Genomic DNA, 72,089 nt, shown 5'->3' with positions numbered 1-72,089 from the left:
TCTGTCTGTTTTAGACAAGTCTCCTGCAGACAGAATGCTGATGGCGTATAATCATGGACTAATAACAGTAAATCATTGTAATTATTCTTTAATCCTCTGCAATTCCATTCTATGATATTATGTGAATAAACTATCTTTTCGGGGGATTTATTGGGGATCTACCCCGCACTTTTTGGAGGGCGACAAGCTCTGTGCCCTTGAACGGACGGTTTCAGTCACGTCCATATCATCAAGAGATCCATATTTGTTGTATAACTGAATTCTGTTTTCTGACCCTTTGGGGTCTCTTTCACTTTGTGCTTTTGAGGAATCAGGCTTAGGATTATTTTTGCCTTTACCAGTTTGTTGAATAGTAGATGACAATTGAGACTTTGAACCCGACTGAGATTTATGATCAGAAGATGACGCTGAATGCTTTTCAGACATAACAGGAAGTGAGTCTGTAGTTTGAGAAGACATTGCACGGTACAAAAGCTGTGGAGAATCGCTTTTGACCCAAGTCAATCATCATACTAGGGACCATGGGGACTTACAGTGCCTTTGCTACCTGCATGGACCCTAGCTGGAATTACACCATCCCATTAGCTGCTGGCGATTGTAGGACACGTTTAGCCAACAGTTAAAAATAACAAAAATACTGAGTTTAAAAATCTGGTAATTTTCAATTTAACATTGAAAGTTATTGGACTTACGTATCCTCTCAGGAGGACAATAATTTTACGATACTTCAGCCCCCTTTGAAGACACAGCCACTAACAATCTCAGTTGCTAATTTATTCTACCATGTCATTTATCTATTTACAAAATATAGTATTCAAAATTCATCCAATAATTCTATTTCCTATAAAAAAATCAATTATTAAATGATGATTAACACTATAAATGTTTTGACATTAAAATATTTATCGGTTGTGATGGAAAAATCGATCCAGTCAGGCAAGACTTGACTGTGATTCTCTCATCACAAGGGATGCAAAACAGAGGATCTTCACCTTTGAGCAAATATTCATGAGTGTATCTCATCGCATGATGACCTCTTCAAATCTGGACTGACAACCCAAGTAGGTGTAACCAATATAGGGTTTTATAGCATGTAATTGATTAATACCTACTTGAGTGTCCCACTGCCTCTGCATCAGATCACGAATGTACGATCTAATGATTGCTTTGTAATCGGACTATGGAATGAGAAGTGATGTCACAGATTTGTTGAGTACTGCCTTAGCAGCAAAATCGGCCATTGTGTTAGCAGAAATTCCAATATGACTATCTAACCAACAGAGGACGATGTCGTATTGGCCAGTAGCAAGCTCATTATATCGTAAAATTATATCGATTAAAATGGGATATTTGCAAGATAGATTTTTGATAGCCTGAAGACAAGAAAGAGAGTCTGAAAATATGATATACTGTTTATATTTAGGATGTATTTTTATATAGTTAAGCGCTGTTAACCCTTGTCCTGCTACCGGGGGCCTGAGAGGCCCGAGCGTAACTTTGATTACACATAAAAACGTAACTGTACATCGGATATGGCTACGTTTCCATGTAATACTCCCACTTAAGTCCTTAAATACACCAGTTAATTTTAAAAACAACAGTTCATAAAAATTAAATACAAATTATTAATTTGAAATCTACATACACTAACTGTTATCATGGGCCTCAAAGGCCCAATCATACCCCATCCATATATCAATTTAGCTATAAAATTGCCCATGTGGGTATGACAACATATACTGTAAGGCAGTCACTATGAAGCATCAGGCGAGGAAAAGCGGTACTTTTTGGCCAGTTTTAGCACATCTACAAGAGGATGATGCTCATATGCAAATTTCTATAGACAGTTGTTCCAACAGTTACTATGTATTCTGGTCTTGAATCAACGTCTTCTGACTGTGAAGATTCTGTGTCTGATGAAAAACTGTGGATCAAGAAGCCTTTTTAACAAGCAAGGATGGCAGCATCTGGTCTTTAAATCCACCATCACATGGACGTGTTGCACAGACAAACATTTTGTAAGGGCCACTGCAGAAAGTTGTCAACGTGGATCATTTGACAAATGAAGTGGATATGTTTCAGCTGTATATTTCAGAGGAAATTGTAAATTACATTGTTACAAATGATGACCTTTTGCTTTAGATCGCTGCAGCTTGCATGGCTGTATCCTCACTTTGCTGCACACGAGGGCGTGATCAGTGTTGCAGTCGGCGCTGTAGTAGCTTCTCGATTCCAGAAGAGTTTTCACAGCTGAGCGTCTCATGACCACGAGGTCCAGTTGGTGGCAGCGATGAGACCTTGGGTGTTTCCAGGACACTTTGTGTTGGGGCTTGGACTGGACGCAAAGACTGTGGTATTAGCACAGCTCGAGAAACTTCTGTCCATTGTCGTTCATCTTTCCGACGCCATGGTGACCGATGCCACGACTGCTGATCAGATCCAACCCGGGTGTTGAAGTCGCCGCGAAGGAACAGCGGCCCCAATTTCGGTACCCTGCCAACATGGGTGTCAAGCTCATCATAGAAATGGTCCTTGATGTCTTCTGGACTACTCGGAGTAGGAGCATAGATACTGAGGATATTGACAAATCCTGCAACAGTAGCCAAGCGGATTGACAGGACACGTTCTGTGCCACCTGCTGGGGATTCCACTGAAGCGATACATGTAGAAGACTATTCTCTACTACAAAGCAAACTCCATGTATTCGTGGTTCATTGGGTTCTTTCCCTTTCCAGAAAACGCGTGTAGTTTTCTTCACTAGAGGGTAGCCTGGTTCCTTGGAGGGTCACAATGCTCACGTTGAATCCTGGCAGCTATGTCCTGTCTATGATGGTAGTCTTCCTGGAGTCTTGTACCTGTGCAAGGTCGTCTGAGGCACGTGTAACGTAACGCTCTTCTGGCATACAAGAACTCCCCCAGTGAGAAAACGCTCGCAGCAGTTAGAACTGCACAGACCAACGCACAGAGGGTTGCATGACGATGTGCCAATGACTACTGTCTGCAACTGTGCGAGGACATCTAGCGTTCAGCTGAGTGCAGAAATGTCCGTGGTATGTTCGACTCGATCAAGAAGGCAGTTGGACCAGAAGTGAAGAAACCTACTCCTGAAGTCTGCAACAGGCGAGACAATCACCGACAGATGAAGCGATGGGTCAAACACGACTCAGAGCTGGTAATCAGCGATGCTACAGCCCCTGCACGACCTGCTTTGCCTGTGCTGGAGGGAAGGTGCAGGCCCCCAAGACGTGTGTGATGCCTCCATTGCGACTCTCTGCCAGAACAAAGGCGACCGCAGTGACTGCAACAACTACAGAGGGATCTCCCTGCTGAGCATAGGCGTGAAGGTATTCGCCCGCATCCTCCTCACCAGGCTCCAGACACTGGCTGCTCGAGTGTACCCACAGTCCCAGTGCGGCTTAAGCTCAGGCCGGTATTTTCTCTCTGCGCCAGCTTCAGGAGAAGTGCAGAGAGCAGGACAAGCCACTGTATCTGGAATTCATCGTTTTAACAAAGGCTTTAGGCCTTGTCAGCAGAAAGGGCCGTTTCTGTCTCCTGGACAAGATCGGCTGTTTTCCTCAGCTGCGCAGCATGGTGGTTTCCTCCAACGAGGACATGAAGAGCGCAGTTGTGTACGACGGGTCTTGCTCAGAACCCTTCTCCATCTACTCACACACTGAAGACGCCCTGTAGAGACTAGTGGACAAGTTCGCTCATGCCTGCAAAGAATTTGGACTCACGACCAGTCAAGATGCGTGACTATCAGGCCTGCGTCCTCAGCACTCTCCTGTACAGCGGCGAGACATGGACCACCTTATGCGAGGCAGAAACACTGTCTGAACACCTTCCACATACACTGCCCCAAACGCATTCTGGGCATCACCTAATGGAACTAATGGATTTATTGTGATTTGAAAACAAGGAAACAAAATCAGTCCGAAAACAGAAGGATACACTTCCAGCAGTCCGTGACATATAGAAAATGTTTGAATGTTCTTTACGACGGTACAACCTGAAATTGGTAACAATATTGAAAAAAGAAATTTCATAAGTACGATATCAGAAATTGTACAAATTTAGAAACATAGAAAACCCAAATTATCAATAAAACAGTTGAGCTCTAATTGTTGACTGTAGTGTCTGCATTGTTTCTTCTCTCTGTGAACTAGCAATTGCTGTACATAGGGCCTCATGCAAAGAATGCTTAGGGGGTAAAAGAATTAGGGTGTGACTGGGCTTCCTAGGCCCAGGGTAACAGGTATAAGCAGGCAAAAATGGTAGCAGGACAAGGGGTAATATGGCCTTTGGTTCAGCTGTGAAAATAGAACTATCGCCTGGTAATCTAGAACAGATTGTTCTGGATCCATCTGTAAATAAGGATTTGAATGTATTATTTTTAATTTTTAATTGATTATACTCTTGTTTATATTGTAATTCATTAGTTTCTGAGTTTTTAAATGCTGTCAGTGTTAGGTCAACTTGTTGCCTCACTAACTGCCAAGGAGGAGAAAAAAGAAGACGGGAAGGAGAGATATTTTCTAGCTCAATGCCAGCAGCAGAAATGAAAGGTTTGACTCTTAGTCCCAGAGGTGGAACAAGAGAAGACTTTGTGTTATACAGATCCTCATAAAGAGGATTGAAAACACAGTTAAATGCAGGATTAGACTCGTTAGAATGTAGTTTTATTATATACTGTAAGGATAATTTTATACGGCGTTGGTTAAGGGATGGCTCATCGGCCTCAACATAGAGACTGTCAACAGGAGAAGTTCTAAAAGACCCAAGACAAAGGCTTAGGCCTTGGTGGTGGACAGAATCAAGTAGTTTTAGGCTGCTTTTGCAGGCTCCACCATGTGCCTTAATCAAGTTTCGAGCGGACCAATGATCGATATAGGTGGAGGTGGGTAGCTTGATCCCCTCCCCACTTTGAGTTTGAAACAACTTTCAACAAATCGAGGGCTTTCATGCATTTGGCTTGCTACATGAGTCCAATATTCTCAAAATCACCTATGCGTTTCCTTTTTATTGAAGTTTTTCTTTTATATTGCTTATAGTCCAGTAGCTAAAAGCAATTTTCAGTCCTATCCTTGCATTTTAGGTCCCACAGTATTTTATTGCTGATTTTATAAGTTTAATATATGTAGATCATAAAACACCTTTTTTTTTTCAAAACCCTCAAGGGTGCCAAGGTGGCATCCGATAGTATATTCATCTTTTGTTGTCTGAGGGAATGAAATCATGCAAAAACTATTGTGGGACCTAAATTGCAAGGCCATGTCAACATTCTGCCGGACTATTACATATGCCAATCATCTTGATAAATTACACCACTGGTACGAATGAATTTTCACTCATGTGTTACAGGTATTTTTGGAACGTTATGTGTCGAAAGTCTCGGGTGTCGTCTCACCACTGTAATTGGAGGAGTACTTACTGCAATCGGTTATACGATCGGCAGTCAGATGAACAACATATACGTGCTGTATTTTACCCTCGGCATTCTTCCAGGTATGCATTGAAAAAACCCGTTTTATTAACTGCCGTGACTGAATTTGGTTTTACGCCGCTTTTTAGCAATATTCCAGCAACATCACGGCGGGGGACACCAGAAATGGGCTTAACACATTGTGCCCATGTGGGGAATCGAACCCGGGTCTTCGGCGTGACGAGCCAACGCTTTAACCACTAGGCTACCCCACCGCCCCTAACTGCCGTGAAAATGATGATGATAATGATGATGATGCCTTTGTTTAGTGGACCCTTGCTTGCTTTATCAGTCAATATCAATATTATCTAGTCCAGACGCGACTCTCTACAGGCTGTCGTCATATAACTGTGTAAACAATGTATTGCCCCTTGTAACGGTGAATAATGTACGGTCAAACTGAAGCCAACATATAAGTATACCGGGTACTTATTTTGACACAGGAATTGGTGTGTCCCTCGCTTACACCGCCGGTATGGTGCACCTCAACAGACAGTTTTCAAAATGGCGGCCAATAGCCGTTGGAATATCAGTAACAGGAACAGCTATAGGAATGCTGACTTGGCCGCTGCTCTCTGCTGCTGTCGCAGAGAATATGGGATGGACGGGTACATTTCTCATTAATGGGGCACTGACGATGAATTTCCTACCATGTGCCCTCTGGATAACTCCGAGGAACAGCAAAGGTGATACAACACGGCTCAATCCATTTGCTATTTATCCACTGTATCATAAGCAAGCATTCCCCAATTTTACAGAAAGAGTGAGATTTGAGGCTACAGCTTTTTGAGGTTTTTCTCGTTATTCAGCATGGAAGTGGGCCATAGGCCCATAACGCATGTGATTGGCACAACAACCAGAGCAGCAGTACGTATAACACACCCACATATGTAACCATACACAGGTACATTCGTGACCTCACGTTTTTTTCGAACAAGCCGAATAGCTACTCATGCCCGTTTGAAAGAATTTCATAATGGTGTATGGACATAGGGACTATTTCAAACAAGAACAATAACTCTATTTCCGAGTAATTCCAATAGTTACAAGTGCTGCGGCCTGGGATTTACCCTCTAAGTCAATGAGAATAAAGGCTGCGGGTGTGAGGTCAACTCGTTTATTCTGGGAGTCAGTAGACAGTAGATATCAGCAGATATCCGTTGACACTCTGTAACAATAGTATAATTATAAGTACAATTTAATTCAGGGGTTAAAATATAAACAATACATATTACATCACATTACATTACATAACATCAATAAGCATATGTTTACAGGTACATTACTATCTGTAATAATGCATACGTCATATGCTCATACCGTTAGAATTACACATACAAATATATGTTTCATACAAATGTTTTCACCAAATTATGATATAGTATCATGTAGTAAAGTACATGATACAAGGCAATAATACAAATATACAACAATAAGCAAATACATCACTTATGCATATATAATGAAATGGACTATAAGATGCGTACCCTGTGGGTGACACCTGAGTGTTGCTACCGGCGGTCAACCCTCCGCATACTACAGGATTGTGATACCTGAGCCAAGCAAATATAACACATGAAAATATATACATGTCACGTGACTGAGAATAGTTCAGACACAACTTATACAATAAATATAATTACAAGGAAAGGTTTACTTCACTGTGTGATATATATAAATATGCATGATCCAATCACACTTGTAATATAAAGTTATATATAAAATCATCACTCATACACACATTCTTGCATAAGAGTATTCATACATTTGCTAATTACACTATCATGAATACTTTGCTGAAAATGCTTACTTATGATACTTATTTATGTTATTTATGCATTAATGAAACTATATAGCAATAATGTACTATAATTTCTAACCTTAGAAGTAGCTTATTTACTATGTTTATTTGCTGTCACATCAAGTGCTGGTGACAAGTGCTGAGCACATCAGGTGAGGGTGACAAGTGCTGTGTAAGTGAAAAATGGCTGATGACCTATGATTTGAAATAAGCCAATCCCAATCAACCAGTTGATCATTACAATAGGTAAGTTTAATAATGTTTTTTTCCAGCAGTAATAAGTCCCGAAAGAGAAGTAGAAGAATGATTTTAAATATATCTCAAAGTGAAGAATCCTCAAAGGTGGTTAAAGTACTGTAAAATTATTGTACGTAAGTCATAAAACAATAAAAGTAAATATAATCTTACAACTGTTTTAGTCGTAGAATATATGCACTTTTAATCTATGGCTAGATTTGTCTAAATTGCTAATGGTTCAAGAGATGTAGCATAAGTTATATTTGGGATGGTGTAAATCCAGCTAGGGTCCATGCAGGAAAAAAATGCATTCACCGTGTGGTGATCTGCTTTCAGTTGTTGGCTTTCTGTAGCCTGTTGTATATTGTGTTGTGTTTATAGTATGAAAGTATTAGATTTACAAACTAGTTATACCTTCATATCTGTGATCTTCTAGCGGTTTTTACTGTCCTTTGTTGACAGTTTTTTTATAATTCAACTCTGTATTTGACATGTATTTAGAACTTGACTTAGTCACGATATGGCGGAAATATTGCCGATGTGACATTAAATATTAACTCACTCACTTGTAGATGGATACATTTGTTAACGGCTGAAGGGATGTAGCATATGTTATATTTGGCATGGTGTAAATCTAACTAGGGTCCATGCAGGAGACAAATGTACTTTAAGGCCCCATGGTCCCTAGTATGGTGATCTACTTCCTATAGACTGTTTTTTAGTTGTATTGTCTTCTATAGTTAAAAGGTTTAAGATTTTTTTATATCTGCATGTATATCTGTGATCCTCTATTTGTTTTACTGTCCTTCGTTGACAGGGTTTTATAATTTGACTTTATTTATTATTACTATTATTATGTTTTACAGATTAAAGATTGTATGCAGCAGAGAGGGTTCGGGTGATCCTGGCACAGTCAGGCTGGTAAGGCTCATCATCAGCTCAGGGCCTTTGCCCCCTCTACACGCAGCCCAGACAGCGAATGGGACTTCTCCCAGGAAACGCTGCCTAGTCGAACCCACCAAGAACTTTCCGGAGAATATGAAGGCTCCCCAACACTGCAGCCTTCTGCATTACCCAGAGTGTCAGAAGGGCTGTACTCCCGGTGGAGAACCCGGGCACTCTCCTGATCTGCGCCAAGAGATCAGGAGGTACCAAACCAAGGGCACCGAGAACAATGGGGAGCCTGGCGACACTGTACTTGGGATGCAAGCGAGACATTTCAAAGGCGAGGTCCGCATATTTATCATGCTTTTCCTGAATCTTGCCAATCACATTGGTGTCAAAAGGGACAGAAAATTCAATGATATAAATACATTCATTGGCTTTATCAAAAAGGACTTATTGTTATATATATATATATATATATATATATATATATATATATATATATATATATATATATATATATATAACTTGTTTTAGTCACGATATGGCTGAAATACTGCCGATGTGACTAAAATTCTTAACTCACTCACTCACTCACTCACTCACTCACTCACTCAAAGTGAAGAATTCGAGGATAGGAATACACACAAACCAAAAAGCCGATCTTATTGATGTTATTACTCTTGGATTTGCCTAAGTTCTTGATAAATATAAAGTACGAGTGATGCTTCTGGAGACCAATGTTAAAGGCACTCGTGAAGAGCAACCTCCTCATGGTGAGTGCTGGGTATAGCTAATAGCTCTTCCCCTGTGTGGACCTAGGGTAGAATAAGTCCCCAGCGCCACATTGTTGTGGTAAGAGGCAAGATCGAATTGGGCAACCTGTTTGCCGTGTTTTGCGCCTGTGTGTTGGTGGACGATGGGCTCACGTCAAGAGCATGTTCCTTTTGCCCAACACACCACTCTACACTTACTTCACTTAGACGGGCGGTGGAATGGTCCCGGTTCTATCAATCGGCTGGTCACGGTAAGTCCTGTGCAAACAGTGTGCACATTTTCATAATTGGGTCTTGGTCGTTACAATTTTCAATGTACAAATTATTAATATATTTAATCGCCCGAGGCCTATGCCAGAAGGCGTTGGCTCACTGGCCAATCTTGTGATGTTGACCTCAGAATAATATATGTCTCCGATTTATTGTCAAGGGCCGAACCAGTCAAGTATTGAGTTTATAGACAAATACAGCTATTCATGTCACATTATCTGGAGTATAACACCTCTGTATCCCTGGTGTCAGCATCTTGAATATCCGATGCAATTTTCCTTGTTGACTCTTCATGGTGGGTGGGGAGCAGGGGGGCTGAAGCATTTCCTTTCATCATGGATCCAAAACAACCTGGTTCATCTTGAAATGAAAAGAAGAGACGTTCGGAGGATGTAGATCCCTCTATTGGATTTGTTTTTCAAAACGTGACTCCTGGGCTAGAGTCCACTTAGACTTTGATATCGCAAGCAGGTGAAGTTTATCTCTGGAATTTGCCAAGAAGTCAAGAACGTTACTCGTCTCCGTAGTGGCTCGCTTCTTGTGGAATGTGCACTTGGACGGCAATCTCTCAATCTGATGACCTTTGCCAATATTGAGATTGCTATGTCTGTGCACAGAACGCTGAACTCTTGTCGTGGCATCATCCGACACAGAGCACTTTGATAGCACACATATTGCTTCATCAAGAATACAGATAATCACAGTATTGTCTTATATTAATGTTATCACGCCTTCTCTCCTGCGGGAGATAAAGCAACTGGAGGTGCTTCTGTTTTGGAGCATCAGAGCATCATTCATACCCTCTCTCTACATACAAATCTTCAAACTGTTGTTGTCCGTTTGACTCTGCACATTGCACCAACTCTCTGAAGCTTGTATATCCTCCTTCTAATAATCCACAATCAAATGTTCAAAATCTGTATGATCAGCTTCCAAAGTCACGCACCGTCATGGACGATCTGAATGGACACAACCCGCTTTGGAGGAAGTGCCCATACTAATAGGAATTCATTTCAGATAATACGATATGATTATTTAATGATGATCCAACCACCTCTTTACTGGAACATATTCTACCCTAGATCTGGCACTCGCTGATTCCAAGTTTTATAACCCAATTAAATATCACCGTTTTTAACAAGACAGTATTTTGTCTGTCACGTTAAATAGTATCAAATATATAGTCTTTCAAGGGTTTTAAGCGATTCAGTTGATTTCAGTTCCCCTTTCGTGGATGGTTTTAATATTTCTTCTTGTGGCAATTTACAAAATTGACTAAAAACTTCAAGCAATTTACACATTGCCTGATTTTACACATTTACCGTAACATCGAAACTTGATTACGGCTCCATCGTACATGGTGGGGCCTGTAAAAGCAATCTCAAACTACTTGATTCTGTCCACCACCAAGGTCTAAGATGTCATCTTAGATCTTTCAGAATATCTCCTATTGACAGTCTTTACGTTGAGACCGATGAACCTTCTTTAAAACATCTCTCAAATTATCTTTACAATATATCACAAAGCTATATTCTAATCAGTCAAACCCTGTTTACAATTGTATTTTAATCCTCTTTATGAGGATCTGTACAATGAAAAATCATCTCTTTTTCAGCCTCCAGAAATGAGTCCTGCTTTCTTACTTCTCCTTCTTGGCAATTAGTGAGGCCACAAGTAGACAAACACTGACAACGCTCAAGAAATCAGAAACTAATTAATTACTGTGTAGACAAAAATTTAACCAATTAAAAAGTATATATAATACACATAAATCCTTATTTACAGATGGGTCCAAGGATGGTGACACAGTGGCTTGTGCCGCTGTCATTGGGTCTAGAACAATATCTTCCAGATTACCAGATGACAGTTCTATTTTCACAGCGGAAACAAACGCAATACTAACATCCTAAGTATAAACAATATATAATCTTTTCAGACTCCTTTTCTTGTCTTCAGGCTATAAAAAATACCTCTTGTAAACATCCACTTTTACTCGAAATAATTGAATTGTATCTCGATCTTGCTTCTGACTAATACGACATCATCCTCTCTTGGTTACCCAGCCACTTTGGCAATTCTGGTAACACAATAGCTGATCTTAATGGTAAGGCAGCACTCAACAAATCTGTGACACCACTTCTTATTCCATACACTGATGGAAGCCAACATTAGATCTTATAATCCGTGATCTGATGCAAAAGAAGTGGGACACACTCGTAGATGTCAATAAATTATATCAAAACCAATTATCGGTTACACCTACTTGGCCAGTCAGTCCAGAATTTAAGAGGTCATTATGCGACGATGACGCATTGGCCATTCTTGGTATATATTTGCTGAAAGGTGCAGATCCTCCGCTTTGTATCCCTTGTGATGAGAGAATCACGGTCAATCATTTTCCATCACATGGGATAAGTATTTCATGGACATGTTGACTTAGTCACGGTATGGCACAAATATTGCTGATGTGACTTTGAATTTAACTCACTCACTTGTAGATGGATACATTTGTTATTATTGGTAGTTAACATTAGAAACTGAGATTGTTGGTGGCTGTCTTCTCAAAGGGGGGTTAAAGTATTGTAAACTGATTGCCCTCCTGAGACGATGCGTCAGTCCTGAAACATTCAAAGAAAATTTAGACCTACGATATTTTTTAATCGTAGGATATGAGTGATTTTAATTTATGGCTTTGTATCCTGTCGCTAGTATATCTACCTTCAGATGCTGGCAATCTATATCCCTTTTTATATTGTATTGTTCAAAATAGAAAACAAATTTTAAAGATAGATACTAGTTTTAAATTCCTAGCTGTGACATTCTAGTTGTTTTACTGTCTTTCGTCGACAGGTTTTTCTAATTTAACAGTGTTTATCGTGAATTAAAATCTTAACTCACTCACTCAAATGCTATGTCAACATGGCCACATGGGCTGCAATGCTATCGTCATCCTGTCCTGACGTCATCATCAATCAGGTCAGTATCAAAATGAGAACGCTGTAAATTTACAACCGAATTAGCACTTGCTGTAATTGTTCATGATTTCTTTTCAGGAGATGTTCATTGTCCAAGAGTTTCCTTGAAGGAAACTATTATCAACTGTTTCAAAATACATCGTTTGCCGGGAGCACTTGCTTTCTGCATTGCTCTATTGCCCTACGGCTTTGGCTACTTCACTTTCCCAACCTTTCTTCCTGACTACGTGACAGCATCACCATTCAACATGACGTCATCGGAAGCTGCGCTCATTGTTTCGTCTTCTGGATATGGCAGCATGTTTGGGCGTGTTTTTTTCTGTGGAATAGCCATGGTGAATAAACATTCAACAAAATACATATTGTTATTTTCGGGATGCCTCTGTGGTATCTCCAACCTGATTGTCCCACTCTGTGACGGTCCCGCCACTCTCCATATCAGCAGCGCTGTAAATGGACTGGCTATAGGTGAGCTGGTTTCCAGCAGATTATAAGACAGTCAGTACCTATGAACGTTAAACAAGCTTATTACCAACGTTCTCTATCATTTGAGTATTTACTTTCTTTCATATTTCAGGAGGTTGGATGGGCGTTTTAATGCTAGTGGCTGTGGAACTGTTTGGTGTTAATAATTTGTCAAGAGTATTTGGCATGAACATGATGTGTGAAGGAGTGGGGTCATTGGTAGGACCACCATTACAAAGTAAGTTTTAAGTTTTAATCCTAGTAAATATGTTGAAATCTCCATCAAGCCAGTTACTGAATAAATGTTGCTTAAACGCTAAAGTCAACAACATGATATAGTTGATGACCCAGTTGAGGAGCTGCCACCTGCTGATAGGAATACACATAAATAGTGTGCTACTGGAATACACATAAATAGTGTGCCACTGGAATACACATAAATAGTGTGCCACTGGAATACACATAAATAGTGTGCCACTGGAATACACATAAATAGTGTGCCACTGGAATACACATAAATAGTGTGACACTGGAATACATCTAAACAGTGTGACACTGGAATACACATAAATAGTGTGCCACTGGAATACACATAAATAGTGTGCCACTGGAATACACATAAATAGTGTGCCACTGGAATACATCTAAACAGTGTGACACTGGAATACATCTAAACAGTGTGACACTGGAATACACATAAATAGTGTGCCACTGGAATACATCTAAACAGTGTGACACTGGAATACACATAAATAGTGTGCCACTGGAATACACATAAATAGTGTGCCACTGGAATACACATAAATAGTGTGCCACTGGAATACACATAAAACAGTGTGACACTGGAATACACATAAATAGTGTGCCACTGGAATACACATAAATAGTGTGCCACTGGAATACACATAAATAGTGTGCCACTGGAATACATCTAAACAGTGTGACACTGGAATACACATAAATAGTGTGCCACTGGAATACACATAAATAGTGTGCCACTGGAATACATCTAAACAGTGTGCCACTGGAATACACATAAATAGTGTGCCACTGGAATACACATAAATAGTGTGCCACTGGAATACACATAAATAGTGTGACACTGGAATACACATAAACAGTGTAACACTGGAATACACATAAATAGTGTGACACTGGAATACACATAAATAGTGTGCCACTGGAATACACATAAATAGTGTGCCACTGGAATACACATAAATAGTGTGACACTGGAATACACATAAATAGTGTGACACTGGAATACACATAAATAGTGTGCCACTGGAATACACATAAATAGTGTGCCACTGGAATACATCTAAACAGTGTGACACTGGAATACACATAAATAGTGTGCCACTGGAATACACATAAATAGTGTGCCACTGGAATACACATAAATAGTGTGCCACTGGAATACATCTAAACAGTGTGACACTGGAATACATCTAAACAGTGTGACACTGGAATACACATAAATAGTGTGCCACTGGAATACATCTAAACAGTGTGACACTGGAATACACATAAATAGTGTGCCACTGGAATACACATAAATAGTGTGACACTGGAATACACATAAATAGTGTGCCACTGGAATACACATAAATAGTGTGCCACTGGAATACATCTAAACAGTGTGACACTGGAATACACATAAATAGTGTGCCACTGGAATACACATAAATAGTGTGCCACTGGAATACACATAAATAGTGTGCCACTGGAATACATCTAAACAGTGTGACACTGGAATACACATAAATAGTGTGACACTGGAATACACATAAATAGTGTGCCACTGGAATACATCTAAACAGTGTGCCACTGGAATACACATAAATAGTGTGACACTGGAATACACATAAATAGTGTGCCACTGGAATACACATAAATAGTGTGACACTGGAATACACATAAACAGTGTGACACTGGAATACACATAAATAGTGTGACACTGGAAACAGTACACAACAATATGGTGTGACACTGGAATACACATAAAACAGTGTGACACTGGAATACACATAAACAGTGGACACTGGAATACACATAAATAGTGTGACACTGGAATACACATAAACAGTGTGCCACTGGAATACACATAAACAGTGACGCTGGAATACATATAAAAAGTGTGACACTGGAATGCACATAAATAGTGTGACACTGGAATACACATAATACACATAAACAGTGTGATACTGGAATACACATAAACAGTGTGACTCTGGAATACACATAAATAGTGTGACACTGGAATACACATAAATAGTTTGACACTGGAATACACATAAATAGTGTGACACTGGAATACGCATAAACAGTGACGCTGGAATACACATAAATAGTGTGACACTGGAATACATATACAAAGTGTGACACTGGAAAGCACATAAATAGTGTGCCACTGGAATACACATAAATAGTGTGACACTGGAATACACATAAATAGTGTGCCACTGGAATACATCTAAACATTGTGACACTGGAATACACATAAATAGTGTGCCACTGGAATACACATAAATAGTGTGCCACTGGAATACATCTAAACAGTGTGCCACTGGAATACACATAAATAGTGTGCCACTGGAATACACATAAATAGTGTGCCACTGGAATACACATAAATAGTGTGACACTGGAATACACATAAACAGTGTGACACTGGAATACACATAAATAGTGTGACACTGGAATACACATAAATAGTGTGACACTGGAATACACATAAACAGTGTGACACTGGAATACACATAAACAGTGGCACTGGAATACACATAAATAGTATGACACTGGAATACACATAAATAGTGTGACACTGGAATACACATAAACAGTGTGCCACTGGAATACGCATAAACAGTGACGCTGGAATACATATAAAAAGTGTGACACTGGAATGCACATAAATAGTGTGACACTGGAATACACATAATACACATAAACAGTGTGATACTGGAATACACATAAACAGTGTGACTCTGGAATACACATAAATAGTGTGACACTGGAATACACATAAATAGTGTGACACTGGAATACACATAAATAGTGTGACACTGGAATACGCATAAACAGTGACGCTGGAATACACATAAATAGTGTGACACTGGAATACATATAAAAAGTGTGACACTGGAATACATAAATAGTGTGACACTGGAATACACATAAACAGTGGCACTGGAATACACATAAACAGTGTGACACTGGAATACACATAAATAGTGTGACACTGGAATACACATAAACAGTGTGACACTGGAATACGCATAAACAGTGACGCTGGAATACACATAAACAGTGTGACACTGACACATAAATAAATACACTGACACTGGAATACACATAAACAGTGTGCCACTGGAATACACATAAACAGTGTGACACTAAATAGTGAATACACATAAATAGTGACACTGGAATACACACAGTGTGACACTGGAATACACATAAACAGTGTGACACTGGAATACACATAAATAGTGACACTGGAATACACATAAAGTGTGACACTGTGTGACACTGGAATACACATAATACACATAAACAGTGTGACACTGGAATACACATAAATAGTGTGACACTGGAATGCACATAAATAGTGTGACACTGGAATACGCATAAACAGTGACGCTGGAATACACATAAACAGTGTGGCACTTGAATACACATAAATAGTGACACTGGAATACACATAAAGAGTGTGCCACTGGAATACACATAAACAGTGTGACACTTGAATACACATAAATAGTGACACTGGAATACACATAAACAGTGTGACACTGGAATACACATAAACAGTGTGACACTGGAATACACATAAATAGTGTGACACTGGAATACACATAAATAGTGACACTGGAATACACATAAACAGTGTGACACTGGAATACACATAAACAGTGTGACACTGGAATACACATAAACAGTGTGACACTGGAATACACATAAACAGTGTGACACTGGAATACACATAAACAGTGTGACACTGGAATACACATAAACAGTGTGACACTGGAATACACATAAACAGTGTGACACTGGAATACACATAAATAGTGTGACACTGGAATACACATAAATAGTGTGACACTGGAATACACATAAACAGTGTGACACTGGAATACACATAAACAGTGTGACACTGGAATACACATAAATAGTGTGACACTGGAATACACATAAACAGTGTGACACTGGAATACACATAAATAGTGTGACACTGGAATACCCATAAATAGTGTTACACTTCCTGGGAGGTACGGTAAAGGGTAGTTGTAACTAAAGCTGAGGAAGGGCACTTTGCCGTGACTGTTGGTGACATATTTTGTATATTTCAGGTTACCTAGCAACGATATTTGGGAAGGAAACCCCATTTTACACCGCTGGAATAGCTCTCGCCGTGTCAACAAGTTGTATTATTGTATCGATAATACAAACGCGGAAGACATCTTGTACTTTAGGAGGGCTACCTACAGAGACTGTGACTGCTGGTGTCGATAACGTGGGTTTCAGTCCAGACAAACCTACGTACTGAAGTGACGATACCTTCAGTGTATATTGGTGTGTGGTGAATCTCTGTGCCGTTGCATGTAGCGGCCTAAGCTAAAAAAATTAAACACATCCGTGATGTTGCCTCGATAAAGAATACAACATATAATATAGCCGCGAGCAATGTCATAGGGTTGCAAGCTTATTCTTTCTTCAGTCATTGTCGGTTGAGACAGAGTTCCATTTGCATGATCTCACATTTAGTTTATAAAAATACCACAGCAATAATACAATGTCATTCGTCGTGCAGCAGAAGGTGTTAGTGTTTAAGTAGTCGAACTTCATCGAACCGGTTTCAGCACAATCGTGTTCCTACTACCACCACACAAAATGACTGCATTACCCAAATTTACAAACGTCAGGAAATACTCGTTTCATCCGGCGGCCATATGAACAACGTTTGAAATCTACGTATCATCTGGCCGTCAGATTTACACACGTTTAAAAGGGTGTTAAAATAAACGAACATTCGACTCTGCATTTACATGTATTTCACAGGTGTGTAAATCTGGCCATTGTTTCCATGTGTTTCCTAACATGTGTAACATATGTAAATGCTGTGATTGTAGGACATGCATTTCAATACCCTTGAAATCTCGTATGACCAGGGTTAGGTTTGTCATATATTTTGTACATGCGTAAATGGTTGGAAATGAGTAAGTATAGTGTTACAGGATTAGCACTACTTTAACATGTATTTCAATGGTGCTGTAATGTAACTCTCACATAGGGTTCGTTAGCGCGTCCGACCACGCCATAATGTACTGAGATAATTAGTAACACATGGTGAAGTGATACCCATGACTGAGCACCACTAATAACGTACGTGTCTTTCTTGACATACACATGGTGTCTGTTTAAAAGGTTCAAATATCGGGTCTATGGGCCAGAGCGATGTGTATGTTAGGGAGTGTGTGTGTGTGTGTGTGCGAGGGAGAGGGTGTGGCATGGGGTAGGCCTAGGGTGGGTTGGTGGCGGTGGCGGTGGTCGGTGTTGGGGTACTGATAAGTCTTTCTGACCAATAGGTAATATCATTTATACTTTTTGTAATGAAAAATTACATAACAGTTTAAATAACTGACCTTAGGTACACTTCTTATATATGCTATACTAGGAGACACTGCTAATTACAATAAAACACAGACAGATGTGTTCACACAGACATGAACCGGTAGGTCCCTAATTTTAGTGCTCACTTGTATGAGTTATCCGACTGATCATAACTGAACAAATTTCATTATCTATACTTTCATAAAAGATGATGACAATGTATTAATGATTCTCGGTGTAAATTACTGTTGTAAATGTGTGAACATGCACATACTTGGTGTGACCTCTTTTTGATTCGGAATACAGGTATTATTCCATACGGACGTTTTCTCAAATTTCAGTTACCCGACGGAATATACTGTAGACATATTTTGTTTCCACCTCTTGGGTAGACTAAAGAAAATTGTAGTGATTGCAATTAGCTCATAATTTTCATATTAGACCTATTTTGTTTCCATCTGTTGCGCAGACTATAGGAAATTGTAGTGATTGCAATTAGCTCATAACTAAGCAGTTTCGATAATTGTTGAAAGCTTACTACCTGACAGCATTATGTTGCTCATGCGTTTTCTTTTTTGCTTTTGCTTTTGCTGTCTAATTTGTTATACATTATATAATCATGTTAATCATTTTGGTATCTCAATATCATGGAATATAATATGTACTTATTAATCTATCAAAGTACCGAAACGTATTATCTGTATGCTTTACTGTTATTGGGTGAAACTGTTAAAAGTACCTTCGTACAGAATTTCGTGGAAACAGAAAATGAAAATTACTAGATCAATGGAAAATTAAATTGGATAAAGATCGCAAACAATCATTATTTATATTCCTCTTTTTAAATTATCAGTGTGCAGATCATGTCACTAACATAAAAACTGAAGGATATATGGTGACAAAACTGGGTTCAATCTTGAATGTATAATAAATGTACCAACAGTATCAAGGAATGATGGGGTACGGTCGTGGCTAAAGCGTTCGATTGTCAGGTTAAAAACCGGTGTTTGATTCCCGACAAAGGCACATTAAGACTGAAAATATATTATTTTGATAAAAGGCAAAGATCTTAATTTCAATTGAAAAAAGAGACGAAGTAATTTGGACTAACAACATCTATATTTGGGGCTACAGGTGCAGGAAGCATCTTCAATTATAAAATCACATTTCACAAATATCAGATAAAGGTTTAAATGACAAGCATATTTATTGGTATCTTGCCAAGCTCTGTCCTCTCCCAATGCAGTATAACCAGAGTGCTGTGGTCACTACCTCCGGTGGCCAAATTCAGCAATCCCATTACTTTACAGTATTTTCTTACAGGCATATATTCGAAAGTTAACTTTTACGGGTATGGAAAGAGGGAGGACACGTGCAAAGTATTAGTACGTTGATATTATCCTTCAAAAACATCATATGTACAACAATCACTTATCATTATGGCATTACAAAAAGGCCATATTTCCAGACAGCATAACATCACCATTGGCTGGAGTTCCAAATAATTTGACACCGAAAGCCTGTCAGTTAACCCAAAAGATATAACCCTTGTGTTTTAAAGTGATAGGCACAATGAAGTGTAGGTTGCCATGCATTTTATAGTCTGTCTCACAGTCCCTGAACCACATTATTTCCCCTACTGCCAAGCCCTCTGTGCAATGCTAAAGCCTTAAATGAAGCAAGTCTAGATCTCCTCAGGTCCAGGGTATGTTAACATCAGCAAGAACCCTAACTCACTTTGGGGGTCGGGTTACAAAGTAAACATATCTATAGCTAACTGCAGCCGTGGCTAGCCAGACTGAATCTCGTGTCTCCCTGGGGCTCAATTTAATTGGGCTTGTTTGTTACTATCAAAATTATATATATTCAGACACTAAGCGTTAGTCTATGTATTTTCCGATATGATGGAAATACTAATATTGACCAGATAAAATTCTAAAGGAGCCTTTCTTAAAGCAGTGACTTAACGCCATACATAGCTAGACTTGCTTAGATGATAGACTTCATATAAGACCCTTAGCCTCATTAGCTTATTGCCTCACCACTTGCGAATTAAGCGTTGGCAGATGTAAATGTTACTGGAGATGTTGGTCCCGCCAGCTGTGGGTGTTCGGTATGGCTCTCCATAACCCGAACCCTGCAGTGAGTTTTCCTAGAGACGGAAGGGGAGAAAATATCGTTCTGTGACTATGGAAAACCAAAAATGTGGACAACACACCATTGTTTGGGTCTTTTAATTGTAAATATGATTCAACTAGCTTAACCTAGATTTCGATATCCTCCGAATGTACATTTGGTGGAAAATATACATTTATCCCGAGACAAGGACGAATGTTTATATATCATTAAAAAATGTAGCAGCACTAGTATCCATTTTGTCTTTTGTCTTCTACCCGTCAGAACTAGATTAACAACTAGTCTCTGATATGAACATATTTTACAGAAAAAAAGTTGATAGTAAAAAAAGAATATTATATAAGGAAAAGGAGCCCTGAGACTTTCTCCTGAAGCTGTGAAAATCTAGACTTGCCACATTTTGTAGACTTGCGTGGGCTTGGATATATTTGCTTCAGGGTCTGTATGACAGACGACGTCCCAACACACGCTCAATCACATGTGTCTCCAGGTCGGACGGAAGTCTTACCACCATGGAAATTCAAGTGTGATTTCCTCATATACAAATACGTTTGGACATATTTTATACATGTCAGCTGCATTGATACAATACCATACATCGAGTATTTGGTGTTTTTCTAAAATAATTGATAAACAAATGATAAATAAACAACTGCATTTCAGTGATGATTCACATATAATCATGACTGTAACAAAACATCCTTATACATGTCGATGGAAAAACAATCATCACTGAAAGCTATGATATGAAGAATAACCTGTTTACTGTAATTTACTGTAAATTATTTTTAGCAAAGATCATGTGAATGCTCGAGCTGTTTTTATAATGGTAGCTACGCCCCTGTTTGCATGTGTTGTTGACGCGGCATGGACTGCTTGTAACATCACTATTTGATTATGATTCACAAACACATGCCCACGATATGGTCGGAATCGTGCCACGGATTAGCAGATACTTATCATGAAAACAGGTTTTTATGTAGGTGACTTGAAACTCGCTTTTACAAAGGCCTATAGGTTCGATCACAATACATTTCGTTTTACAGCTTCTCTTTTCTTAATATGCTCACGTCAAAACTGATTTAAATTCTAATCACAGATTAAAGAACAACACAATAAATAGTATGCCAAATTATCGTTACCATGACAACCCTGTGATATTTCACCTTATGTAAGAGAGTAATGCAGATGATACTGTCGGCTGTAAATTTTGATAAGTTGCTTCATCGCTATCAATAAACACTGGGTATCTATACAATTATATGTGTGATCAAAGGCCATATGATCGATTATGTGGTCTCTGGTGTGATGGAGGAGAACCTGCGTCGCTAGTTTTCTCGATAATCTGAACACATGTATGTAGAGTGAAACCGGCAGATACTTTAGAATAAAGTGTTTGCCCTACCTGTAACAACGATGTCCCGTGTCTATAAAAGGGATATAATGTGGAGATGAATGACATGTACTTTTATCTTGGCCCGTTTATGATGATACATACTGCGATCTTTCACAATAATCCCTCTGGCTATCAGATTGAAGGTGCGTTTTAAACATAACCGGTATTTCTATTATTGTATTTATAAAGTTCTTCGAACGTTCTCCATATACGTCCGTCATATACATCGCGCACTACCCTTTTCTCTTTTGATCTTCTCAAACGACTGTTACAAGTTCGAAGAATCTTGGTCAAAGTAGAAAAGTCTTAAGACTATTCCCTACAATTCTGTAACTTACACATTGTACCCTAAATGGGTAGAACTTTCGTTCGGGGGGAATATCAGAAGGACAACGATAGAGTTATTTCCAATGTTGTAGAAAGATCTCCACTTACTTAGGAAAACACTGAGATATTGTATTCATGTCGGAATGATATTTTCAGCCCCTGTCAGATCAGAACCTGAACATGCGATGTCCGCGTCTGTGGACCCGTGAAGGTCCGGGGTAGAATAGCCCTTCAGCAACCCATGCTTGCTATAAAAAGGCGACGATGCTTGTCGTAAAAGGCGACTAACGGGATCGGGTGGTCAGGCTCGCTGACTTGGTTGACATATGTCATCGGTTCCCAGTTGCGCAGATCGATCCTCATGATGTTGATCACTGGATTGTCTGGTCCAGACTCGATTATTTACAGACCGCCGCCATATAGCTGGAATATTGCTGAGTGCGGCGTAAAACTCAACTCACTCACTCACTCCGCGTCTGTGTCAGACTAAAGGCCTGTAAGATGTTTAGCAACACTGGGGCGTAATAGCCATAGATCTTCTCCAAACAAGGGAATATACATCTTGTGAGAATGACTTCTTCGACAGGGAAATTTACAGCAATGCGACATCACAATTAATTACGTGATATTTACTCGCAATCTGAGTTATGGATCGTCAATTTAAACAGGACAATATAGACGAATTTCCCAAAAGGCACGGAGATCCAACATGTCTATGATATACTCAGAGAACGCACCCGCCTGTGCTATCCGGTCATAATCACTACTCTATAAAAACAATTTTTCAGTGCAATAATATTCCAATTATGTACTGCAGCAATTATTGTACAGTAGTGATGCGCGAGCTGAACAGACTTAAGAAATTACGAGTTGGTTCGTGTAGCATATTTGACTGTGCTCCAAGAGAGACAAAGTGCTATTCTTTTGGGGCAGCTAGGGACACTTGCTAGGACAAAGGGGCAACGCATCGCCCTTTGTTCACCACTGAACCTTTCAATCCCTCGAAACATGCACCTCACAAGATTTGCCAACACCACAGACAAGGCGTAACTGATACTGGTAGCAAGAGCGAGTGCAGCTTAATAAGGCGTGTTAGCTTGCGTAATACCGCTTTCTTTGTCAGGCTCTTTGGTGATAAGAATATTGAGGTCATGTGAACGTTGATTTCAAACGTACTAAAATGTGTGAAAGTGAAATTACATGAGCCAAGTAATTCACATGATGGAAACATTTGATCATCTTGCTTGAATACAGGTAACATGATGGTGTATGAACCGTTCATATACATACCCCTGAAATCCGGTATGATACATAAATATCTAAGGTGTGTAAACATTTGCAAATTTGAAAATTTACTTGTGTTTCCCCACCTAAGTAAATTCACAAGTTTCCAACCCGAGAAAACTTAGAACGAAATCGGAAATTTCAGCACCCACTGAAATTCAAAGGAATACATTGGAAATACTGTATGATCATGTATTTACCGGGGTATATGTTTTGCAATTCATATTTGGAAATCCCCGACAATCCGGTCAGGGCATACATGAACGAGGTGCTTGTGCATACGAAAATGTACGATGAGCATATGTTTCAAAGGTATAGATTCATATGAAATATATGCCCGAAGTTAGGAAATATCTGAAAACATACGTAAACCCGGTCATGGCATGTATTTCCTACTGTATTTACGTATATTTCAATGGTTTACTATCCGGTTTTTTGTGCTGTGTACACTGAAATCGTAAATCTGATTATTCCTTGGCACTGACCCATTATATTTAATAAAAAAGGTTACTGTCCACATCTAGTTTTGACTATGTTATTTACGGCTTATAACAATCCTTTACTGAACTAGAACCTTAACAAGACTTTTCATGGTTCTGGCTTTCTAACACTGTTCCGCGTGTGATAACGGAACATAGATGCTGATGATATTAGGCTGACTGAGTATGGGTTTACACCGTTTTAGCAATATTCGACAATATCACGTCGGGGGACACCAGAAATGGGCTTCACAAATTGTACCCATGTGGGGAATCGAAGGCGTGACGAGCAAACGCTTTGACCACTAGGCTACCCCACCGCCCCGACGATATTAGAACTTCATGGGAGCAAGTAATAGGGTTGTAGTTTACTTTGGTACTTGGTTACTAGTTCTTCCCTTCTGGACTATATCACTTCCGGTATCGAAATAAAGGCTGCCTGCCTCACACAAGTCCAAGAAGTTGAGCAAAATTTAAAGCGGAGGTTGCATTTCTAACTTTTCGTATAAAGTATAACTTTGAAGTTTGGGAAAACATATCAACCTAAAGTAAACTTATTCCTAAAACAGTCAACAAGATCGACAAATCCGTGGCTCCAGGTGAATAGATTACAAAGGTTTTTTTGGGTTTTTTTAATCTTTTGTATTCATTTCAGAGAGGTACACAAGGACAGGGAGTGCACGACTCGATGTTGGAGCTGGTTACACATTGGCAACAAAAAGTTACAAATTTTCAAAGTGTTGTAATATAGGCATACAAAATCAGGGAGTGCACGAATCCAGCAACAAACTCCATGGGTTTCCGGCATGTTGGAGCTAGTTATACATTGTCAACGGAGAATTTAAATTTTCAAAGTGTGGTAATATAGGTATACAAAATCAGGGAGTGCAAGACTCCAGCAACAAACTCCATAGGTTTCCGGCATGTTGGAGCTAGTTATACATCAGCAACAAAGAGTTTCTTATTTCAAAGTGTGAAAATATTGGTAAAATTAAAGGCTTTACCACAACATCAAACATTCTAAAGAAGAGTTTTTTAATGTCAGTGTCTGGACAACTGTTGACATTGCACTCATGAAGAGCAACTCCCTCGTGGTGAGTGCTGGGTAACGCTAGTAGCTCTTCCCCCGTGTGGACCCGGTCTAGGAGGTGACCAAATTGGGCAACCTGTGTTCCTTGGGTTGCGCCCCTGTGTCGGTTGAGGACGGGATACTAATGGTTGAGGGCAGAGGAGCCAGGAACCGTGTTCTCTTTGCCCAACACACCACTTTGACCCTAACTAATTTGGACGGGTGGTAGCCTGGTTATATCAGTCGGCTTGACATGCCATGCCCTGTGCATGGGCAACTTTATACTTTGAAATCCTCTTATGCTAGAAAATTGTTAATCTACCAAGAGTTCTATACCATCATGCAGCGGATCATGCAGCAATCTGGCATAACTGACCTCCGGGCTGTAAGTGTCTTCAGATAACTGCCATGTGTGGAAGCAGCCTTTTATTTTGTTTGACATTAGCCACCTGTATCTGTATTGCTCGTGTCGTTGTGTCCCTGGTGTTCCATTGTCAGTTTCCATTTCAACACCGTCCTTGTTGACACTCAATGGTGGGTGGGGAGAAGGAATGTCGAATATCTCATTATAGCTACACAACTACACATTGGCTCTCACAGTAAAACTAAGAGAAGACATTCGGATACTGTTTCATCTTCTGATGATGAATCCTCTCCTACCAATATTGACTCATGGCCACGTTTTAGTTACAGAGGGCGTTGATGATCTGCCTCTCAAGATACACCCATTTGCTGTATCCAAAGCCGTTGAATGTATTTGTGGTGACGTGACAAACGTTACTCGTCTCTGGTAATGTTCTCTTCCCAGAATGTGTTCGGCCACAGCAATCCATAGATTTGATGACAGCACATCATTTTGCCAGTACTCCAATTACCGTCTGTCTGACATGTCAGAAGAGGAAATTACACAGGAACTGAAATCTTAAGGAATGACATATTGTGGAATGATTTACTAGGAAAGACCATAAGATAGTTATAAAGACAAACCCATATCTGATTACATTTGTTCTTTCAAAGGTGGTTAATTCAACATCGGAGTGGATGTGTATATACCAAATCGCTCTGATACATTAAGTTCAAATAGTTTTGACATGATACCAAATGTGCAAACTGCAATGGTGAGCACGTGGCATATTCTAAATCATGCCCAGTCTTTGAAAGAGAAACCAAAATTATCAAGGTGAAATACATCACCAATGTCTCTCTTGCTTAAGCCTGGAAATTGAACAGTCTCCAAACACTGTACAGTTAAGAGCATACTCTGCTGCACTTACCTCCACCAAACAAACAGTTGCGTTTCTGACAGCTACTTGCTGGGTCAGAGGCCAACAGAAAGTATTGTATTCCATTTAAAAGGATTTCAAATCCCCTTCATCTGCAACACAGACTGTTGTAACCGTCAGTTACCTGAACCCGAACCATAACCATAACCACAGCCACAGCCACAGCCACAACCACAACCGCAGCCACAACCGCAACCAGCCACAACCACAGCCACAACCACAGCCACAACCACAGTCAAAGCCACAACCACAGCCACAACCACAGTCACAACCACAACCAGCCACAACCACAGCCACAACCACAGCCACAACCACAGTCACAGCCACAAACACAGCCACAACCACAGCCACCAGCCACAGCCACAGCCACAACCACAGCCACAACCACAACCAGCCACAACCACAGCCACAACCACAGCCACAGCCACAGCCACAGCCACAACCACAGCCACAACCACAGCCACAACCACAACCACAGCCACAGCCACAGCCACAACCACAGCCACAGCCACAGCCACAGCCACAGCCACAGCCACACAAGCCACAGCCACAGCCACAACCACACAACAGCCACAGCCACAGCCACAGCCACAGCCACAGCCACAGCCACAGCCAGCCACAGCCACAGCCACAGCCACAGCCACAGCCACAGCCACAGCCAGCCACAGCCACAGCCACAGCCACAGCCACAGCCACAGCCACAGCCACAGCCACAGCCCACAACAGCCACAGCCACAGCCACAGCCACAGCCACAGCCACAGCCACAACCACAACCACAGCCACAGCCACAGCCACACAGCCACAGCCACAGCCACAGCCACAGTCACAGCCACAGCCACAGCCACAGCCACAACCACAGTCACAGCCACAGCCACAACCACAGCCACAGCCACAGCCACAGCCACAACCACAGCCACAACAAACCACAACCACAGCCACAGCCACAGCCACAGCCACAGCCACAACCACAGCCACAGCCACAGCCACAGCCACACAGCCACACACCACCACAACCACCACACAGCCACAGCCACAACCACAGCCACAGCCACAGCCACAGCCACAGCCACCACAGCACAAGCCACAACCACAGCCACAGCCACAGCCACAACCACAGCCACAGCCACAGCCACCAGCCACAGCCACAACCACAGCCACAGCCACAGCCACAGCCACAGCCACCACAACCACAGCCACAACCACAGCCACAGCCACAGCCACAACCACAGCCACAGCCACAGCCACAACCACAGCCACAGCCACAGCAACCAGAACACAACCACAGCAACACAACCACCACAGCCACAGCCAGCCACACAACCACAGCCACAGCCACACAGCCACAGCCACAACCACAGCCACAGCCACAGCCACAGCCAACCACAGCCACAGTCACAGCCACAGCCACAGCCACAGCCAACCACAACCACAGCAGCAGCCACCACAGCACAGCCAGTCACAGCCACAGCCACAGTCACAGCCACAACCACAACCACACAGCCATCACAGCCACATCCACAACCACTACCACAACCACAACCAGCCACAACCACAGCCAGCCACAGCCACTTCCACCACATTACCACAACCACAACCAGCCACAACCACACAACCACAGCCACAACCACAGTCAATCAACAGTCACAAACCACTGTGGAATCATTAGGCTCTCAAACCCTGTCAAGGTTCATTACTCCTATGGACCTCTGGACATGGAAGTGCCCCCATTGCTATCCTGCGAACCCATCTGATGTTTCCCCCATCATCAACATGGAATTTTTAAAAATCTGACTGTTAATATGAAGCTCTGCACGAAGGTAAACGCCATATTGGGCGGAAGTATGTATCCAAAATCTGTTAACGAAGGCCGATGACTAAGGTATGGAATATGATCCAGAACCTGAAAGTTATATTTAAAACAAAATTAATTTCAATTCAGATAATGGGGAAGAAATGAAATCCTTTCTATTTATGAGCTCCATGTTGCTCTTGAACAATCTCACAATAGTGCTACAGGAGCTGAAAACATACATTCTCAACTGATAAAGCGCTTACCAAAATCATGTTTAGATACCCTTTCAAAGAGTTTTGATGACATTTAGACATCAGTGAAATTTCCTTCTTCAGTGTGTGATGCTATAATTGTTCCAATACCTAAACCTGGACGTGGTCATTCCGATCATCTATCAATTTCACTGATAATTATAATCAGGATCTGGGTAACACATATTATATTTGGGATTACAATTTCGGGGGGAAGGAGGGAAGGGGTTAGCCTAGTGGTTAAAGCGTTTGCTCCTCACGTCTAAGGCCTGGGTTCGATTCCCCACATGAGAAGCCCATTTCTGTTGTCCCCCGCCGTGATATTGCTGGAATATTGCTAAAAAAGGCATAAAACCATACTCGCTCAGTCAGTCAGCCTTTAGGGGGTATGTAGAATAAGAAACCTTCAAAATTAAACCTTTTATTTCTGTTCCTAGCATTGAGATAATTTGAGTAAATATTTCTCTTGTCTGGCTACTTCCATATCCTCCTTGGTAATTGGTAAAGTCACAGGCAAATCAAATACTGACCACATTCAAGAATTCAGAAGAAAGATCAGAATTACAGCATAAACAACTATTTTATCAGTTAAGACGTAATATCAGACATACAAAGCTTTATTTACACATGGGTCCAAGGATGGTGGCGCAGTTGCTTGTGCGGCAGCCACCTTTACTGGATCCAGGACAATATCTTCTGTATTATAAGGGTAACGCTATTTTTCAGGGCATTATCATTTGCAGAAGCCCGAGGTCTTTCATTAACTGCCCGACGAAGGAAAAGACCGAGGGCTTCTGCAAAAGATAATGGCCTAAAACATAGCGTTACCGTTATTATAGCTAAAATGGATAGAATTTCTAATAACATAAGAATAAAAACAATGGCATCGGTTTTGAAGCATTTGTTGCTTTTACAACAAACGGCGGAGGTCACTGACACACCTTTTACAAACGTGGAAACGTCATAGAACAAAACAGGTGACGTCACTATTGAGGGTGACGACATACGACCTTGACCTTTGCCTATACTACCAGCCGCCATTTTTTTCAGTGCTCAACAACGTTTGGGTCGATGTTTTCATCGTGTATGTTGTAATTTATGGTACAATTGTTATGGTTGACACTGGCAAGAAAGTGCATAAAGGCACAGGTACATGTGACGAATGTGAGTCAGAAATTTCGTCAATAATGAACCCAAGTTCAAATGAGCCGTAGGTGATTGAACATCAACAGATGAGCTACTTATGACGTGACCTAACAACGGGCTTGATAATGGCCCGTCGTCAAGCGTTTTGTGGGCGTTATCAAGCTACAGTGGGTTGCTCATTTCTGATAACGTGCGGGCGTTTTAATGATAATTTTGTCCATTTTAGCTATAATACCAGACAGCTCTTTTTCATAGCAGAAGCAATCACCATATTAACATCTTTTTAGAATATCAAACAGTCCAGATATAAACAATATATAATACTCTTTAGTATGATCAATAAATTGGGAACGATCCGAGACAGTGACAATTGTTAAATTCCAATTTTTAAGGAGTCAATGTAGGCTAAGATTTATACTGCCCCCTTTAAATGTTTGCAATGGGATCACGTCTTCTTCCACATTAAGGGGTACCAGGACTAAATGTTTACACTTCACAAGACACGTAATTGGAAAATGGTGACACTGGTGTTTGAATAGCAAACTCAGACACGTAATTAAACAAGCCAGTAGATGCACTAATATAATCTACAGTATTGGTACGTTGGTACACAACACGTGAAGTAACTGCCAGACGCAGATGAATACCGTGGGAGCAGGACAGTTGCCACCCGGGCAATTGCCACCGGACAATTGCCACTTGTATTGCTGAAAGCTGGTTATATTAAAGAATATGTTATTATTTTTTTATGGATTACCATGTCAAACTCATTAAAAGTTGGTAAAGAACTGAATTTATTTTTTATGCTCTGAGCGGCAATTGTCCTAGGTGGCAATAGCCGTGGGTGGCAATTGTCTAGATGGCCCTTCTCATAGACCCTAAAGCCGTTCGTGCAACAGAGGTTAATATGTTGTTTTCCAAATTCATTCACACGCCTGTCCCTTGACTTCCTCTGTTCAAAAATATGTCACTATTTATTTCATGTCCCATAGACGTGGAATATTATCATTATCTTCATCGTTTATTATACAGTCCAAGAATGAAACTCCCGAAGTAACTGAAACAAGCAAAGCTCTACACAATCAATGTCTTTACATATACGAGTATCTGTCAATATATAGATATTATCGGGATGAACATCATTAAACATCTACACCGATGTGAAAGCACTGGGAGAAAAATGCAAAGATTATACGAAGTAATCACACTATTCATAGTTGAAACAGTTTCCGTACCAAGACATACATACACCACATGCTGACGAGTTTGAAATACTTTGAAGAGAGAATTTAGTCCAAATTTCCAAAAGGCAGTCAAATCCTATTATTCACCATATGTAACAAAGTCAGAATAATTATGTTTATACCTCAAACCTCATATATCCCATATCATTAGCAAGATATTTTCAGGCAAGACCCTGTTGGGGGCTCCAAGGATGTGAAGCGAGTGAATCGCTGTCTCACAGGTCTGTCGGTTTGTACCAGACTGTAGTGCTGTGTTCAGGATCCGACTGGTTGTCTGTTATCAAAACGTAAACATCTCAAATTGCGCTCTTTCATTCATGTTTGCGTTTTTCTCTAATGATACATGAAAAGCCTTCAGACATGGATATTCCAGTGTCCTTGAATAGTTTTTCTTTGTATTAAGTACACTAGATACTGAGTACTTCATACTTGTGTGTATTAAAGGTATGTCTTGTAGAAATGTTGGAATTTACAGCATCTTTAAAACTATACTTGACATTTCCAGCCCATAGAATCTGTACTTTGTAAAACTGATTTGTACACGCTACACATCTCATTTCGACGTTCAGGTCGAAAATAATTGAAGTAACGCTAAAATACTCGAAAAAGCAACGAGGACATATTCCAAACAACAAAAACTAGTTGAAGCAACGAGAAAATATTCGAAGCAACGAGAAAATATTCGAAGCAACGAGAAAATACTCGAAGCAACTTTTGCTGAAAAAAATATTTGATGCCACAAAAGTGGCAGCATTAGACTTTGGTATTCTTCTGCCCATTGTATGTTACATGGTTTATACATTGTATGTTACATGGTTTATACATTGTATGTTACATGGTTTATACATTGTATGTTACATGGTTTATACATTGTATGTTACATGGTTTGTATATTACATGGTTTATACATTGTATGTTACATGGTTTATACAGTGTATGTTACATGGTTTATACATTGTATATTACATGGTTTATACATTGTATATTACATGGTTTATAAATTGTATGTTACATGGTTTATACATTGTATGTTACATGGTTTATACATTGTATATTACATGGTTTAAACATTGTATATTACATGGTTTATACATTGTATGTTACATGGTTTATACATTGTATGTTATATGGTTTATACATTGTATGTTACATGGTTTATACATTGTATGTTACATGGTTTATACATTGTATATTACATGGTTTGTTACATGGTTTATACATTGTATATTATATGGTTTATACATTGTATATTACATGGTTTATACATTGTATATTACATGGTTTATACATTGTATATTATATGGTTTATACATTGTATATTACATGGTTTATGTATTGTATGAACAGATTAACTTGGAACACTGATAATTGTTACCACGGATATACGTAGTAATCCCATTTAAAAGAAATAGGTCAAGATATTTCCTTGACGTGTCTCGTCAACGACTACAATAGTAAACCATAAATGGTTGTTTTAAGCCGTCCTTCACCGTCGGGACAGGTGCTGCTAAAGCACTGCTACGACTTCCTTTCGTGTTTGTTTGCATCTATAGACTAAACATTCAAAGCACAATATTCTACCTTAATGATAGGAGTGAGTGAGTGAGTTTAGTTTTAAGCCGCACTCAGCAATATTCCAGCTATATGGCGGCGGTCTGTAAATAATGGAGTCTGGACCAGACAATCCAGGGATCAACATCATGAGCATCGATCTGCGCAATTGGGAACCGATGACATGTGTCAACCAAGTCAGCGAGCCTGACCACCCGATCCCGTCAGTCGCCTATTACGACAAGCATGGGTTACTGAAGATCAGCATTCTAACCCGGACCTTCAGGGGTACGTAATGAAAGGAAGAATACAACTGCAAATATCTATTCCCCAATTAGTGTCAGGTTAATCTATCATCGCTTGGTCACTTATTCCTTCCAGTGGTGTGTTAGATCGTTCACCTACTGCCATGCTCTCTCGTTTGCTTCTATTATGCACATAGTAAATTTCCGTTCAAAAGACAGTATACATTTAAAATTGTATTCGGCAAAGGAAACACAAAAGCTTTAAAAATGTTATTAGGCTGAAAACAGTTACAGAACCTGTACACGTGAGGTCTGAGACACAGCTCTCCACGAAATAACGATATACTTCTTGCCTGTTGATTTTAAGACGTCATTAAACATAGATGTTTACCTTCTTTTGCCTGGCACTTTATCACCTTTATAAACTGTCAGAGTGACATCGCATATCCTACACATTAATCGCATTTCTCTCTTAGTAAACATGTTTATGGGTTTAATGATGTTAATTAATCTCTGCTCACACACCGGCATGTCTTCGCACACATTATACACTTCGACACTAAGTAACTCTACTGTTGAATGCTAAGTATAGTATCTGTCTGTGTCTTTTCAGTCAACAGACCATTTTCCAAGCTGTCCTGAAGGTATAAAAAGGCAAAGCATGAACTGCAGTTCTTTAAGCACTCACAGAACACCTAGGAGGAACCCAGCTTGTCATCAGTCTTCTTCAAGACCGTAAGACGACGTGATGACGTCTGTCTACATCATCACGCTCTCATCAGGCGACTGTTCCGACGCTGAGCAAAGCTCACTGACACCAGAAGTCTCCTCCTATAGCTGTCAGCCTTGTGTGGACGATGTTTCTATTGATGCCGGTTCCCATCTTGACAAAGATGTCCAAACTGACAGTAAGGTCCAGATCGACATATCTGGGGCACATCTGAACAACTCACTCTCCCACGGTCATGACAAAACCTGTAGTGATAGACTCGAGGATACCAATGTATCCTTCACTTACAGCACGCTTGGGGATGTTGAGGAGGCAATCGACAGCATGTCCCCCCAAGGACCACCCAACTTCTCGATCCCCCTCCCTAACAATACGGGATGTGGGGCTGGTATTTGCTGGCTTTGTCCTCCACCTTTTCCCCCAGGGGCTTGGAAACAGCTACGGCGTGGTGTACACCCACCTGAAGGACATGGAAGGATTCTCTGACTATCAAATGTCCTGGATTGGCTCTCTAATGGCAGGGATGCTGGGTGTTGGAGGTAGGATCATGAGACATGATGCAGACATTCAACACACTTCTGTCCTGTTGAGATATATGTGCTTGAACCAAGACACACACTCTCAGACCAACACTGTTTAACAGTCTCTGCCGTGTATTTCTCCAAGTGATAGCCTTATATCATATGTACTAAATGTCCTATCATGAGACCTACGTAATGCATTGCCCAAAGGTGCCGCCAACCTTTCTTAATCGTTGGTTTAATGCTTGATTTTATGTTAAATATTCATACAAATAGTTACCATCTTCTTGACAATGTCTTAATGTTCAGGTGTTTAATGTTCAGTGACAAATACTGGTCATATCATGTAAACTCCACGTGGGGGCTCTAAGAGTGTGTTCTGGGCTTCCATCAGCGTCTGAAACAGGCGTTGTGTTTTGTAACAAAGTTTGATTATTATTTTGTTTTGCTAGAGGATGCTTCTGCTTGAAATGGTGGACCACAACAACACACAACGTTTCATCGTCGTATTAGCTATGGTGACAGTATTCATGAACTAATAACGTGATAATAGAATTAGATTCATCGAACTATAGACATATTAAAATTTCTTCTTTTCTCGTTAATGGTACTTAAATGTTCTTAAATAATTTTACTTCCAGCTGTTTCAATCAATTATTTCTAATCTATGAAACTACTACTTCTTGTATCTAATTGAATCAGGACCTTAAACTTGCATTGCGTTCACAATAACAAACCTGGTTTCGGATTTCAATAGCCATGGATCACCTTTCAGTCTCATACAGCCATTGTCTATACAGATTTCGACAAAATATAGGTTTCCCGAACATAAATTGTTTTGTTAAGTTTATAAAACAAATGTACTGATAGATTTAACAGGTGTACGTGAATACAAATATACAAACTGATACAGTTCTTACGAAATTTGAACGCTTGTTTGCTGATGTGTATATGTTGTTCGTTGAAAGGATGAACTGTGAACATACTTTGTTTTATTTTTTCGCCACCTAAGAGAGAATTTTGTATGTTTAGCTATTCTAGGTTCATACCTCATAGAGGGCGTGGGGTGGCGCCTGACCAGCATCGTTGGAGGCCTTGTTTTAACGCTAGGAATGGTCCTGAGTGCAATGGTTACGAACCTGTATCTTCTTTACCTGTGTCTCGGAGTTATGCCAGGTATGTGTCGTAGTATGTGCCCAGTCATAGTAATCTGTGATATCAAGCTAGCGCCACGGTTCTCTGTGCCCTGTCATAGTAATCTGTGATGTCAAGCTAGCGTCACGGTTCTCTGTGTCCAGTCATAGTAATCTGTGATGTCAAGCTAGCGTACGGCTTTATATACATTTCACAGAGAATCTAATTAACTGTTCATACAATTTGCTCTATTTCCTTCAGGTATTGGTGCAGCTCTGTGTCAGCTAGCAGCTATTGTCTGCATCAGTCACCACTTTGGTAAAGGACTGCCACTTGCGTTGTGTTTCATGGCGACTGGTGGTGCCATTGGAATGCTTACTTTCCCACTTGTTTGGAGTCTCGTCCTGGACAACTTTGGGTGGCGTGGCGCGCTGCTAATGATAGGCGCCATCTCTCTCAACAGTGTCTGGTGCTCCCTCCTCCTGCAGCCAGATCACAGCAAGGGTACGTGTATCACTGCCCTCAGTTTCATGTCATTCACACATAAATGTTAAGTATCAATATAACTATTACAATTTCCACATATGCCTTTACTTGTTAATATGAAACATATTGTAGAGAGGTGGTATCTGTGATTGTTATAGGAAAGAAAGACGTGTTGGCAAGCCGAAAGAGTTGCTGCTTCCCTGACCGTGCCATGTTCAAGCAACGTCCACTGTTCATCTTGTTTCTTCTGTCAGCCATGTTTAGTGGCGTCAGTCTCTTCATATATGGATCGTACATTCCGGAACAGGCCGTGGCAGCTTTACCAGATGTCACGTCCACTGAGATCGCTCTACTGGTCTCAGCCATCGGTGGTGGCAGTTTCTTTGGACGAATTCTTTTTGGCAGCCTTTCCATGACATCGCCCAGAGCTCCACTAATTCTCTTTACAACAGCTTTAGGCCTGTGTGGAGTTTCTGACATCTTTGTGCCCATCTGTAGATCCTACGTCAGCCTGATGTTTAACAGCACACTTCACGGTCTTTTCCTAGGTATGTCCTATGATAATTAGGCTGTGTTTTTGATCAATACTGGCTTTTATTTCAAACGGTTTCAATTCTGTTAAGGTGGAAGAAAACGGAGGAAACTCACCGATGTACTAGCTTATTCCAGTGCTGTTCCAAACATTTCTCTGAAGGCCTGACAAATCAGTTAAATTTTGTACTATATCCCTTCATGGAAGTTGAGGGTTACCCTATGGTTGACAAAGGATTGTGCGTATCTTCAATAATGAAAAATCCAAATCTTGACGAACCCTGATCTGGTATTGCTGGAATCATTTGCCAAAATATAGTGTAACAGTCAACTCACAAATCACTAAGCTAAGTATCAATGCTATGTGTATCTTGTTACACAAATGCAGAAAATGGTTATTACAAATAATATATTAGATTGATTATTCGAATCAGCATCATTTACCAAGGTGTTGCTTGATTGTTTTCACAGGAGGATGGACAACTATCATCTCCCTTGTGACCGTGACCTTGTATGGCGCAGAAAAACTGTCTTTCTTTCTGGGTCTGATCTTCCTCTTTCAAGGACTAGGGTGTGTAGCAGGACCCCCGCTTGCGAGTGAGTCAGTGTCCATCCATTGTTTTACATATCACGTCATCAAAGAGAAGTTTCACTGAATCAACTATTATGAAACGACACAGAAAATTAATTAAAAAAACGCCAGCCTGATGCACATTGCTCTGGATCTTTTACCGTTTCACCTTTATATCAACAGTCTCTCCGACTATTGCACCGTGCTATTCTTTATTTGACCTATAAATTAACCGTCTGTGCGACATTGCACTGTACTATTCTTTAGTTAACCTATAAATTAACCGTCTCTGCGGCATTGCACTGTACTGTTCTTTATTTGACCTATAAATTAACAGTCTCTGCGACATTGCACTGTACTAATCTTTATTTGACCTATAAATTAACAGTCTCTCCGACTATTGCACTGTACTATTCTTTATTTGACCTATAAATTAACAGTCTCTCCGACATTGTACTGTACTATTCTTTATTTGACCTATAAATTAAGAGTCTCTGCGATATTGCACTGTACTAATCTTTATTTGACCTATAAATTAAGAGTCTCTGCGATATTGCACTGTACTAATCTTTATTTGACCTATAAATTAACAGTCTCTCCGACTATTGCACTGTACTATTCTTTATTTGACCTATAAATTAACAGTCTCTCCGACATTGTACTGTACTATTCTTTATTTGACCTATAAATTAAGAGTCTCTGCGATATTGCACTGTACTAATCTTTATTTGACCTATAAATTAAGAGTCTCTGCGATATTGCACTGTACTAATCTTTATTTGACCTATAAATTAAGAGTCTCTGCGATATTGCACTGTACTAATCTTTATTTGACCTATAAATTAAGAGTCTCTGCGATATTGCACTGTACTATTCATTATTTGACCTATTAAGTCACCGTCTCTGCGACATTGCACTGTACTATCCTTTTGGGCGACCTATAAATTAACAGTCTCTCCGACTATTGCACTGTACTATTCTTTAGTTGACCTATACATTAACAGTCTCTGCGATATTGCACTGTACTATTCTTTAGTTGACCTATACATTAACAGTCTCTGCGATATTGCACTGTACTATTCTTTAGTTGACCTATAAATTAACAGTCTCTGCGACATTGCACTGTACTATTGTTCATATGATCTTCATGCCAACAGTCTGTGACATTCTTCATTGACCTTTCAGACATGCTTGTGCAGATGACGATGAACACAGAGATGTTATTCTACTTCGCGGGCTGTGGGTTCTTCCTTGGCGTCCTTCTCATGTTGCCTTTGTTCACGGTTAAGGCTTATGCCAGAAACAGTATGACCAAAGATATCAAAGAAAGGGAGACAACGGGACAGACAAACCTTGCTTATGTGGAAGGTGGTTAACATTTGGTCAAAATCAGTCCTTTGAAAATTGATCTCATGAGCACTGAAGAAAATGTTATCATATATTGACATACACATTTGAATACTTTACAGCTATTTTAAATTATCCTTTCTATAGTAATATATATATATATATATATATATGTTTGTATGTTTCATATTCCATGAATGTGACATGAATATACTATCAGCAAACACTATAGTGACACGTATTATATGAAAGTTAATGTATCTATTTATGTGAACGATGTATGTTGTAAAATAAACTGAATGACGCAGTTGTGATAGTTGCTATCTGTATTGCTGGGATAGTCTTCTACAACTAATACATAGTGTGTTTTCAAGAGTTCGATTCAAATGAAATGTTTTGATCTTTCAATCAAATTTCCAGGAAGTAATCAGGGCGCATGCAGTTCAAAATGTTATAGGGCGGCGGGAAATATTTCTATTAACGTTCCGACGAACAATTTCGTTGTGAAGATGAAATAAAGAATTCGGTGGATCTTTATTAATCAATTACTTTATTTGAAAATATTATGTCACTGAGTGTGATATATGTAAGTGAAGCACAGATACACATGACAACAGCCACACACAATAAAGCAACACATATTTCTAATAACAACAGTTTGGGACAAATACATGAACAAAAAATGAAACTATATGTCACATTCTCGTCTGGCTAGTCGTGTGGTTGTACAGAGAAGGTAGATTACAAAGACCCCCTCCCCTGCATGTAGTGTTCTATCTGATATTCTGTTTGCTCCGGCATGGACGTGCACACATGTTATCAGTACAACTGTCCACGTACAGCGTATACGTTGTCTTTCATCGTGTCTAGGGCTTGGTGCATGATATAGGTGCCATATATAGCCATATAAGTGAATACATCCTCTGCGCATGGCTTATGACCTACAGACGTTACATGACCTCTGGCAGTGACGTAGCATGTAGACCGGATTCGTGATGCAGTGATTGGCTCTTCCCCAAACCGAACATAAATACTGTTCGTCTCGACAACCTGCAATTGCAATGAATACAGCATTAGCCAAGAACTACTGTTTGATGAATTTGTCAGCTACAAACTGCCATGTCACCTGAAAGGAAAGTTATTTTTCGCATGGACTGTAGCGGGCGTGTACAATTAGATGTACATTGGGATGATACTTTCTTCCATTTTGATACAGCTGCTGAGGCCACATGCATTCGTGTGCACGGTTCAACAACTTGAATTGAGATATTTGACATCAAGCTATACGTTCTATAATTTGTATACAGTCTCTACTTAAACTAGCTTTATGGCCTAGATAACGGCAGTTAAAACACGTTCTACAAAATAATCTTGAATAAGACACATGCTCTTATCTTACCTTCATGTGAAATACTTTAATATCATTGGTCAATGAGGCTTTAACAAGATGCCGTGTCACCCCTCCTAGGATGGTGACAACTGGAAAAAATATTACCTGCTGCCACGTAACCGCCAAACTCTCCGCCGAGAAACTGTATCGCTAACAATCGTATGACGTCATAATATGACGCATGCAGTGTCCGGAAAACCGTTCGATTTTTTAGTTCCTATGTACATATTTATTTTACCGACTTTCACTGCTTTATTTAAACTATTTTATACATTAAGTCGTTTGCACACTCAACATAATTAACCATTTTTATAGCAGTGTTAAGCTTGTCAGAATATGCTTCACTGATTTAACAAGTTCAGTCGAGAGGCAGACGCCATTTTGTTTACATGTGATATAGTCGATAGCGTTCTTTAAAATGAAATAAAATTATATTTTGTACATTTAACATGGCGGTAAGATAAATACGTTGTATGCTTCTCCCTCGGGTAATACGGTCTGGTGTACGCCTCTTTGTAGCAGTGTCATCCCTCGCCTACCGGCTCGGGTGACACTGCTACAAAGAGGCGTACATCAGACCGTATTACCCCCGAGATAAGCATACAACTTATAATATTTGGATTGCTTTCACAACACTGCCTAGGCGCTTTGCTCATTCCCTAAACCATGCATGCGTCTGGTCAGAAAACGGCCTTACCATTCTTTGAATGTATAACATTGTTGTTCAATACGGTTCTGATGTTCCCTACACTACATGGAACCAGAACTTACCTGGTCTAACTGTTCAATGGCTTTGTCGGAATGGATGGGAGACTGCGTGAGGGTAGGTCCGCTAGTTATACTTAGACTGTCACCTGACCCAAGTGGAATTAAGAGATTAAACAGGACAAGATATGCGAAAGCAGTTCCTCACCGTTGCAGTTTTTGCACGACTTCTTGCAGTAGATGAGGTTGTATCCTGGGTTGCTTTCACAGAAGCCGTATTTGGCCCAGTTCGCACACCCGCGATCTCGGTCGGTGCACTGGGCTGTTGAACACATAAAAGTTACTATGGTTAGATCCACGCCGCATCAAGGTGAACATTGCAACCAACAGTGAGAGTGGCCTAGAGCACTTCGGTGGATACATGTCCAGAACAGGTGTTAAGAAATAGACAGAACAGTATTCGAGTGTGACTACACTTTTTATAAAGGTATACCATCATCAAGTCTGAGTTGTGTATAATTACCAACAGTGGCTGCCTGTAGTGTGTAAACACTATCTGATATGTGCACACACGGGTAGAGGTTTCAACCAATAACATTTCCTCACGTCGATGAAAACATGTCTAGAAACATACAAAAGCTATTTCTACTTTCGTTTTAAATTACTTTAAAATTTCATAAAAGGGATTATTCTTAGGAATGTGATTGTAGCACTGCCGTCATGTTATTCACTGTCCTACTTGAGAAAGTGGCATATTCAGCTGAAAATGTAGGCTGATGTTCGTCTACCAACGTTCATCTAGGGAAAACTGAAGCACATTGGACATTAACATATTTGTTTTAAGTAATGGTAAATATAATCATTATAAACAGTTTTGATACCCTCAATCTTGGCAATTTAGGACTAGAGTTTTGATGTCGATGATGTGATGCAGACGAGACATTTATTATGCTATATTGCTTTTACAAAAGGGGAATGTATGTTCAATAGCTAAATGGAGGTCTTTTTCCTTACACAAAGGAAACAAAATTGACAACAGTATCTACAAACTCACTCTACGTATTAATACTACAAAACAGTACTGGTGCTCAAATAACAGGCTCAAATATTAAGGTTGAAACACAATTTCCAGTGAGCAGTTTGGTTAGTGACATTAATATGACCTAACTGGAGATGCAGCACTGTGGATTATCCATGCACAATGTCGAGAAACTGGTCAAAACAAAACAAAAGAGACCGACCCAACGCCACACAAATTACTTTATGATAATAACCGAGCTTACTACAACATTGCTCATGGATTCTCTTGTAATTACCTGTAGATGATATTGCCAAGCCCAGATAAGCCCAACAATCAAAAATACACAAAACATCGTCTTTCGTTGAAGCTTTTATTTACAAACTGTAGCAGTCATTTACTCAAATAAAACGTATAACTAATTACAGATGTCATCGCCCGCGATGAAAAACAATAATGACAACACAGGCATTACAAACAATAGTCTCGATACATGCATTACAAACAATTGTCTCAATACATTCATTACAAACAATAGTCTCAATACATGCATTACAAACAATAGTCTCAATACATTCATTACAAACAATAGTGGCAATACATGCATTACAAACAACAATGACAACACAGGCATTACAAACAATAGTCTCAATACATGCATTACAAACAATAGTGGCAATACATGCATTACAGACAACAATGACAACACAGGCATTACAAACAATGGTGGCAACATATGCATTACAAACAATAGTGATAATACATGCATTACAAACAATAGTGATAATACATGCATTACAAACAATAATGACAACACAGGCATTACAAACAATAGTCTCAATACATGCATTACAAACAATAGTCTCAATACATTCATTACAAACAATAATGACAACACAGGCATTACAAACAATACATGCATTACAAACAATAACATGGCAACACAGGCATTACAAACAAACAATAGTCAACACATGCATTACAAACAATAGTCTCAATACATGCATTACAAACAATAGTGGCAATACATGCATTACAAACAATAATGACAACACAGGCATTACAAACAATAGTCTCAATACATGCATTACAAACAATAGTAGCAATACATGCATTACAAACAATAGTGGCAACACATCCATTACAAACAATAGTGGCAACACATCCATTACAAACAATAGTCTCAATACATGCGTTACAAACAATAATGACAATACATGCATTACAAACAATAATGACAATACATGCATTACAAACAATAGTGGCAATACATGCATTACAAACAATAGTGGCAATACATGCATTACAAACAACAGTGGCAACACATCCATTACAAATAATAGTCTCAATACATGCGTTACAAACAACAGTGGCAACACATCCATTACAAACAATAGTCTCAATACATGCATTACAAACAATAGTGGCAATACATGCATTACAAACAATAATGACAACACAGGCATTACAAACAATAACGACAACACAGGCATTACAAACAATAGTCTCAATACATGCATTACAAACAATAATGGCAATACATGCATTACACACACTAGTGATAATAGGTGCATTACAAACGATAATGACGATACGTGCATTACAAACAATAATGACAACACATGCATAACAAACAATAGTGGCAATACATGCATTACAAACACTAGTGATAATAGGTGCATTACAAACGATAATGACGATCCATGCATTACAAACAATAATGACAATACATGCATTACATACAATAGTGGCAATACATGCGTTACAAACAATAGTCTCAATACATGCATTACAAACAATACTGACAATACATGCATTACAAACACTAGTGCTAATAGGTGCATTACAAACAATAATGACGATACATGCATTACAAACATTAGTTACAATACATGCATTACAAACATTAGTTACGATACATGCATTACACACAATAGTCTCAATACATGCTTTACAAACATTAGTTACAATACATGCATTACAAATAATAATGACAATACATGCATTACAAACAATAGTCTCAATACATGCATTACAAACAATAATGACAATGCATTCATGACAAACAGTAATGACAATACATACATTACAAACATCAGAAGGATAGTGTCTCTAAAGAAAAGACTGGGAGCAAGATCCATCCTATTTCAGTTGAGGCGTAATGGGTTTTCTAGTCGCGCCCAAGAGTTTTACACTTAGTATGTACGTGTGTGCATATGGACGTATAACACTGTTATTGTACTTACCCCTGAGACACACTTAGCCGCAGCTTAAACATAGAGACCCAATTCCGACCAAGGGTTCTAACCCGGAGTTCTAATGGTATTATCCCCTAAATGTCGAATGCAAGGCAGAAAAGCAAGCAATTATGTTTTAACGTATTTTGATACGGCGAGGATACTGGACTACCGACCTGCCACTCTCCGAGCAGACCTTCCATCCAAGAGACCACAAGGGTGGTGAAACGTATTTCAACTAATATTAGAATCTCTCATCTGTGACATATAATAAACATAAAGATTCCTAGTTAAAGGTCTTAGTGTTAGTCGTGTGGATATTTTTAACTTTATTTGTAATGATGATCGTAAAGAGTTCAAATAAGGGAGATTGTTAGATTGTGTAAATAATCCTTCCTGTTGCCCATGGTTGCCTCGACTCCATACTGTTACTGCAGTGCTACTGTATCTCACTGATGAGTTAGACAATTAGTCCTAGAAATAAAGATATATTATTTGAATATCTATATCTATAAAAAGTAATTCCAAAAGACGTCCAGATTCCTTATTCTTACTTTCACGAAAAGAGGTGAAGGTATCTCGACTTGTCCCATCTTTCTCAGCTTGAGGTGGGCTTCTTCATAATACATTCCCTATAGCCTGAGAGACAGAGTAACAGTGAATCTTTAAGGAGATGATTCAAGACAGGTTCAAGAACTCAGAGGCATGTTAAGACGTAATGAGCTATGGCTAGCGGGACAACTGTAAGTGTTAACAGAGCAGCAGATCCACTTGTGGGGCCGTCGGTTGTGTCTCCTGTGGTCTCTGAAATATACACAAATATCGTATTTAGCTGACAGTTTAGATGAAGCAAATTAGGAAGCAGCCAGGTAATCAACAAGAGTGTGTAGTGAAATTTCAATTTCACACGTGCAACTCGCACACCTGGCTGTCCTACCAGCAAGTTGTCCCCCTCGTCAAAAATAGCGAAAAGTGACATCAGAATACTGATCGTTTGTTAAACAACTGTTTTATTCGGGTGTTAAAAATTATGAGACAAATCATCATATTGGTCTGTCGATTTCACGTGACTGTGCAAAGTTTGGTTTTGTTGCAATTATTAGATTTTGTGTTAGTGAGCGATTCATCGGTCTCAAATGAACCCATACGGACTTTAATCGGGTTCATACTCCCGCCAGGCTGATGTGACAGAGCTGCACCATTACTAAATGACCACATTGACCAGATCGCTGATACCCAAGTAACTGGTTACTCCTGTACCTTCATCCAAAGTGCAGACTCCACAGGATTTCTGACAGTTGTTCAGCATGTAGCCGGGGTTGATGTCACAGTGGCCGTGTCTAGTCCACGTGCCACACAGGAAGTTTTTGTTCACGCATAGCCCTGAAAGGGAGATAATCCTTGTTCAACTCAACTGTTCTCATGGGCGCAAGTAGGCCTCTTACTGGCCCACGTCGTCCAAAAACTATAAAACCAACCAACTGTTCTACAGTATTTTCAACCCCTTTCATTCAGTCTCAATTTGGGTACGAAATATATATTCACGTTAATGTGTTTCGTTTCTCGAATTATAGAATCATGTAAAAGCTGTAAAGCAAATGGTAGATGTGTTCTTTAATGGAAAGAAAGTAATAATTTAAACTACTCACAACACAATCCATTTCCATGCATAAACTGAACTTAATTCCTTATTACCTGTAAGTGTATCCGTTCGCTGTATCGTGGCAGTGAAGCAGTGGTTTGTTAGTAGCGAGGTATTAATCTTGAAGAATCGCTCCCGGGAAATCAACCGCTTTTATATAACTATAGTAGTATTGCATGTAAAGGTTAGACGTTATCCACCTCGAGGAACATATATGATTAGTAGACATTGGTATGTTATCATTAGGAATAGACTTCAGGGTTAATAGTACGGTGACTAATACGTTTGTTGAAACATAAAATCAAGTCAAGTACAGCGGAATCATTTGCAATATAAGAAAAATGTGATGGCGGTTTAGTTTACGTACCTTTGTATATTACCATCATGTGAAATTAGCCCACATATGTGATTCTACGTGAAGGGAAACTATTCATCTCTATGACATGGAACAATGTAATGTATTACTTAATAACCAATAGTCTGTTTGTTGTTTAAAGCCGCACTTCCAGTTGTATGACCACGGTCAGTAAATATTCGAGTGTAGACCAGATAATCCTGTATTTGACACCATGATCTACACCACTGGGATACGATGACATGTATCTGCTCGGCAAGCCTGATCACCGGAAACCGTTAGTTAAGTCCTCTTTTACGACAACTATGGACTGCTAAGACAAATTCTACCTCGGATCTCCTAATAGTGAGGTAATATGACTTAACGCCGCTTTTAGCAATATTCCAGCCATATCACGGCGGGGGACACCAGAAATGGACTTCACACATTGTACCCATGTGGGGAATCGAACCCGGGTCTTCAGCGTGACGAGCGGACGCTATAACCACAGGTTTTATTACCAAATTATAGCAGAGACACCCGTGTAGCATGATGTTGCAAGAAAGACCTTCAGGTTGTCAATGTGTCAATACTTCCATGCAGTAGTTAGCAGGTAATGTCACACTGACGGGTTAGTAGCTGTAGTACATCTATGTTATGATGTGTTAGCAGCTAGTGAGTCGTGGAGAAACTGGATCCTTCAGTGTACGCTTACCATCTGGGACGATAGTCTGTGTGTGGCATACTTTACAGGCCTTCCGACAGTTGGTCAGCATCCAGGAAGGGTTGATGTCGCAGTGGCCATTGATTGCCCACGTCCTGCACTCTACATCATTATGGGTGTTTTTACATGTTTCTGTGGAAGGATACAAGTACATTCTCAGTAACACTCATGGTGGCACATTCATTGTTTCTTTGGATATAGAAATGGTTTGTGTTTAGAAATAATCAATGTTCAAATAATATTGAGTAACCATGGTCGCTACAAACATATAAAGGACCATAGAGTAATTCCCAGATATGTAAGTTTTACTCACGGTCTGTTCCATTAGTGCCAGTTCCAGTTCCAGTTCCGGTTCCAGTTCCGGTTCCAGTTCCGGTCCCAGTTCCGGTGCCAGTTCCAGTTCCAGTTCCGGTTCCGGTTCCTGTTCCTGTACCAGTTCCAGTTCCAGTTCCAGTTCCAGTTCCAGTTCCAGTTCCAGTTCCTGTTCCTGTACCAGTTCCAGTTCCAGTTTCTGAACACTTGTTACATGATACGGCACAATTGCTTGCCATCCAGTTGGGATTTTTCTTACATTCGCCTTCAGACTCCCAGATATCGCATTGGCGATCCTCATACACATTTTTACACGTTCCTGCAATATAAGATGTAAGTTTTAAATACGCTTTTTTAAATACGGTATTTAATGAATGTGACATGATGACCAACTCAACTAATCTTGTATTCTTCCCGCCTCTCTCTCTCCGTCTGTGTTTGTATTGCCATGAAAGGTTGAGTATGACTGAAATCAGTGCGCTTTGATATGGTATATACTTTATTTGTTCATTTAGTGAATTGTATGTTTGCATCCAATAGAGTGCTGCTGCACTTACCATCTTCACACTTGTTGCAGGACTTCCTGCAGTTGGGAATCATCCACACGGGGTTGGCGCTGCACTCTCCCTTGCTGGCCCAGCGCTTACAAGCAGCCTTGTCACTGTGGCGGTCCAAACACACTCCTGTACACCATAGGACAACATTAAAGGCGCAATGTCACTCATTTTCGACAATATTGTGGCCTATATTATATATACTGGGGAATATGCACTTACTTTAGCTTCCTACTGATGTAATAAAATACTTATTATCCCTTACGACTTGCCTGAAATCGATAATTAAAACTTCGAGGCGAACAGCTTCCAAACAGAAAATATGGAAACATCGAAATCAGTCGCACGTGGTGTTGTCGGTGTTTGCCGACCTGGTTTCAATCACAAGTTGTGCGTAGGATATTTGGTCACGAATGATTCGTTAAGAGAGGTCCAAGGGACATAACTCTATGGGGTTTCCTTGAAATAATGTTCGGCCGGTAGAGGGCGCGAGAGTCGATTTAATGCAACGGTGCATTAATTCATTCGAACTCTGTAACTGAATATTGTAATCTGAATACGTACTTTTTGGGGAATACATTATATGGCAGCTCCCTTGAGGGTTGATAGTTAGTATTATTAGAGAAATGCATTATTTATGTTAAAAGAAGTGTGGTGTAATGCAGTACCTTTAATGTCGCTGGCCGACATAGAACCGGACAACTCAGAACTGCACAATGCATCGCTTACACTGTAGATACATCAATACCAACACAATGGAGCATGACAACACATACTGAATTGTGTGTTTAGTTATCTAATAATCTCACTTGTAGCATGCGCCTTATAGATGACGAAAGGTGTATGTAGTTACCTTCGTCCTGGTTATCCTCCTCGTCGTCGTCGTCGTTGGTAAAGGTGTGGCACAACTGACATGATCTCCTGCAGTGCTTGGCCATCCACTTGGGGTTGATCTGACACTCGCCCTCCACCGCCCACTTGTCGCACTCCACGGTGTTGTGCTTGTTGTGACACTTAGCTGAAGAAACAATGTCTCAGGTCCACATTCTGTGGTAAGAAATGATCACCTCGTTGCGGTTCCCAACCGAAGTCCCCTCAACACTCAACTTTCACCAACCGTACCACTATGGTTGTCATAATTCAGTCTGTAGCAATGTATATGAGTAGCGCTACGATCCATTCCTCAAAGGGACTAAGACTACTCAAGGTTAGGTCTCGTCCAATCTCTATCCCCAATCCCAATGTCCATAATCTTCCTGTCTTCATCCATACAACTGTACACTATATCAGCTTGTTCAGTCTTATACACCTCATGGCAGTATATATCCCATTGTCTTTTTTCTAGAATTATGCATTCACATCCCCTATCAAAACACTCTTTACCCCTCCAAACTTAAGTTCCTACTCTCAGGTCGAGCGTCTTTACTCAACCCCAACCAACTAAAGTCGCCCTAGCCCGCCCCAGTAGAAACACGCTACCTACTCTCAGGTCGAGTGTCTTTACTCAACCCAACCCAACTTAAGTCACCCTAGCCCGCCCCAGTAGAAACACGCTACCTACTCTCAGGTCGAGTGTCTTTACTCAACCCCATCCAACTTAAGTCACCCTAGCAGGCCCAAGTAGAAACACGCTACCTACTCTCCGGTCGAGTGTCTTTACTCAACCCCAACATACTAAAGTCACCCTAGCCCGCCCCAGTAGAAACACGCTACCTACTCTCAGGTCGAGTGTCTTTACTCAACCCCATCCAACTTAAGTCACCCTAGCCCGCCCCAGTAGAAACACGTTACCTACTCTCACGTCGAGTGTCTTTATTCAACCCCACCCAACTTAAGTCACCCTAGCCCGCCCCAGTAGAAACACGCTACCTACTCTCAGGTCGAGTGTCTTTACTCAACCCAACCCAACTTAAGTCACCCTAGCCCGCCCCAGTAGAAACACGCTACCTACTCTCAGGTCGAGTGTCTTTACTCAACCCCACCCAACTAAAGTCACCCTAGCCCGCCCCAGTAGAAACACGCTACCTACTCTCAGGTCGAGTGTCTTTACTCAACCCCACCCAACTAAAGTCACCCTAGCCGGCCCATTAGAAACACGCTACCTACTCTCAGGTCGAGTGTCTTTACTCAACCCAACCCAACTAAAGTCACCCCAGCCCGCCCCAGTAGAAACACGCTACCTACTCTCAGGTCGAGTGTCTTTATTCAACCCCACCCAACTTAAGTCACCCTAGCCCGCCCCAGTAGAAACACGCTACCTACTCTCAGGTCGAGTGTCTTTACTCAACCCCACCCAACTTAAGTCAACCCAGCCCGCCCCAGTAGAAACACGCTACCTACTCTCAGGTCGAGTGTCTTTACTCGCACAGGCGTTGCACGTCTTCTTGCAGTTCCGGGACATCCACCACTCGTTGCTGGCGCAGTCGCCTTGATGTCTCCACTTGCCACACTTCTCGGCAGGGTAGATATCTTTACATATACCTAAATATGCAAAACATTATGTTACATTTATTCGTTCACGACAAAAATAGAAAACAAATGACGTTAGAGGAAAAGCTTATATTACGACACCTCGTTTTCTTTATATGAGAGGATTATTTTGACATTACTAGTTTATGCACGTGACCCATGTGATCACCATGGATGTCCAGTCTACTGACATGTTACTAAGGTCAGTTGTACACAACGCTCATGGAGACAGTAGCCAGGTCTTCCCAGTAACAAGGGTGTATACAACAGATGCTTCAACATGGGCTACACAGAGCATATATCAACTCCACATAATGACAGTCTAGATACTGATGGATTGTTGAAGGTAGGCAATCAGCTTCTTACATGGTGCAAGGTTTCGTCAGAACTGACAGACACAGAAACGTGTGGTTCAGATCAAGCGAGCTTGTAAACATTCAACACGTGATGGCATGCTAAATGACATGCAGTGGAGCTACAGAAGGCTGTCATGCCGAGGCTGTACACATGTGTTGATAGTGCATCAGGACCTAATGTTGTGACGCTGAGTGTATACACCGTTGAAGGGCGGATCCAGGATGTATCGAAATGGGGTCAGTATCTTGGAACATGCTAGTTTGGAGGGGTAAAGATAGGTGAGTTATGGCTACCGGGTTTGGGCAGCTTCTGTACCTACATCAATCCACTCCTTTCAAACGCAACCTTCTCACATAACAGAGAGATGTCTACCAGGCACGTGAGGGGTCAATATATTACACTGGGTGCGGACAGGGTTTCCTCTTTTAATGTCATCCTCACCCTCACCCGCAAAACCCTCACAACTATTTCCCCACCCTGTGTCAGGGAATGTGTGCAGCAAGCTTGGGACATAAGACAAGGGAGTTCATGCATAAAACACCTATGATCCAGTCCTTGGGAACAATGTTTGTAAAAATCCCGAACCACTGCCACGCCCATGTGGTGAAATGGTTCTCTGAAATATACAATGGTTTGTTTGTTTACACGTCCCTGTGCCGAGTGATCATTGATTTCAGAAACAGATGCAAATACCTAAAACTGACAAAGATACATTCATATAAGATACTTCATATTATATCATATAAAGATACATTTATCCTTTTTTCATATCATATATTATGAAATATAGGGTCTGCTTCGTGGGTGCAGATGTGTGAGGGAGTTCCCAAAGAAGCAACCATTGAATTAAATTGGTGACTTCAGCTGAAAACGTTCCTCCTACATCGCGTTATCCTTCTACCCATAATCCTTCGTATGTCAGTTTCCCTCGTGCCCCTTGAGCTGTGACTCAGACTGACCAAACAGACACCAGCTTACCTTCATCAGCCCCATCGGTCCTCGGTCCACACAGTTCACATGCCTTCTTGCAGTTCTTGGTCATGAAGTTGCTGTTGCGGTCACACTCCCCGGAGTTGGCCCAGATATAGCACTGCCAGTCGTCGTACACGTTGTTGCAAGTCTCTGAAATATCCACGGCAAGTGTATATAGTCCCTCTTTCACATTTTTATTTGTTACATTTTTTTTTCTTTTCAGATTTTTAGTCTAAATGCATGTTGGTGGACATACCATCCTTGGCAGCTTGAGTGGCCTTGCCCTCCTGGCAGTCACGTGACCCGTCTTGGCAAATACAGCGACATGTCTGGTCCAGGAAGCCACCATCTTTACACCGGATGTTGGTCGGACATCCCTCTGTAATACATACAACTCGTCATATCAAAGCAAACGTACATATTGAGGGTTAATATAGTCATATACTGCAAGAAAAATGCACGTTTCAAATATGCCTGCATGCATAAATAAATACAGTGTTCTCGCCAGTTTCACGTTTGACTTGAAAATTACCTGTAAACTTGATCTAACAGTATGCATGTGAAAACGTAGCTATTATTCAACTATAATTACTCTCACTATTATTTCAACTGAAGAATAACTGAACTGAAGCAGTCTCGCCAGTTGCAGCTAAGGTCAAAATGTCAACCAACCAGTGACAATCTAGGTTCAAGATATCCTTAACCCATAACGCCATACACTTTTTCCGAAAGAGATGTACATTGTATATTAGAAGCTTTGTTATGATAAAACGGAAATCAATTAAAAGGCATAAAACCCTTTTCATAATCATAGGATACATCGTCTTTTGTACGATTCGACCCGTGAAGGTCCGGGTTAGAACTGATCTTCAGTAACCCATGCTTGTCGTAAGAGGCGACTATTGGGATCGGGTGGTCAGGCTCGCTGACTTGGTTGACACATGTCATCGGTTCCCAATTGCGCAGATCGATGTTCATGCTGTTGATGACTGGATTGTCTGGTCCATACTTCATTATTTACAGACCGCCGCCATATACCTGGAATATTGCTGAGTGCGGCGTAAAACTAAACTCACTCACTCACTCACTTTTGTACGATTCCGACCGAATTTGTGTAAGAATTTGTTTATTTTTGAGTATTTGTTTAAGAATCATATTTGTGAAGCTTATCGATAACGTAGCCATTCCGTGTGGGTCAATAGGAGCGAATGGTATGCGCCATTCGATGCCTTCACCTATGTCGTTACGGGTGGTTGTGGTCAGGCCTACATGTTGTTCAATGCATCGCAAAGATCCATGCCATTTGGACAATAATATGATATGGATCCACTCCTATGACCACCCTTACGACAGACATGGGTAGCGTTTGTTCGTATGTTTGTTGTTTTCAGGTATCACGGCGGTCTGTACATAATCAGGCCTGGAACATACAGTGATTGACATCATGAGCATCGATTGACCCATTTGTTTTGTGATGAAATGCGTCAAGCAAGTCTCCACGTCTGACCGCCAGTCCACGTTATTCGCTTCTGGCAGACCAATTCTAACCTGGATCGCCACGGATCGGATTATCTATTATCTACGTCTTACAGAATTCGCAGGGGTACTTCGGTATAAGCTCCTCACCTCCACAGTTGTACATGAGATTGACCGTCTTGACGTCAGAGTAGGCCAGCTCCTTGAGGAACACTTTCCCAATCTCTTCCTCCTTCTCGGCGTCTATAGCCTGAATAGTCTGGGCCCGCCCGTTGTACGAGAACGCCTGCCAATAAGGGCAGGGCATTTAAGTCTTTAATCTTTGATAATACTATAAAACATACACGTCATGCTACAACTGAACCAGCTTAATGGAAACCAACTGTCTGTACTCACACTGATGCCGTAGTGCATGATGGAGGAGAACTGGTAGTCCACGTCGTATACGTTCACCTTGTCTCGAGAGTACTTGTTGAACCACACGCGCATATGCGGGGCAACGTTCTGGAGCAGGATCCGGATGTGTTGGTCTCTGTCGGGACGCTGGTGTTCGTGGACAAGGCCTATGGCGTGGCCGACCTCGTGCAGGTACAGTCCTCTCTGTTGATGTAGGGAACTTTGAATTAGAAACGGTTGCAACATCTGCTAGGAAGGCAACACAAGGAAAGCCTCTGGGGTTAGCAAACACCCACCTCATGACAGACAGTTATAGTTTAATGAACATGTATAAATACCTACAAATCTACATCCTGGTGCTTCTAGATTGATGGTCTGAACACCTCCGACCATCCCCAGCTGAGAACTGCATCTGTAATGGAAGGTATAATATATCAGATATATTCGGTAAAAGTATGAGATTATGAAATACATATGTGAATATCGAGTATTAGACCAAAGATAGGTGTTGTGGTCAAACATTCCATACATGAAAGTCCATGTATGTTGTCATTAACGCCAAACACATCCGATAGTTTGCACGTGTTGTTGCGATTACCTTGGTTTCATTCATTGTTGCTATATGTAGCGGCAGTAACGTGCTATATGTAGCGGCTGTAACGTGCTATATGTAGCGGCTGTAACGTGCTATATGTAGCGGCTGTAACGTGCTATATGTAGCGGCTGTAACGTGCTATATGTAGCGGCTGTAACGTGCTATATGTAGCGGCTGTAACGTGCTATATGTAGCGGCTGTAACGTGCTATATATATGTAGCGACTGTAACGTGCTAACGTATGTAGCGACTGTAACGTGCTATATGTAGCGGCTGTAACGTGCTATATGTAGCGGCTGTAACGTGCTATATGTAGCGACTGTAACGTGCTATATGTAGCGGCTGTAGCGGCTGTAACGCTGCGTATATGTAGCGGCTGTAACGTGCTATATGTAGCGGCTGTAACGTGCTATATGTATGTAACGTGCTATATGTAGCGGCTGTAACGTGCTATATGTAGCGGCTGTAACGTGCTATATGTAGCGGCTGTAACGTGCTATATGTAGCGGCTGTAACGTGCTATATGTAGCGGCTGTAACGTGCTATATGTAGCGGCTGTAACGTGCTAGCGGCTGTAACGTGCTATATGTAGCGGCTGTAACGTGCTATATGTAGCGGCTGTAACGTGCTATATGTAGCGGCTGTAACGTGCTATATGTAGCGACTGTAACGCTATATGTAGCGACTGTAACGTGCTATATGTAGCGGCTGTAACGTGCTATATGTAGCGACTGTAACGTGCTATATGTAGCGACTGTAACGTGCTATATGTAGCGACTGTAACGTGCTATATGTAGCGACTGTAACGTGCTATATGTAGCGACTGTAACGTGCTATATGTAGCGGCTGCGTGCTATATGTAGCGGCTGTGCTATATGTAGCGGCTGTAACGTGCTATATGTAGCGGCTGTAACGTGCTATATGTAGCGGCTGTAACGTGCTATATGTAGCGGCTGTAACGTGCTATATGTAGCGACTGTAACGTGCTATATGTAGCGGCTGTAACGTGCTATATGTAGCGGCTGTAACGTGCTGTATGTAGCGGCTGTAACGTGCTATATGTAGCGGCTGTAACGTGCTGTATGTAGCGGCTGTAACGTGCTATATGTAGCGACTGTAACGTGCTGTATGTAGCGACTGTAACGTGCTATATGTAGCGGCTGTAACGTGCTATATGTAGCGACTGTAACGTGCTGTATGTAGCGACTGTAACGTGCTGTAGGCATGCTGGACACTGGCTACAGTGTGGGTGTGCAGACTGGCTCACTATAGAACAGATAACAACAAACCCAAACCAGGTTTTACTACACTGACCCCAAATGGCTAATTATAGTGTTGCAAACTGGCTACTGAAGTACCAGTCGTAGGTCAGACAATAAAAAATCGTCTACATGCAGTTCATCTGTAGGTAGTACAGCAACTCATAAATCGTCACATCCAACAGATGGCGATGTGTGACTTTGCACTTCCTTGACAGGCCTGGTCGTGTCTGGAACGTCAAGCGAATGTCAACCTGAGACTTGATTGGTCCGCTACCCTTCTCAAACCAGTCCTAATGTTTCGGTGGCAGTAGCATAAATGGCAAAGTGGGATAATGGGCAGGGGAGGTGAGTCTTGGTCTAATGATATTAGGCAGGGGAAGTGACTCTTGGTCTACCACTTTTAGGACGATCTTGGGTTGAAACGAGATTTGGTGTTTTGTTGCACGTTGAAATGACACGCAACTCTCCAACCTTCAAGGTGTTACGACTGGCAGCATTCAGTCTCGCTATGTTCCCAGTCAAGTCGACAAACGTATGACAACATATTGACTGACGTTTGACCTTTTATAGTAATTGTTATTGAACATGATTGTCAGAACTTGCACGCAAATTTTGCTTTTATTTCCCTTCCATTTTCATGCAGTCTTATAGAAAATGCTGTGCAAATAGACAAAAATTTCAAACTGATGCACCAGTTAACGAACATGTGATTTACATCGTTTCATAATAAATACTGCTTTTGTATTGAGTGTTTCAAGAATAAGAACAATAAAATGAACATTCTCAGTATTTCCCATACCTGTCTGATTTGTTTTGTTTCGCGGTCTACAATACTGTAGCGCTTGGACTTTCGCAATATGGCCGACCTTAGTCACATATGACGTCACGAGGGTAAAAGGTCAGGTGAGTTCACGGACTTGCTTGCGGAATATGCATAATGGCCGAAGCTGAGATAGTAGAAATTGTTTTCCCGATTAAAATATAAATAATATTAATTTTGCATTAAAAAACGGAAGCGCTGAAGGGACCTCATGAAATATAATTTATCTTGAGCGCACAAGTTAGTATATTGAGCGCACAAGTTAGTATCTTGAGCGCACAAGTTAATATCTTGAGCGCACAAGTTAGTTATCTTGAGTGCACGGGTTAATATATTGAGCGCTCAAGTTAGTATCTTGAGCGCACACGTTAGTATGTTGAGCGCTCAACTTAGTATATATTGAGATACACTGCTTCATAAGCAGTTCATGTGGAAGCAAGGAGGAGCGGAAACGTACGGAAGCGCTGAAGGGACCTCATGAAATATAATTTATCTTGAGCGCACAAGTTAGTATATTGAGCGCACAAGTTAGTATATTGAGCACACAAGTTAGTTATCTTGAGTGCACAAGTTAGTATCTTGAGCGCACAAGTTAGTATCTTGAGCGCACACGTTAGTATGTTGAGCGCTCAACTTAGTATATATTGAGATACACTGCTTCATAAGTATTTCATGTGGAAGCAAGGAGGAGCGGAAACGTACGGAAGCGCTGAAGGGACCTCATGAAATATAATTTATCTTGAGCGCACAAGTTAGTATATTGAGCGCACAAGTTAGTATATTGAGCACACAAGTTAGTTATCTTGAGTGCACAAGTTAGTATCTTGAGCGCACAAGTTAGTATCTTGAGCGCACACGTTAGTATGTTGAGCGCTCAACTTAGTATATATTGAGATACACTGCAAGGAGGAGCGGAAACGCGATCTGATTCAAGCTTATTTCAGTCTTGGGTTCCAATACAAACACATAACACATCTTCTTGTCAAAACTCAGGGTATAGTATAGTACGCCACTTGAAGCGTATTCTGAGGTGTATGTCCCTCTTTCGTACCAGCTACCAGATTTGCTGATGTTACAGTGAGTGAGTGAATACGGTTTACACCGCTTTTAGCAATATTCCAGCAATATCACGGTGGGGAACACGAGAAATGGGCTGCACACGTACCCATGTGGGGAATCGAACCCAGGCGTGACGAGCGGACGCTTTAACCAGGAGGCTACCCCACCGCTGCGCTGATGTTACATACTTTATTGCGGACGACTTCGACGATCTGAACAAAGACATGGTTATCGTTGATGCATCAAAAATGTATCCAATGCGGTTTAATCGTGAAACAGGATACTGTACGGTCGTTGTTGGACCCGAATGTGTTGAATTTCGCGCAGGACACTGTCTTCATCGACGTCTTTATTCTTCAACTTCCTGTGTTGTTAAAACATGTTAAATAAACTACAACACACATACGTATACATAAGGGATTGATACGGAAGAAGTGAAACGGGGAACACGGTTTTTTAGTAAGAAATAAAGTCGGTATATATGATATACGTGCACATACTAATGGATCAAATAAATCAGGCGGGTTGTATATGATATTGTACAGAGTTAAACTGCCATTGTACCCACGTTAGGAAACATTACTGATACATGCATACCAAGACTACAGACTATAGTTCCCTGAAAGTGGTCGACTTTACTTCCAATACATCAGACATTAGTTTTATAATTAAGATAATTAAGTATAACACTCAATGTTTACATTTTTCATGGTCATGTAATACTATGTATTCATAATAAAGCCGTAGCAAAAAACAAGTTATCCAAGTGTTCATAATACTATGTACCAATATAAGAAGTAAGTAAAACCACTATTCATCCCTGCAATAAACTTCTACTCATGTTTATGTTTTAATTCGTATTATGACATGACACATACCTAGGCCTGCTTTATGTAATAAAGCAAAAAGTGGTAAAATCAGATACAAAGAATAGTATTGACAAGCATAAAGACGATGAACGTTTACATGATAAACATTATCAATGTTCATGATACATTTGCATACTTTTACATAGTCTCATCATAAACACCTATAGTTAACTCCGACTTTGCATCGTTTGAAATCTTCCAAAAAGGATATAAGTTTGTACATTTTAGCCAGCAGTCAAGCAAATGTGCGTTCCATTAATGCCATTAGAGAGATATTAACTTGTGCGCTCAAGATAATTTTTATTTCATGAGGTCCCTTCAGCGCTTCCGTATTAAAACTTGGGGTACATGTTTCTGAAGACTTATTTTAACCCAGTCAGTTATAGCAATTTTTCTCCTTTAAGAGTTTATAATGCATATATCGATAGGCGGCGCATGACGTCTCTTGAACCCGCACCAGTCACCCGGGGAAAATGTTAAGTACAATGTACTGGATATAAGACCTTTCAGACCTGGCATGTCACACTCACCCTTCACCGTTCTGGAAGCGGACAACGTTGGGATCTGCGGCCTGGGCGGGTCTCAGCTTGAGGCACGTGTACCGCTCCCACTCCGTCATCGCCTGCTTCATCATATACCTCTCCTTCTTATCTGCCACAGAACAACACACAGGTACTAGTAATCACCACGGATCTCACTGTACGGGTGCACACAAAGAGCTAGATACTTTAGATTAAGAATGAAATTTCAGGGGGGAAAATCGAAATCAAATGTTAAATGTCTGAAACGTTGGTTATTCAATTTAGGTCAATGTTACCAGTAGAGTGTATTAATTGTGTAATTGACACCACAACAGCTTTATTAAGGTACAGTAATAACCTTTCTATAACTAGCATCGACAGGGACGAAAATAGGCAGGAGTGGGGGATGGGGTGGGAGGGCATATTTCCCCCAACAACCTCATCTCATTGGTCAACCATCCGGCACACAGGGGACATTGAATGAAAGGTGTGATAGGAGTGTTTGGGGGATGCTATCTAGACTTACCGAAGTGACCCGGGGCAAATGTATATGGTATCTCGGATCCCGTCCACCGTAGTAGGACGTCTCGGGCCGCCTTCCGCTTCTCTCGGCCTGGTGTAGGGTGCATCCTCGTGTCGCTGCAAGGCCAAACATAACCATCCAGTAAACACCACCGTGTCCCAGAAGGTGCGGTCAAACTATATTGTGGGCATATTTGCGGGTTTTATTTCTAAAATACAAAAAGTATTTCTGCAACTGTTGACTCGTTTAGAATGAGTGAGTGAGTGAGTTTAGTTTTACAAGCATGGGTCGGGTTACTGAATATTCTAACCGGGATCTCACGGGTAGACTCGTTTAGATGACAATAGCACTGACTGCCATCCACGTGTATTACGATGGAGCATGTGTTCATCATAACGGTGACATATGAATAATGGACAATCTGACCATGTAGAGGAACCGGACCTGTTGATATGAACCGACAAACCTTTTTTCCTGTCTGTCAATTGCACGTTAATAGGATGACTAAGTAACTGGTGTTAAATGACCTAAGAGACGTTCTAGCTTGAGTCTGTGATCCATGGTGTATTGTAGGGGTGGGTATTGCAGAGAATTTTCATATTGCGATATATTGCGATGCGGAAGCATATATTGCGATATGTATTGCAATATATTGCAAGGATTATTTTTTTAACAAAAACTACTTATAATCGAGTTAATGCTTGATTATGAAGCAAAAACACAACAAAATCACCATGATTGATTAACCTTTTATATAAACTTTTAATCATGACAAATAAAAATGTAAGTTACATTTGGCACTAATCAAACAGGGAAAAGAACAATTCAAAAAGTGGAAATATCCGAAGATTTCCGAGTGTTACGAAGTTTTCCGAATGCATGTCAAAATACCGGTTTTCGATCAGCGTATCGCAATACTTATCGTTTTCATGTCTGAACCGGTAAATACCGGTAAACCGGTTATATTGCGCAGCCCTAGTGTATTGTTTAACACATTCGTACTGTTGTTTTAGAAGTCACGGTTTTTATGCATCTACAGGTGGCAATTTGAGTTCAAAACAAACAAATGCTCAAGACATCATTATCTAATCCTCATTCACAATAACCCTTTTGCTAGCGTCCATTTCGATTCCAACAGGTATGGTCTTCAGTCAAACAACTGTCAAGGACAAACTAGGTTCCGAATTACACACCGTTCTTTGTAAAACCTGTCACAGTCACGTCCGCTGGCCTTTTAAAAAGTGCAGTTATTTTTATGTTTGATGTTAGAAAGAGATAATCTGCAATTTATCAAAACGAGGACGAGAATATCTTTTTCTAGAAGAACAGAACAAAGAGTATATTCAGTAATTTTGGTCCCAATTTTTTAAAGTAATTAGAACAAGCGATGATGTATAGGAATATGTAGGTACAAGCTGGCTCCACACTGACAAATATCTAAACCTCAGTGATAGGGGTATCTAGGTACAAGCAGGCTCCACACTGACAAATATCTAAACCTCAGTGATAGGGGTATCTAGGTACAAGCAGGCTCCACACTGACAAATATCTAAACCTCAGTGATAGGGGTATCTAGGTACAGCTGGCTCCACACTGACAAATATCTAAACCTCAGTGATAGGGGTATCTAGGTACAGCTGGCTCCACACTGACAAATATCTAAACCTCAGTGATAGGGGTATCTAGGTACAGCTGGCTCCACACTGACAAATATCTAAACCTCAGTGATAGGGGTATCTAGGTACAAGCTGGCTCCACACTGACAAATATCTAAACCTCAGTGATAGGGGTATCTCAATTGGAGGACACTAACTGTTTTGAGTGGTTCAAGCGTTAAACTGTTTGTGTCAGAACCATGTTATGGAAATATCAGGGATAGTGGTACTTGAAGTAGATGTTCTACCGCAAGGCGGATAACAAACCCCAACATCTTCTTCTTTTATTGCAAATATAGCAATACATTTTGAGAAGTTCATTTTAAATTTTATCATTGTGATACCTTCATAAATATAAGTATTTATTTATGAAAAAGTACTATCAATGTGAATCTACGTATATAGCCTAATGAGTACAATTAATGGCCATATATGGAACACCGTCTTTGTCCCCCGTGAAAGTGTGCCTTGTGATGAATGTCGCGCATTCCAGCAATCAACTCACCTGAGACGTGTGACCTACCCAGTAAGGACGCCTACGCTGATTGGCTGGTTACATCACACGTACACACCTGTTCTCGCGTTACAACGAGGTATTTATTCACAGGTCCAGCCTACAGAAAGTGACATTCCGAGGTTAGTGTCTCAAAGTATTCCTATACAAGGTGACATCATGGCCATACCTGTTTCTAGAATACCTGTTTACTCACCACATAATACAGGTGTGTTATTATCTACCCCAAGCACCACCACCCACCACCCATCCCCCACCAAACCGATAGACATTGTATTCAGATGCTAATAAAAGGAGATCGGTCGATCAAACTGTCGTCACTCACAGACCATTTAACGGGGTATTTCGTTTCGTAATAGCAAGCTTATACGTAGATAACAGGAGCTGTTACTTTAGTTTAATATGTGAACAATACACTTCTCAGAATATCCTTTATAGGTTAGTGACCGTTCTCAAACCTGCAGAATTGGTCGTGTGGCAATAGTATGCCGGTGTTGTGATGATAATATTAAGAACGCTTCAGGTAGCCCTTCAAACATGTACCAGATATATATCAGATTGTGTCAGTCATGCTTACTTTTTTATAAAAACACTTTACAGTTTAGACTGTAATTTAATGACATTGTCCTCCATGTGGTCATATCTATTCGATTATCCTGCAATATGTCATTTAAATGAATGAACATACAACAGATGTGTTGACCTAAAACTAAGTGTTAGTGTGTATGTTTACTCAAAGTGATGTGTGAGTGGAATGAGGGAGTAAGTGGGTTTGGTTTTACGCCGATTTTAGCAATATTCCAGCAATATCGCGGCGGGGGACACCAAAAATGGGCCTCACACATTGTAACCATGTAAGGAATCGAACCTGGGTCTTCGGCGTGACGTGCGAACCACTAGGCTACCCCACCGCCCCATGACTGTAATGAAGAACCCGTGAAGTAATCTGTTCCTATTAAGGAATCACTTGTCTGTACGGTGTAATCTGGATTATTTGGTTTATTCCTTTAGACACCTTGAGACTTTAGTAGGCTATAATATAACTGAATTTCAAAAACATACTAGCTTCTTGGGCAGAACCCAATAATGTCTCCTGCAAGAACAGCATGCAGTAGAGTACATCATGCAATCACTCCTGAATGGAGAAGAAAATTCAGCTGAATATATATAAAGTGATTGGAACTTCGTCCCAGTCACGCTGAATCTGCATCACTAGAGCATGTGAATCGTGATTTAGATATATGTTTAGGTCCGTGTGGTGAGGGAACACATCGCTAAGTAGACATAGGGGACAATGTCCACATCATCTTTGTGTTGAAATAAACACCACGAGTCACTATACATAGAACCCAGTAAAGTGACTCATCTGTCGTGGACAATGTCCGGATGTAAGATGATGGTGCGATCGACCAGCGCATGTATCATCGTCCCTTCCTCGGGTAGACCTTTGTGTTACGTCCATCAGGAAACGCGGGGGACAAGGGAAACACACGTTCAATGTGCTCGCGTGCTAGAACGGACACCTGCATAGTAAGGATCCTGAGGAAACCCTCCCTGAAGCCGTTGCTAAGGAACAATGTACCACGTGTATGTACGTATTGCTACTAGTGCGATAACGTCATGGAAATCACTATTTCCTTGTTATCATTCATGCTTGCTGAAATATGATGGCCATCAATATATCACAGTGAAGCGGTACCAACGGGAACGATCTTGATAGAACGTATTAGAACGTCCAAACCCACCATCAGTGGATCCTAGTAACACACCTACAACAGCATACACTGGCGTGACACATGGGACTAATACAGCCTTCATACTGGGAGTAGAATGAACGCAGCATGTCGGCATATTGTGGTGCACCAGCAAGGGGAATCTGATTCTTCACAGAAACATTAAGAGTCTGCAATCATATGCACATATTTAAGACCTGTCTACTAGGCATCTGGTACATGTAGCTAAGGCTTACCTGCTGGGCATCTGGTACATGTAGCTAAGGCTTACCTGCTGGGCATCTGGTACATGTAGCTAAGGCTTACCTGCTGGGCATCTGGTACATGTAGCTAAGGCTTACCTGCTGGGCATCTGGTACAAGTTGAGGAACTGTTCCTGAGTCAGCATCATGTCCAGCTCGGCAAGGATGTGCTCCCCAGGGGCAACCATCCTGTGGGCGGCAACTGAACACACACAACGATAAGTAAACAACACAATGATATCAACGTAATGAAAGTATGTAAGGTTTCCCACAAGTTGACAGCCAGATACAGGAGTTGGATGAAACCGGCGCAGTTTGTACATGTTTGGCTGGGCTTCCTTCAGAACTGTATCTGGTGAATCCCTAACTATATACACCTGGTCTGATGTCTAACATATATTGCCATGTATACTATATCCACGGGCCCTGCACCACTTACCATCAATGCCCCCCAACTGCTTCGTCAGAATCTGGTCTATGGTCAGGTTTGTCGGCGGGTCGAGAGACTTAAAGCTTCCAGGAGGAGGGTACTTCTTCTTTGGGTGTGTCTCCTGTCGGGGACGGGCGTGTGTGACATCACCCAGGCACACCTGACAACAATGTACACGTGGTTAATTCTTTAGATGATGGCGGTACCAGTTACAAGAACATGGATAGGGAATGAGATCAACACCCCGTGTAGCTGTAACACAGAGGGAGTGAGGCAACATGAGCAGGATCGCTGGTTGACGCAATAGCTTCTAGTCAGATGTACATCATTATAGATATACTACTCTAACCCTATGACAATTACGCTGTAATTCCTAAGGTAATAATTCAGACAGAACTAACACTAACAAACAGAATTTGGTGACAAACATTAAATTCTTAATAGCAAGCACATGGGAAATAAAAAGCAAATGGTACACTCTGTGATTACTGATAACCGATATAAGGAGTGACGATTGTTGCTCTGGCTAATGACAAGGGAAGGAAGTGTGTAAATGCCTAGAAATAGTTCGAGTGCTGTTATACGACCACGTAGATTGTGAACATGTCCTGTATGCCTGCTCGGTACACCACTGCGTCGAATACTAACTGCAGATGCAAATTATTACATAATGGCCACAGCTACTTAGTATCATGGAATCGGATAAGGAAGGTCGGCGTGTGTTTCAAGACCGACGTAACACGTTTAGGAAACATTCTGCTCCATCATACGGTCTTTGTAGGTCCAGTCTAAGCTGTACTTTAACATTTGCACAATGGTATCGGAGTTGATTTCAGTTACACAATACACTTGAATCAAAGGTCATTGTGAGGTGACATTTCCTGGTGGCAGACCTCCACTGTTCGAAGCATGCCCGACAACGTCATGTTGAGCTTGTTGTGTCGAGGTCAAATCTATGTCCTATTCGTCACAATGGGAGTCCACATATATTGCTGTTGAAGGGATTCCCAGCCAAAAGCGCCCTATTTCATGCATTATCGTAATGTGGACAGTGACCTGTCATCTGCATGGGACCCCCCTCCTACAACACTGTTGTTGTCCATCCTGTCAAACCACTGGGTCCTCTGTGCCATACCGCCTTCACACTACCCTGAAGTAACATATGCCAGAACATTTATCCCCAACTGTCAGCTTGATAACAACCTCCAGTCGAGGATGGTTAATACAAACATTCAAATAACTTAAATGGGATCATATAAATGCGCATAATATACATAGATAATGAGAATATACAAGGTATTAACGAAGATTACGATTTTATGGATAACAACTTCTGTTTATTACAGCGTGTAGATTCTTACATCGTTATCAAGCTATCACTTTTAGCTTGGTAACAGTGTAAGAATCTACACACTGAAATGTCGCTATGTACGAATATATTTTCCAATCTTTGTTATTGGTTTTCCAAATTCGATAATATCGATCAAACAATAAATATACAAAGCAAGACCTTAACAGCCGACATGTCACCCGTTTAGAGAATTAGTCCAGTGGTTGAAGTAGTGGCTTGTATTGAACTCAGGGGTTTGATTCCCGACACAGATAGTCAATATCAGCATTATGTGATGTCAGTACCTACGCATTCGCAACACGTAGATACAAATTCAGCAGACCTGTTATCACACTTACCGTTACGGTTATATTAAGGAATAAGAATGCAGTGTGCCAGCTGAGATGAGCTGAGAAATCACGTACTATTATTATTATAGGATATTTATATAGCGCACATATCCGAGCCACTCGTACATGCTCAAGGTACTTATGGTACTAGCCACACGTCAGTCCCTGTCACTGAGAGAACGTATAGAACAATGAGGCTTTCCAACACTTGATATTCGCTTTTCTTTTTCTGTTGTACATTATCAGCTTCAGCTGTAATGAAACTGTCATATTTACCTCACTGTTTTAGGGAACAACCCAAAGGGTGGTAATTATTGGTTTGAGATGAACGTTTAGAAGCTCATTGACAACTATTTAAACATATGCTAAGCTATTTTTTAAAATATAAAAATATAGAACGGTATTCTTTAGAATATATAAGACATTCTTTAGATATGTTTAATATGCAACGGTATTATTTGTTTAGTTGTGTGAAAGAGCTCATGAGAGTGTTACTACAGTGAGAACGATATGTAAGTCAGGGTAAAACAGGGTTTGTAGTTCATCACCAGGCATCAGATACACTCGATTTTATATTTCGGTCATAACAGAATCGCCCTGAATGATACAGAATACCTACATTTCTCGCCATAAGACAATTTTCACGAAGAAAGCATGAATTCTGTATATAATTCCTATGTTGCATTTCTTGTTACTGCGAGTATATACTGAGAACATTGACCACTGGCGCGATGTCTACATAAGTCGCCATATACCAGTCTCAAAAAGCAGTTTCGTATGAAACTGTATGCAATAACAAGAAAACAGGCGAATATCAAATTGAAAACATGGTATGTTGCCCTAAAGCTTGGAGACAAACAGTCGGCACTTAATACTGTACACTACACGTGACCCTGCCAGCCAGACCGTTTCCGTGCTGGCTCAGCTCCCTCTTAAAAACCTCGCGTAGAACTGATACAAATCTAACACAGACTCCAGTAAATCCAGTATTCATACCAATCAGAATTTACACTTGTATATCTAAAACCTACTTCTGACACTTGTACCTTCACTTTGACAATGTTTACTTTGTGAAACATTTTTAAGTTCATTTAACTAGTTAATAATTCAGTTTGAAACATCCCCATGTCTATAAACGGCTGGTGTTGTTATTTTACAGTACCAGTGTCCTAGTTCAATATGTATAAAAATTAAAAGACAGTTTGAAACTCCAAGCGGGAAAACTGGTACGGTGTTTTCTTCATAATTGGCACAAAGTGACAACGCTATAAACAATTCAATGTCTGGGATTTTGAGACTGCCCGTAACAAACAACACAGTTATAGCATTGTTATGTGGTAATTACAAAAACATGCAGACGTCACTGACCACATTTTAAAAACTAAACTCCCCAGTACTTACCACCACCAGCGCCATCGACACCAACAACCTGCTCCGCATGTTAAAACTTTTAAAAGCCAATTGCGTCTGTTTCCGTGTTATGTTTTAATGTTTACAGTGTGTATCGTGGTGTGAATGAAGTCTCCGACATAACGCCACCTATATATCCTAGTAAGGAGGTGCGTCAACAATGACCTGTTTTCCTCAACCCATAGAGCGGAAAAACGAATCATCGTGGGCTCAACGCGTTATAACGGGGCATATAGTGTGACGTCACTCCCGGCGTTTTCATTCATGATCATTTAAGCATAGGAAAGCCATCAACCCATATATGTCCTATTTTGGACGGCGAAGGAAATCATTCTAAACATGTACGTGCAACTTTTCAGAATGATTCTAAACCCTCTAACCAGACGAGAAATCTTCATTCTTGAGATGACCTGTGACTATACTGCTGTCCCTCCGTGTCAGACATTTTATATCACAAATCACATTTGAGCAATAATTGCAGTAAATGTTGTAATAATTTTTGCTGGGTTAAATTGATAGAGCTTTATCAATTTTAAGTAAAACTTTCGTTTCGCAGTAACAATTACATTAATATTAATGATAATCAAGGAGTTATTACGCACCTATTCCACACCCTAAAACATGCTCAGTATGAACTCGAACATTCCATCGGATCTAGTCAGATCAATGAAAACCTACCACACATATTGAAGACCATGCCATGGTCTATAATTAAGTACTGACTCGTCTCTAATATTTACAGACCGCCGCCATATAGGTGGAACATTGCTGAGTGCGGCGGTAAACAACAGACAGACTGGGCATGCCTGTAACAGCCAGGCCGTCACCATACGGTGTGATATAATACAAGATATATACTGGGCATGCCTGTAACAGCCAGGCCGTCACCAAGTAGGTGGCGGTGTGTACCTGTACAACCACTAATACAAGATAAATACTGGGCATGCCTGTAACAGCCAGGCCGTCACCAAGTAGGTGGCGGTGTGTACCTGTACAACCACTAATACAAGATATATACTGGGCATGCCTGTAACAGCCAGGCCGTCACCAAGTAGGTGGCGGTGTGTACCTGTACAACCACTAATACAAGATATATACTGGGCATGCCTGTAACAGCCAGGCCGTCACCAAGTAGGTGGTGGTGTGTACCTGTACAACCACTAATACAAGATATATACTGGGCATGCCTGTAACAGCCAGGCCGTCACCAAGTAGGTGGTGGTGTGTACCTGTACAACCACTAATACAAGATATATACTGGGCATGCCTGTAACAGCCAGGCCGTCACCAAGTAGGTGGCGGTGTGTACCTGTACAACCACTAATACAAGATATATACTGGGCATGCCTGTAACAGCCAGGCCGTCACCAAGTAGGTGGTGGTGTGTACCTGTACAACCACTAATACAAGATATATACTGGGCATGCCTGTAACAGCCAGGCCGTCACCAAGTAGGTGGCGGTGTGTACCTGTACAACCACTAATACAAGATATATACTGGGCATGCCTGTAACAGCCAGGCCGTCACCAAGTAGGTGGTGGTGTGTACCTGTACAACCACTAATACAAGATATATACTGGGCATGCCTGTAACAGCCAGGCCGTCACCAAGTAGGTGGCGGTGTGTACCTGTACAACCACTAATACAAGATATATACTGGACATGCCTGTAACAGCCAGGCCGTCACCAAGTAGGTGGTGGTGTGTACCTGTACAACCACTAATACAAGATATATACTGGGCATGCCTGTAACAGCCAGGCCGTCACCAAGTAGGTGGCGGTGTGTACCTGTACAACCACTAATACAAGATATATACTGGACATGCCTGTAACAGCCAGGCCGTCACCAAGTAGGTGGCGGTGTGTACCTGTACAACCACTAATACAAGATATATACTGGACATGCCTGTAACAGCCAGGCCGTCACCACTCAAGTAGGTGGTGGTGTGTACCTGTACCTGTACAACCACTAATACAAGATATATACTGGACATGCCTGTAACAGCCAGGCCGTCACCAAGTAGGTGGTGGTGTGTACCTGTACAACCACTAATACAAGATATATACTGGGCATGCCTGTAACAGCCAGGCCGTCACCAAGTAGGTGGCGGTGTGTACCTGTACAACCACTAATACAAGATATATACTGGGCATGCCTGTAACAGCCAGGCCGTCACCAAGTAGGTGGCGGTGTGTACCTGTACAACCACTAATACAAGATATATACTGGGCATGCCTGTAACAGCCAGGCCGTCACCAAGTAGGTGGCGGTGTGTACCTGTACAACCACTAATACAAGATATATACTGGGCATGCCTGTAACAGCCAGGCCGTCACCAAGTAGGTGGTGGTGTGTACCTGTACAACCACTAATACAAGATATATACTGGGCATGCCTGTAACAGCCAGGCCGTCACCAAGTAGGTGGCGGTGTGTACCTGTACAACCACTAATACAAGATATATACTGGGCATGCCTGTAACAGCCAGGCCGTCACCAAGTAGGTGGCGGTGTGTACCTGTACAACCACTAATACAAGATATATACTGGGCATGCCTGTAACAGCCAGGCCGTCACACCAGTAGGTGGCGGTGTGTACCTGTACAACCACTAATACAAGATATATACTGGGCATGCCTGTAACAGCCAGGCCGTCACCAAGTAGGTGGCGGTGTGTACCTGTACAACCACTAATACAAGATATATACTGGACATGCCTGTAACAGCCAGGCCGTCACCAAGTAGGTGGCGGTGTGTACCTGTACAACCACTAATACAAGATATATACTGGGCATGCCTGTAACAGCCAGGCCGTCACCAAGTAGGTGGCGGTGTGTACCTGTACAACCACTAATACAAGATATATACTGGGCATGCCTGTAACAGCCAGGCCGTCACCAAGTAGGTGGCGGTGTGTACCTGTACAACCACTAATACAAGATATATACTGGGCATGCCTGTAACAGCCAGGCCGTCACCAAGTAGGTGGCGGTGTGTACCTGTACAACCACTAATACAAGATATATACTGGGCATGCCTGTAACAGCCAGGCCGTCACCAAGTAGGTGGCGGTGTGTACCTGTACAACCACTAATACAAGATATATACTGGGCATGCCTGTAACAGCCAGGCCGTCACCAAGTAGGTGGTGGTGTGTACCTGTACAACCACTAATACAAGATATATACTGGGCATGCCTGTAACAGCCAGGCCGTCACCAAGTAGGTGGTGGTGTGTACCTGTACAACCACTAATACAAGATATATACTGGGCATGCCTGTAACAGCCAGGCCGTCACCAAGTAGGTGGCGGTGTGTACCTGTACAACCACTAATACAAGATATATACTGGGCATGCCTGTAACAGCCAGGCCGTCACCAAGTAGGTGGCGGTGTGTACCTGTACAACCACTAATACAAGATATATACTGGACATGCCTGTAACAGCCAGGCCGTCACCAAGTAGGTGGCGGTGTGTACCTGTACAACCACTAATACAAGATATATACTTGACATGCCTGCATGCCTGTAACAGCCAGGCCGTCACCAAGTAGGTGGCGGTGTGTACCTGTACAAACCACTAATACAAGATATATACTGGGCATGCCTGTAACAGCCAGGCCGTCACCAAGTAGGTGGCGGTGTGTACCTGTACAACCACTAATACAAGATATATACTGGGCATGCCTGTAACAGCCAGGCCGTCACCAAGTAGGTGGCGGTGTGTACCTGTACAACCACTAATACAAGATATATACTGGGCATGCCTGTAACAGCCAGGCCGTCACCAAGTAGGTGGCGGTGTGTACCTGTACAACCACTAATACAAGATATATACTGGGCATGCCTGTAACAGCCAGGCCGTCACCATAGTAGGTGGCCGTCACCAAGTGGTGGCGGTGTGTACAACCACTAATACAAGATATATACTGGGCATGCCTGTAACAGCCAGGCCGTCACCAAGTAGGTGGCGGTGTGTACCTGTACAACCACTAATACAAGATATATACTGGGCATGCCTGTAACAGCCAGGCCGTCACCAAGTAGGTGGCGGTGTGTACCTGTACAACCACTAATACAAAATATATATACTGGGCATGCCTGTAACAGCCAGGCCGTCACCAAGTAGGTGGCGGTGTGTACCTGTACAACCACTAATACAAGATATATACTGGGCATGCCTGTAACAGCCAGGCCGTCACCAAGTAGGTGGCGGTGTGTACCTGTACAACCACTAATACAAGATATATACTGGGCATGCCTGTAACAGCCAGGCCGTCACCAAGTAGGTGGCGGTGTGTACCTGTACAACCACTAATACAAGATATATACTGGGCATGCCTGTAACAGCCAGGCCGTCACCAAGTAGGTGGCGGTGTGTACCTGTACAACCACTAATACAAGATATATACTGGGCATGCCTGTAACAGCCAGGCCGTCACCAAGTAGGTGGCGGTGTGTACCTGTACAACCACTAATACAAGATATATACTGGGCATGCCTGTAACAGCCAGGCCGTCACCAAGTAGGTGGCGGTGTGTACCTGTACAACCACTAATACAAGATATATACTGGGCATGCCTGTAACAGCCAGGCCGTCACCAAGTAGGTGGTGGTGTGTACCTGTACAACCACTAATACAAGATATATACTGGGCATGCCTGTAACAGCCAGGCCGTCACCAAGTAGGTGGCGGTGTGTACCTGTACAACCACTAATACAAGATATATACTGGGCATGCCTGTAACAGCCAGGCCGTCACCAAGTAGGTGGGGGTGTGTACCTGTACAACCACTAATACAAAATATATATACTGGGCATGCCTGTAACAGCCAGGCCGTCACCAAGTAGGTGGCGGTGTGTACCTGTACAACCACTAATACAAAATATATATACTGGGCATGCCTGTAACAGCCAGGCCGTCACCAAGTAGGTGGCGGTGTGTACCTGTACAACCACTAATACAAGATATATACTGGGCATGCCTGTAACAGCCAGGCCGTCACCAAGTAGGTGGCGGTGTACCTACCTGTACAACCACTAATACAAGATATATACTGGGCATGCCTGTAACAGCCAGGCCGTCACCAAGTAGGTGGCGGTGTGTACCTGTACAACCACTAATACAAGATATATACTGGGCATGCCTGTAACAGCCAGGCCGTCACCAAGTAGGTGGCGGTGTGTACCTGTACAACCACTAATACAAGATATATACTGGGCATGCCTGTAACAGCCAGGCCGTCACCAAGTAGGTGGCGGTGTGTACCTGTACAACCACTAATACAAGATATATACTGGGCATGCCTGTAACAGCCAGGCCGTCACCAAGTAGGTGGCGGTGTGTACCTGTACAACCACTAATACAAGATATATACTGGGCATGCCTGTAACAGCCAGGCCGTCACCAAGTAGGTGGCGGTGTGTACCTGTACAACCACTAATACAAGATATATACTGGGCATGCCTGTAACAGCCAGGCCGTCACCAAGTAGGTGGCGGTGTGTACCTGTACAACCACTAATACAAGATATATACTGGGCATGCCTGTAACAGCCAGGCCGTCACCAAGTAGGTGGCGGTGTGTACCTGTACAACCACTAATACAAGATATATACTGGGCATGCCTGTAACAGCCAGGCCGTCACCAAGTAGGTGGCGGTGTGTACCTGTACAACCACTAATACAAGATATATACTGGGCATGCCTGTAACAGCCAGGCCGTCACCAAGTAGGTGGCGGTGTGTACCTGTACAACCACTAATACAAGATATATACTGGGCATGCCTGTAACAGCCAGGCCGTCACCAAGTAGGTGGTGGTGTGTGTACCTGTACAACCCACTAATACAAGATATATACTGGGCATGCCTGTAACAGCCAGGCCGTCACCAAGTAGGTGGTGGTGTGTACCTGTACAACCACTAATACAAGATATATACTGGGCATGCCTGTAACAGCCAGGCCGTCACCAAGTAGGGTGGCGGTGTGTACCTGTACAACCACTAATACAAGATATATACTGGGCATGCCTGTAACAGCCAGGCCGTCACCAAGTAGGTGGCGGTGTGTACCTGTACAACCACTAATACAAGATATATACTGGGCATGCCTGTAACAGCCAGGCCGTCACCAAGTAGGTGGCGGTGTGTACCTGTAC

At 41.3% G+C, this 72,089-nt stretch overlaps 3 protein-coding genes and 1 long non-coding RNA gene across 7 annotated transcripts; 3 read left to right on the top strand and 1 right to left on the bottom strand.

The window, feature by feature from the left end:
- The first annotated feature begins 3,182 nt into the window (after positions 1-3,182).
- Positions 3,183-12,920, top strand: LOC124278914 (monocarboxylate transporter 4-like). Its single transcript, XM_046714745.1, has 4 exons — positions 3,183-3,426; positions 5,362-5,505; positions 5,926-6,168; positions 12,505-12,920. The coding sequence occupies exons 1-4, from the start codon at positions 3,183-3,185 to the stop codon at positions 12,918-12,920; spliced, it is 1,047 nt and encodes a 348-aa protein (XP_046570701.1).
- LOC124278877 lies at positions 12,791-17,566 on the top strand. The gene is made up of 3 exons (XR_006899204.1): positions 12,791-12,894; positions 13,004-13,129; positions 17,247-17,566. It is a non-coding gene; the product is annotated as an uncharacterized LOC124278877 (long non-coding RNA).
- Positions 17,567-33,405: 15,839 nt separating this feature from the next.
- On the top strand, positions 33,406-38,340 carry LOC124278901 (monocarboxylate transporter 12-like). Of its 2 annotated transcripts, XM_046714712.1 has the most exons (7): positions 33,902-33,980; positions 34,415-34,480; positions 34,995-35,138; positions 35,358-35,600; positions 35,741-36,130; positions 36,585-36,710; positions 37,870-38,340. In XM_046714712.1, exons 3-7 carry the CDS (start codon positions 35,075-35,077, stop codon positions 38,058-38,060), a joined length of 1,014 nt encoding a protein of 337 aa, XP_046570668.1. In that variant the 5' UTR covers positions 33,902-33,980; positions 34,415-34,480; positions 34,995-35,074; the 3' UTR covers positions 38,061-38,340. The 2 variants fall into 2 exon arrangements, with proteins under 2 accessions (XP_046570667.1, XP_046570668.1); XM_046714711.1 differs by lacking the exon at positions 34,415-34,480 and having other exon boundaries at positions 33,406-33,980.
- A 222-nt stretch (positions 38,341-38,562) lies between these two features.
- On the bottom strand, positions 38,563-66,104 carry LOC124278899 (zinc metalloproteinase nas-15-like). Of its 3 annotated transcripts, none has more exons than XM_046714707.1 (18): positions 65,922-66,104; positions 62,850-63,000; positions 62,510-62,612; positions 58,270-58,382; positions 57,753-57,873; positions 52,960-53,029; positions 52,618-52,821; positions 52,372-52,507; positions 51,002-51,124; positions 50,752-50,895; positions 50,315-50,389; positions 49,288-49,428; positions 47,801-47,965; positions 46,951-47,076; positions 46,395-46,712; positions 46,073-46,213; positions 40,335-40,448; positions 38,563-39,081 (listed from the first exon to the last, which is right to left on the bottom strand). In XM_046714707.1, the coding sequence occupies exons 1-18, from the start codon at positions 65,958-65,960 to the stop codon at positions 38,966-38,968; spliced, it is 2,400 nt and encodes a 799-aa protein (XP_046570663.1). In that variant the 5' UTR covers positions 65,961-66,104; the 3' UTR covers positions 38,563-38,965. The 3 variants fall into 3 exon arrangements, with proteins under 3 accessions (XP_046570663.1, XP_046570665.1, XP_046570664.1); XM_046714708.1 differs by lacking the exons at positions 38,563-39,081; positions 40,335-40,448 and adding exons at positions 42,357-44,185; positions 44,642-44,764; XM_046714709.1 differs by lacking the exon at positions 50,315-50,389.
- Positions 66,105-72,089: the final 5,985 nt, after the last annotated feature.

The sequence above is a fragment of the Haliotis rubra genome, unplaced genomic scaffold (genome assembly GCF_003918875.1).
Source record: "Haliotis rubra isolate DU_JTF1 unplaced genomic scaffold, ASM391887v1 Scf243, whole genome shotgun sequence".
NCBI classification, from domain to species: Eukaryota; Metazoa; Mollusca; class Gastropoda; order Lepetellida; family Haliotidae; genus Haliotis; species Haliotis rubra.
The sequence above is the reverse complement of the archived record's forward strand: the minus strand, read 5'-3'. Positions and strand labels throughout refer to the sequence as shown.

Bases quoted from the DNA above. Each gene is read 5' to 3' on its own strand.
- LOC124278914 (XM_046714745.1), top strand. From the start codon at position 3,183: ATGCTACAGCCCCTGCACGACCTGCTTTGCCTGTGCTGGAGGGAAGGT. The intron at 5,506-5,925 runs GTATGCATTGAA...ATTTTGACACAG, and splicing joins TACCCTCGGCATTCTTCCAG to GAATTGGTGTGTCCCTCGCT. The intron at 6,169-12,504 runs GTGATACAACAC...ATTTCTTTTCAG, and splicing joins AACTCCGAGGAACAGCAAAG to GAGATGTTCATTGTCCAAGA.
- LOC124278901 (XM_046714711.1), top strand. From the start codon at position 33,677: ATGACAAAACCTGTAGTGATAGACTCGAGGATACCAATGTATCCTTCA. The intron at 35,139-35,357 runs GTATGTGTCGTA...TATTTCCTTCAG, and splicing joins GTGTCTCGGAGTTATGCCAG to GTATTGGTGCAGCTCTGTGT. The intron at 36,131-36,584 runs GTATGTCCTATG...TTGTTTTCACAG, and splicing joins ACTTCACGGTCTTTTCCTAG to GAGGATGGACAACTATCATC.
- LOC124278899 (XM_046714707.1), bottom strand. From the start codon at position 65,960: ATGCGGAGCAGGTTGTTGGTGTCGATGGCGCTGGTGGTG. The intron at 50,390-50,751 runs GTAAGCTGGTGT...TGTATATTTCAG, and splicing joins GACCGATGGGGCTGATGAAG to AGAACCATTTCACCACATGG. The intron at 49,429-50,314 runs GTGTTTTATGCA...TTGCATATTTAG, and splicing joins TCCCAAGGACTGGATCATAG to GTATATGTAAAGATATCTAC.